The 72089-nt window shown below is 26.8% G+C and overlaps 1 protein-coding gene across 1 annotated transcript; it reads left to right on the forward strand.

Annotated features, from left to right (window-relative positions):
- The first annotated feature begins 22109 nt into the window (after positions 1-22109).
- LOC145849885 (cilia- and flagella-associated protein 251-like) lies at positions 22110-50960 on the forward strand. Its single transcript, XM_082954981.1, has 21 exons — positions 22110-22211; positions 24964-25010; positions 25350-25423; positions 26823-27015; positions 27699-27802; positions 28056-28179; positions 28854-29012; positions 29230-29316; positions 29603-29687; positions 30163-30400; positions 31509-31694; positions 37065-37124; positions 37459-37544; positions 38111-38244; positions 38827-38988; positions 40183-40418; positions 40736-40996; positions 41479-41719; positions 47568-47658; positions 49344-49478; positions 50395-50960. The coding sequence occupies exons 1-21, from the start codon at positions 22133-22135 to the stop codon at positions 50631-50633; spliced, it is 3021 nt and encodes a 1006-aa protein (XP_082811107.1). The 5' UTR covers positions 22110-22132; the 3' UTR covers positions 50634-50960.
- The last annotated feature ends 21129 nt before the right edge of the window (positions 50961-72089 follow it).

A 72089-nucleotide genomic window follows, 5' to 3' on the forward strand; every position in this document is an offset into this window, starting at 1 on the left:
TAACCACTACAAATTGTTTTTTTAAACTTAAGAGGTTTTACAATAAAACACATAGTTCTACGAGATTTAAATTTATTTTATTTGCTTAAAAATAATATAAAAAACTAATTTTACAAACTGAATATAACTGTAAAGAATTAAGAGAATCATTAATGAAACTTTTTCTTTTTGAATAGTTTATTTTGATTATAAGTAATAAATTTTTAAGAAGTTTATAATGATTACACACTTAATTAAAAAAAGTAATGTATTTTACTAAGTTTTTTGTTTAAACAATGGATCACTAATTTTACCAGTTGATCTTTTAATATAAAAAATATTCTCAATGTAATTAAACTGATTGATGTAAATATGTTTTTACATATAATCAACATCCCTTGACTATTTAATTTGCATCCAAAGTTTTAAAATTGTCAGTTTTCGATATTCAAATTCATTTTGAAACAAAAAGAACTCACATAACTGCATAGTGCATAAAAATATATAAAGACTTATATCCTGCTAATTTTAATTTAGTATAAGGGTTTCTTGACCTCTAATTCAAATAAATTTATATAAGTTCAAAACTCAAGGAAGTTTTCTTTACTAATTACCATTACACATTGTTATGATTTTATTCTAAACAGGTGTAAAAGCAAATTTTGTACTTCAAATTCTACGGTAAAAGTTATTTACTAAGTGACAAGTGCTAGTTTTGAGCCTAATTTTGAACAAATAATTAACATATTTTTTTTGTAAATGGATCTTGTTTGTGTTTGTAGACTTTTTCATGTGTTCAAAAGTTTTAGTTAACAATGTTTTATTACTGAAGGGTATATATTTTATGAAATTTTTCCGGACTGTAAAATTTAACTTTATATGTAGCGTAGTAGATTTACTATTTTTTATTTGCAATTAAGACTGTAAATAAAGATTTTCGGACAGCGTATTTTAAAAAGCTAAAGTTCAAAAAAAAAAAACATTTAAGTCTTTTCAAATCGGCTATTTAATGAAAAACCATTTAATGAACACTTACGTGTGCTGAATACTATATAAAGTAAAAATATAAAGAATATTAGTTATATTTCAAAAAAATCATTCGAAATAGAAAGTTATTTAAAATGGAACTTTTAGGAATAATTTTTTTTGCGCTTTATGGGACCGACTAATCTTCTATGGTGATGTAAACAATGTATGAGGAAAAAATTAGCGACACCGCGTTGTTGGAAAACCTGTACAGTTACTTAATTATTTTGTTAGTCTTAAAACAAAATCTGCACAACCTCTGGTCATTTAAGTGATTTTTAGTGCCACCTAGTGGTTAATTTTTTTAATTAAACATTTATACCAATTTTTTACAATGCAACTTGCTGTTCCAGTACGCACTTTGAACACAGCGCAAAAGTGCGTAGTCTAGAGCCAGGTTAATGCAATTTAATTTCTTATTTTCAAATTACGGTTCAAAAACTTATTAAGGCTGTAGTCATAAACGGTATACCCATATTTTAGTTCTGTTAACGGAAAAAAGTCCTAGAACGTGTCAAAGTCTATAGTTTTACAATAATTTTGTTGTTTTAAGATTGTGAAACCAATAAAACAAAAGTTTAATGAAACTGAACTTAAACGTGATTAATACAAGAGAACTATATTTAAAACCTATACGTTATCTACTTAATTCCTAATTAAATTAACTTTTGTAGATCTTTATCACTAATATCAGTGGGCAATAACTATTATGGATACGATAAAGAAAAAGGTAAAATAATTAAAAGAAAAGGATCAACATTTTTTATCAATATTTTTTTTTTACGCCAATTGTTTAAGTGATTTTGAGAATATCTGAAATAAATAGGTTTTAACTAAATAAGCGAAAACTTTTTATACGAAATTTTATTAATAAACAAATTAGTTATAAAGTTTCAAAACGACCTTCAGGAATGCGTAAAATCAAGCCGATCTACACAAGTAAAGTATTAATGAAAGTTTAAGGAAATATGATAGATTAGTATAAGGAGCAAACATTTGTATTAAATAAATTATGCTCGATTTATTTATTAACTTATGCTAATATTTTTAGTTCGATTCAACGTTTGCAAATCGCACCAATTTTGACAAAAAAACTTAATTTTAACAGATTGCAAGTGTTTTGCTTGAAATTTCTGTTTTAACAGACAATGTAACAAGACTATCATTAGGAAAAAAATTATAGTTTAAATGAAAAAGTTGACATTTTTTTTTTGAAGTCAGAAATATTTAAGTTTGTCAATTAGTTGTACACTTAGTGCTATGGCTACAATAGGAAATTGCGTAGACACATTGCTCATTATATATACGACATGCAATCATTATTATTTTTAGATTTATATATTACAAAAAAATCTACTTATAATTAACTGCAGTCGAACAACTGTTACAAAAGTAAAACAGTTTAAGTGATAGTAAAATCTAATACACTTATATTCACCCTGAAATAACGATGTTTTATTACTTGGTTTGTAGTTAAACACTAAATTTTTGACATAAAATGTGGAGGAGAAATATTTTTTAAATTAAACAAACTTTAATATAAAGTAATGTACTAATGGCTTTTAAGGAGCCATGACTCGATACGTTTATCGAAGTTTAGACTAGATTGGCTCAATAATAATGTATCTTAAAATTTCACACGGTAAATTTTAAAATAGCGCATATTTGAAGAACTTTATGGGGTTTTAATTGGTTAATTTTGTTCTTTTTATTACATTTTTAGAAGCATCAATTTTATTTGCTACAAACTTCATATTGGACTAGTTCTATATAAGCTTTTAAAAAATAACAAAATTGAGCATATTATTTTAAAATTAGCAAGAATATATAAAATACTAATATATTTATTTTTAAACTCAGATTTAGAACCGGCTATTTTAGTTACTAAATGGAAATTTAAAAAATCTTTATTTAGATTAAAAACGTTCAGTTGTTTACGTGTATTTAGCTTTATTTCAACTTTTATAATTAACTATAAAAAGAAAAAAGATGATTTGAACAACATCACATTTATTCTAACTCATTTAACAACAGTTTGTTTATTTAAAATATAGGCCTATAAAATCTTTAGCGAAATAATTTCAACTTGTTACGAAAGCTGTGTTACTACCACTTTTTAGAGTTAAGTTTTTTTGTTTTAATATTTGTTTTTGAGTAGTTATAATTACAAAAAGTAGTTTAAATTATATTTTAAGTTTACTGATTATGTAAAATAAACATTTATTTCACGTTTAATTTTAAAATATATACTTTTTCGGACAGATTTTATAAATGGCAAAAATAATGAATTAAAAAGTCTTAATGTACCTTCATACTTAATTCATATAGATATTGCAGTTTGTGTATTTTATATATTTTTATTTATTGAACAAAAACAAGTGTACAACCAAGGCATTAGAAAAATCATCAAAATAAAACCTATATTAATTTATATTTACAAGTTATTATAAACGACATAAAAAATCGTAACTGGGAACCATCTTTGCGTCATCGTTAGAAAATTGCTTGATTTCAGCATTCAAACGTTCGTAAATGTCTTTTTCAATTTTAAACTTTGCCGTCTTGAAGAAGGGAGTTACACGATCTGTCTTTAACCATTCATTTGCTTGAACGAGGTTTTCTGAAGTCGTAGTCTTCAACTGGTCCCAAACGGATCCATTTCGAAATTTCAAACGTGCTCCCTCGCAGAAGTTGGAAAATGCCGACTTCAGTAGATTACAAACGTCAAATAAATCGTTGAATAAAGTCACCATACTTCCTTTCAGTTCTTCATTTAAATTACTATAGATATTGTCGGAAGATGACGTTAGAAAAAGACTGTTCCGCAACTCCAACGCAAAGTCAGCAACAAATTCTGTCTGATTGCATTTAGGCGTACAGTTGCACTTTTTGCGCAACTTTTCATTTTTGTTTCTTACTAAACAAACAATTGGTTTAGATAAATCGTTTTTAGCATCCGAATGCCATTGAGAAAAACTGTGTAATGTATTGAACTCAAGTTTGGCTAATCGTTTACGAATTTTATCAAAACACTTTTCATAATATTCGAAAAAGTTGGACTGCTTTTCGGATCTTGCTTGAATATACAAAAGTTTCTCTTTTTGCGAGGATGTCGGATTGTTTTTAAAGCTGCGTATGTGTTTGGACCTTGGGAGGCCGTCGCGGCGATTTACAGGACCTTTTCCAAATTTTTTTGAAAGGATGTTTTTATCAGATTTTGGTTCGATATTTATACGTACAGGAGATTTTTCTGGCTTTTCAATATCATTTTTTAGAGTCTCTTTTGGAATTTCAATCTCCCGTTGAAGAGATTTTTTTTGCTTTTCAATATCATATTTAAGAGTCTCTTTTCGAATTGAAATATCTTTTAGAAGAGCTCTGTCCAGTTTTTCAGTATTTTGCTTAAAAACTTCTTTTGGAGCTTCAATTTCTTGTTGGAGAGATTTTTCAGGCTTTTTAACACCATGTTCAAGTGTCCCCTCTTTATTTGTGTTATCTTGCCTAAGATTCTTTTTCGCGTCTTCAATCCCTTGCTTAAAAGCTTCTTTTGAACCGTTGCGCTCTTTTTTGAGAGCTTCTCCTTGAATTTCAATCTCATCTTCAAGAACACCTTCCTTATTTTCAATCTCATGTTTAAGATCTGCATATGAAGCTTTTGCATTTGATTTTTCCGGGACAACGTCTACAGCTTCGCCTTTGCCTACTAAATTTTCTTCTGAAAGCTCCTCATTTTCATTGACGGACTCTTCAGTCAGTTCAGATTCTTCCACAAACTTTGAACCACTGACTTGAGATACTTCTTCGAAACTTGCGGCATTTCGCATTTTATCCACCTGAGTCTGATTTTTAATTCCCACGGAAGTTTTGCTGCCTGTAGCTCCATCACTGGTGTTCTCATTACAACCGTCCAAATGTTTATTGTTCGGTGGTTTCCCTGCTTTCAGCGGCCTTGTTTTGTAGATGATGAAAGCTGAAAAAGCGCAGATTGAGGCGAGTTCTACCCACCCCACTTTGACTTTTACTTTGAAAATACACATTTACCTGTGATTAGCACTGTTAAAGTATTAATATTATTACAATTCTTCGAAATAAAGCTTAGAATTATATATACACAATAATGAAAACTGACGTAAATAATAAATAAATTCCAATTGCTTATTATTTTGTATCAATATAAAATATAACCTAGTGGTTTATTCTGGTAAAAATTAATTAAAACTATTAACTAACTAGGATCTAAAAAATTATATTACAAGTTTTAAATTTTAATGCTTTATTTAATCTCTTTTTTGTTAAAAACACCAAATAACAATAAAAGTACTAATGATTTATGCTTTCTAACAATTTACTGCTGCTTACTACATTAATAATACTTATTAGTTAGAAAAAAAAATTATCAATAAAAGAATTTGAAGTTTAAAACTTTCAAGAAAAACTTTATTTGTAACAAAGCATAAATTATTTTTTCAAGTTGTATGTATACAATCTTAATATCTTTTATATAAGCTTAGTTTTTAAATTTAACCAACTTAGTAGTTTTTTTTTCTATTTACACTTTTTTGTCATTAAAAACAATTTATTACATATTTTTTGTGATTGATATGATTGTGTCTAAAATAGTGTAAAAATCTTTTTAAAGTCGTTACTTTCAAAGTCATAAAACTTAAGCTTTTCCATTAAAACTGTTTACAAATACTATAAATTAAGATATCTATACATCCTTATTAAAATAGAGATTAAAAATAGAGATTATCATAAGTTTATTGTTGTTTATGCACAAAGCTTTATACTTTATTACTAACTTTTTGATCAGAACTTAAGGTTTACAGCACTTCACTATTATTGAAGACCCTTTTATAAATCAAAAAAAAAATATTCAACTATATTAATTTATGTAGATATCATTTATTATAATAATAATAATTTTTGTTCTATCTGTTTAATGAGGTTTTAATAATTAAACAAATAATTTTACGAAATATATTTTACATACTGACTACAACTCTAAAAAGTTGGTAAAATTATTAATCAATTCTTTTTTTAAAGTAATTTAGTTTGACTATAACTTAAAAAAACGTAAATGATTTTTTGATTATTTTTTTTTGTTTCAACAGTTTATCACTAGTCTTTACTGTCTGATCATTAGTTATAATAAACATAACCAATTTAATTATTTGACTAAAGTGAACAAACTTTTTTATATATTAAATATTCCTGTTAGTCTTTGATTTAGATCAAAAGTTTTATGATTTTTAAATTTTTAATATGCAAAAAAGTTTTTAAAATATAGGACTCTTATAAACAAATATTATAAAGATTTTATTATGCTTTTGTTTGTTTAGTATAAGTTTGTTAACCTCAGTAATAGATTAATCTAACTATCTTTAATACAACTGTTTAAAAAGAATTAATATATAATTTGCCATACTGTGACTGAGCCATTTCTCGTTTATTTTCAAACTGTTTAACAAATATTAATAGAAGTATTTACCACTGTAATGAAATCATTGTAAAATAGAATAAATTCTTATTGTTTAAAACTAAAGTAACATTTTTTTTTTAATAACTAGAATTACACAATTTATTTTAAACAGGTGTAAAAGCAAATTTTGTAATTAGAGTTCTACGGTAAGAGTAGATTTACTTACTATGTAAAACATTTGTTTACTCAGTGACATATACTCGTAGTTGCCAGAATTTTTCGGCTATTTTTGCCCTTATTCAACTTCTATAGGAAAATTGACAGATATAAAATTTTAACCGTTAAGTACCCAAGAGCTAAGTTTGGCCTTCTTTGAATTTTAGTAAATGAATTAGTCTACAAATAAAACACTATAATATAGTGCTATTCTTATTAACTTTCAGTTTACTGAAACTAACTTCTTTATACTAAAATACTGAAAGAATAATTCTAACAAACTAAAAGTACAAATTAAGGTATCATTTTATAGCTGATTTAAAAGTTGCTTGCAGTTTTTTAATCATACTTAAAATTTTCAAATGCAGAAGTCTATCAGTTAGGTTCGCGTTTTTTGAGTTCGCACAGTCGGTTAAATTTGCAAATATTGAGTTCGCACTGATGTTTAAGTTTGGATTTAAAATTTAAAAAAATTGCATAGTATGTAACTTTTTCAATTTTAAGTTAAGTGAATTTAAATTTAATATTTGCTTTAAAATATTATTATTAAATGAGTAATTTTTTTCTAATTTATTTAAATAAATATATAAAAAAATTAGAAAGTTAAAGAAAAACGAAACGTAAAACTTTTAAATGTACTAAATGTTCTAATCAATGGAATAATTTCTTAATTGAGAACTTTAATTTTATGTTTGTGTAAATTCAGTCTCAAAATAGCAGTAATAAACACTTTTTTTTGAAAAAAAGTAAATTATAAGATTGTTTTTCTATTTTTTTTAAAGACGATTCTTTTAAAAATCTGTAAATTAAACTGTACCTAATGTTTAGACTATGATTTTTTTTTATAATTTACAGTAGCTTTAATTATATATTTTTATTTTAAGCTTAATTGCGAATAAAAAGTGAATAACTTTGTTTGTTAATGGAGCTTGATTGCCTTTTAAAAATTTTCGCGAGTTAAAAGTTTTAGTTAACAATGTTATCCTAATAAAAATTATACATTTTATAAAAATTTGCCAAAGTGTAAAGTTTAACTTTGTAGATAGCGTGACAGATTTACTTATTTTATATTTGCAATCAGGAAGTATAAAATACTATGATACTATCTATTTTGCTTCTAGTAAGATTACCAAACGGAAATAAATTAGCGTAGTTTAATATTCATAAGTTCGAAGCTTGATGTTTTTTTAAATTGAAGTTTATTATTCAAAGTACCGCACAACCTTTACTTAATTTTATTAACTAGCTTGACGACCATAAAATAGTTTGCTAACTAAAGTATTGTATGCATAGTTGCCAGAATTTTTCTGCTATTTTTGCCCTCATTCAACTTGTATTGGAAAATTGACATATACAGATTTTTAACCGTTAAGTATCGCCCAAGAGCTAAGTTTGGCTTTTTTTGAATTTCAGTAAATGAATTAGTCTACAACTAAAACACTATACTATAGTGCTATTCTTATTAACTTTCAGTTTACGGAAAATAACTTCTTTATACTGAAATACTAAAAGAATAATTCTTGCAAACTTTAAGTACAAATTCCGGTATCATTATTTAGCTGATTTGAAAGTTGCTTGCAGTTTTTTGTTCATACTTAAAATTTTCAAATGCAGAAGTCTATCAGTTAGGTTCGTGTTTTTTGAGTTCGCACAGTCGCTTAAATTTGCAAAATTTGAGTTCGCACTGCTGTTTAAGTTTGGATTTTAAATTTAAAATATTTACTTAGTATGTAACTTTTTCAATTTTAAGTTAAGTAAATTTGAGTTTAACATAAGCTTCAAAATATTATTTTTAATTGAGTAATTTTTTTCTAATGTATTTAAATAAATATATAAAAACTTTAGAAAAAAACAAAACGTAAAACTTTTAAATGTACTTTAGGTTCTAATCAAGGAAATAAATTTAATTCAAAACTTAAATTTTATATTTCTGTAAACTCAGTCTCAAAATAACAGTAATAAACACTTTTTTTTGAAAAAAAAGTAAATTATAAGATTGTTTTTCAATTTTTACTAAAAGACGATTATTTTAAAAATCTTTAAATGAAATTGTACTTAATGTTTAGACTATGATTTTTTTTTATAATTTACAGTAACTTCAAAATATGTAACCTTTTTGTAATAAATGTTGGTTTAAATTTTAACGATAACAATGGATAAAAGCATTTTTTATTATTAATAGATTAATATATAAAATACAGTAATTAAGTATTGAATTCTAATATTTATATAGCTTTAGACTTTTACACTGAACACAAAGTGAAATTTAGTAAGTGTATTTAAAAAAAAGGTTATTTATCAGTTTTATAATAAATATTATTAAAAAAAACTCTTTAGTTTATTTAGTTTGCATATATTCCTACAGTGAACAGGATTTTTGGATAACCTTAGAAAAACAAATGATATCATTTCTAATAATTGGACGTGTACAAATACGGTGCATTTACCTATAGGATACAGAAAACTTTTAAATGTAAAAAAATCATTAGTTTGAAGTTTAATTTTTAAAGCTAATTTAAGTATTTTTTCCAATACTTAAAATATATTAAGTTATTTGTTGAATAAATTTGCGATAAATTAGCTAAAAAGAATATATTAAAAACTAAAGCTTTATCATAGTCAACATATAAAAATTACAAACAATAAAAACAAATCAAAGCAATTGCAGAAATTATAAATTGCAGAAATTGTAAATAGTTCACTGTCTAAAATCCAGCAAAACTATTTACATAACTAAAAAACACCTTAAAAAACATCTTATAAACAGTAAAACTTATTTTACAATAACTTTACAATATAAAACACCTAGAAGAACTTATTTCAAATTTTATGCTGGTCTTTTAATCTTTTTTGTTCATCATAATAATGAAAAACAAATGGATTAAAGCTATTAGAATTAAATTGCTTCTATTGGTACTTCTTAAAACTAAATTATAAAAATAGTAGGTAATAATTTAAGCTTCATAATTAACTGTTTTATGTCATTATTTTAGGTATTAATTTGAAAAATTAATAAGAAATAGTTCAAAAAACATCTTATAATCTACTGTGAAATTAAAAAGACTAATCAAATAGATTTAAGATATTTTCTACACTATTTATTCTTGAAAGGTAGTTTTCACATAAAAAGTGGAGCTTACTTTTGTAGTTTCAAAATTTCATTTCTATAAAAGCTTTTGTGATAAAATAATTATGAAAAACTTTAAATTTGGTATAAAGAAAATTGATAAAAAGATACAGCTTAAAGTGCATTTTAAGATCAAAAATACTGAATATCAAAATGTTCTATTAAAAACAAAACTTCCAAGATACGAGGTAAAAATTTCACTTAGTTTTAAGCATCTGAACGAAAATATCGGTTTAATAAAAACACAAATTAAATTTAAAAATATTTTGAAATGTTACATAAGCTTGGTTTATACAACTAATTTGTTTAAGCATTTCTAAAAAACTAGTAAATCAGTAAATCAACAAGACAAATAAGTTTTAACAAAACCAACAATTCATAAGTTGACACACTGAATAAAAAACTGTTTACTATTTCTAAAATTTTTAATAAAGTTAGTATACTAAATTAGTAAATTTTTACATTTAAAGTAAAAAATAGACTAAATAGACTAAAATTAAATAAACTCTTATTTAATTAAAATAATCAGAAAAAAACATCAGTAATAATATTGTAGATTGTAAAGTTGGCTTAAAACATAAAGAAACTCTAAAGCAATTAAAACAAATTGCTTTAAACAGTAACTGTTTTTATTTTTAAGCCACGTAATTATTCATTTCTGATTGAAAAATAACACTAAAATGGAACAAAACTACACAAAGGAGGAATTTTCTATTGAAACCATTAATTTTTAACATACATCACTTTAAAAAGTTAATTGCTACTATATATAACTTTTAAAATGTTTGTTCTTTTAATAAACATGACTATAAATAATAACCAGAAATTTATGTTTTTGTTCAAAAATAAAATAAATTTAAAAGATCTAATAAAACAAAAAATTTTTTTTGAACACATTTTAATTAAAAAACAAGTAGTTTATATAATTACTAAAGTTGTTTTACAAAACAGTTAGTGATAAAACTATTAGTTCTATAACTTCAAAAAACACAAGAAAAACATTTTGTGAACATATTTAACACAACTAAATTTACTTAAGTGCAAAATTTGTTACATAAAACTGTTAGTAATAAAATAATAAATATACACTGAACTAATTAAAAATTAAAAGAGTTATATTTTTTTTTATTAATCTGAAAAAACATTTAGAACAAATTACTTCAAGTTACCCTAGCAGTGAAGTATGTTTTTTTAAATGTATAATAATTAAAATTGCAAACAATTAGGAAATGAAATAACTGGCAAATAACAAACATTTATTTATTTATAGTTACAGAACATATACCTTTATATATATTTATTTAAAACTAATTTAAAACTTTTCTTCTAGTTCAAATGTTTATCTAAATCATTTAATTTTTATCATTGTAAATTTAAAATTTTTAAATATTTTAAAAATTATTGTGCTCTCAATTTTAAACAGTTATATTTATATTAAATAAATAGTAAATAAAAACAACATAAAATTTAGTTAAAAATCTACAAAGTAAGATCGAGCTATACATTGTTTTAAAATTCTTTAGAATCTATTAAACTTCAATTCAACTGATACAGTATTCATGAAGTAATACTTAAGTTAACCAAAAACAAAAATTACAGTTCTTTTGATCAGAAAGTTGTATTACATGACACAAAGCAAGAGCAAATTATAACAAAAATAAAGCACTTTGAGTATTTTTAATCTCTAATGTTTACTTAAACTTGGATTAGCATTCTAATAAAAATCTTTATACAAAAGTTTTAAAATTTGTTGATTTTTGAGTAAATTTATATCTAAGTTTAATTGATAATTTTATGTTTTTCTTCATTGCAAAAAAAAAAAAATTAATTCAAGGTTTTTTGCTTAAGAACATAAAAGAAGTTGTGTAAATTAGTTAAAACTTTTAAATATAACTACAAAAGCTTTGTTTTACATATGTTTGTATTTGAAACGTTTTATAGAGAAGTGGAATTTCAAAAACTTGTTTATCACTCAAAAATATTTTTTAAATATTTGAAAATCCATTGTAGTTAAATATAATATTATTATACATTTTAAAACGAAGAGTTAGAAAAACAATGTACATATTATGAAGTGGAAAAATTGGAATCATACTTTTATTTAAGTTGAAAAAAAACTTTAGAAAGGTAAAAATCTTTTTTTTTAACTAACTTAAAGACCAAAGTATCTTTTTAATTAGGGAAGATGGTCTAAAAATAAGAAACAGATAAATTACAAACACTGATGAGTTATATGGAATAAATGAAATATTAAAACAAAAACTAACTTAAAGAGATGAGTGCTCCTGGGACAATTAAAATCCTACTTGTTTTACAACTTTGACAGGCACTATCAAATTGAAAAATTCTCTTGAAATCTTAACTAACTTTTTGCGGTTGGCTTTACTAAAATCAGTGCTTCAAGTGATATAAATTCCTGTTTAGTCAAAAAAAATTTCTAAAATAGGTTGAACTAGAACAAACACATTAAATACTAAAAAAAAATATAATTAAAAGTAGAAAGCTATAAAATTTATACAAGTATAAAACATTAAAAATTGATTAATTTGTACAAGTATTTCAATTAAAAAATTAAACAAAAAATAAAAAACAACTTTCATACAAATACACTTTATCAAACTTAAAAGATTACTAGAAATAATTGTATATTTACTGATAATACTTTTATCATGTTTATAAAATGTTCGAATATAATTTAATTAGATTTAAATTGTTTTTATATGCAAAAAAATGTACGTGTAGTATATTATTCTTAATTATTTTTAATAATATATTTTAAATTAAATCAAAAACTTAATAGTAAACATTCTTATTAAATGAAAACTGTGGACTTAAATACTTTGGAAGAAACAATATCTCAGTAAAAAAAATCATAAAAGTATTGAATATATAAATATCTCATTTGTGGCCTGTGAATAAAATTAAATTATGTAAGCTTAAATGTAGCAAATTTTTCCTTTTAAAAAAAAGAAAAATAAGTTGAAAAAACCTAAATTTTTTATCAAAATTAAGGCCAACATCAACTGCTAAAAAATACTTTAGAAGCTTTTATATAAAAACTTTTTTAGGTTTTTCGATTTCTTTGGTTTAGTGTTAAAAAATGTCAGAATTCTTTAAAAAATTGAAAAAAATGTGTATATTTTCTCAATTTATAACTTATAACCTTTTGAAAATTTCATTGATGATTTATGGTAATATACTACAAAGTATTTTTAAAAGAGAAAATTTCAACTGCTTGGTGATGAAATATCTTCATTTTTTTATGTTTAAGCAAATGTGATAAAAATTCTATGTACAATTTTACGCAATAAAACAATCATTAGGAAATTAACTAATTTTAGGTTTATACAAGCAACATCCTGATGCCTATTTGCACTTTTTTTTTTTTGAAAAAATATCAAATAAAAAAAATAAAGTTAAAAATTTTAAGTTTTTAAATAACTTATTGTATTTTCCAATACTATTTCAACAAAGTTTAAGAAAAATGCTAAAAAAGTTTCTCTAAATTAGTCTTACAGAAATTTTTCTCTAACATTCTGCAAGAAAATTTTGTCAAAACTATTAAGAATTTGGAGTAGTTTTCAAACTGTATAGGCAAAAACTAGTTGGATATAAACTTACATAACTTCTTAAATACTTCAAGCAAAAAATCAACAAAACCAATTTTAAAACAAAAAGAATCAAACTTTGTTAAACTATGTTTAAAACTTTGTAGAATTTTTTTTTAGCAAGATTATTTTATTATAACCAATGGCCGCTTTAACCCGTTTTCAGCTTACTGTGTTACGGTAAAGTTTATACAAAATGATAATATTTTAGAAAACAAGCATGCATAATCTAGCCCATTTATGAAAAAAATAATGAATAAAACCTGTTATTGAAGTTTTAATCATGAATATCTATGAAAACTACATGCTAATAGTAGAGCAGTATGAAAATTAATTTAGTTATTTTAAAAAACAAGAAATGCAAACAAATTTTAATAAAAGTATCAAGGGCATAGGAGGGTTAACACTTTTTTCACATTTTGATCTTATTTTATTGAGTTTTTAAGCTACAAGATGGTTTTTACTGGTTTTAATAATAAAAAAAAAATTTTGAGATATATCAGGTCAAAGTGGGAGGCAACAATAGGTTCCTTTAGGGAGGGGCAAACTAAAACAGCAAAAAAAAAGACTACTTCACTAAAAATCTATATTCTCCTACGTTTTTTGAGATAAATACCTCAAACTTTCAGGATATGTTGTTTAAAGTACTTCAAAACTTTGTCAGAAAGAATGTTTTAAAAATTAAAAAATAAAATTATAAAAAAATTTAAAAAAAACAAACAGCTTTTTTTTTGTTTTTTTGTCACAAATTATCTATTTTTATTTGTTTAAATTCTCTTCCAACACAATTTTTAAAAATTGCAAGGAGCATATTCTGAAAGTTTGTGGCATTTATCTTGAAAAACGTAGAAGAACATAGATTTTTAGTGATGTAGTCTTTTTTTGCTGTTTTACTTTGCCCCTCCTAAAAGGAACCTATTGTTGCTGTCCAATATGACCTGCTATATCTCAAAAAGTAATTTTATTTTTTTAAATTGGTAAAAAGCAACTTGGAGCTAAGTTAAAATTCAATATTATAAGACTAAATTGTAAAAATGGTGATCTACATCCCTATGGCCTTAATATGTTTTTAATTTTTATTCAAAATTTTTGGTAGGATGATTAATTAAAACTATTTTTTTTCAAATGTTGGCTAGTATTAGCATGGTATTTAAGACTTAAATCTCTTCTTAAAATATCTACACCATTACGTGGTATGAATTAGAAACATCAGGCATAATCCAGTCTATTAGTAAAATCATATTCCATATTTAATAGATAAGTCTTATTTATGTAAAGCAATAATCAACTACTTTACCTTTAAACTCAGGAACAGATTTCCATTTAGAAGTGTATTTTTGTCTATTCTTCCTAGTAGGTGCCTCAATTTTGACATTTTAATTTTTAACCAGCTGTGACAAATAAATTTTTTAGTGCTTTATATTAAATAGGCTGTTATAAAGTTAACTATCATAAAATAACAAATAATATTTTTTTAGTATTTTGGATTAAATAAATATTGGGAATCATAATTGTACATATTTTTTTAGTAATATTGTTACTTTTTTTAAATTAATAAATTTAAAGTTCTTGACTTAAATGCCTATTTCAATATTTTGTTTTTAATTTTATTTTACTTCCATTTATTTGGTCAAACTTTTTTTTCAAATTTGTTAACAACAACTGAGGATCTCCTATATGCAAATATAGGAGTAAAACATTGTTTTGTTAGTAATAAGCTATTAAAATAAATATTATTATTTTTTCTTTACTTAATACTTAATAAAAATTCATTAGTTAGTTAGATAGATGTTTTTCCTACTTTTTAAACAACTTACAAATGTATACTTTGCTTTTAACTATTCTAACTACTAAGTTAATGTAATTATAATTTATCTGAGTTAATAATAATCAGAATTGCCACTCTTTGAGACAAAATAGTCAGTCTGTGTTACCTCAGACTAGTTAGAGTTTATAATTAAATAGAAACAAAACGTTTTTGTTATAAAATTTTTGATTAAAAATAATACTAATTAAGTTTAAATACAAAAAGATACCTAAATAATTACAGAAGAATTTAAAAAATCAATATTTGTAAGAAATAATTAAGGCATAAAAACTGGTATGAAATACTTAAAGGATATCAGCACTAGCATGAGATTTCAAAAGAAGTTCATACTAGCCTAAGAGTGCCACACACAGTATGTATCTGAAACTTTTTTTTAACTGAATATATCTTAAAAGTTAATTGAAACTGTTTTTAGTTGTATAACATATCTTAGTATAGACTTGATGGATGATACTACAAAAAAAACTAATCTACTGATGTTAAATTTTTACATGATACAAACAAACTTTAAAACTGAAACATTAATTCTTAGCACAAACATTTTATCTAAAGTCCACCACAAAAACTAAAGTACATTTTCATTAACTATTTGAATGCTTTAAAAGCCATAACTTTACTTGTTTGCTCATATATTGTAGGATATGGGAAATGTGAGCTGAAAACTTTTTTAATGAAGCAAATCCATCAAATTTTATAATGATTATTTTATTAAAACTGTTCTTAATGATTCTTTTTTATAACAATTAGATGATTAAGATCAATTATTTAAATATTATTTTGTTATACTTATTACACAAAACTTATTTTTAATTTTTTTAGGATTATTTTACATAATACTTGATTAATTGTTTTTAGTGAATAAAAGACATTGTTTAGTTTTGATTTAAACACAGCTGTTTTTAGAAAAATTTGTACACTTCTAAACTTAAGCTATAAAATCATAACTTCTAGAATTCTTGTAAAACATAATTTATCAAAACCAAATTGTAACAAAAATATTTATCAAATAACAGAAGAACTTATTTAAGAAATCAAAGAAGAGCTAAAAAGAGTAAATAAAATGATAAATATTAAAAAAAAAAACATTATATAACTGTTAAGTTTTAAAATAACAGATAAAGTGTTTTTTACTAGTCTAAAGTCATTTAGATAATTCTTAAATAATTAATAAGTATACAGTTAAAATATTTAGTTGTTACAAAAGGAGAGTCTTCAAAGATATTTTTAATAAGAGTTAGCTTATAAAACTGGACTAATTTAATAACACAGGTTAACCAATTTCATCATTTTAATGGTTAACACAATTATGCACATTTGTAGGCTACTTTGTATATGGCTACTATACAAACAGTCCTAGACTTTATAATGCAAGACATAATTAAGTTAAAATTTGCAGATAGATTGTTACAAGAAATCTTATTTACCAATTTCATTAAGACTTAATCTGTTGTTTTTTTTTAGTAAAGAGTGACCAGCAAAAATGTGCAAAAATTAAGTCAAATAGACATTTTTAAAAGCTAAAAAAAAATATTAAACCTTATTTTTGTTTTTGAAAAAAAGATAAACTTATGTTTGAATAAATAGTAATTTGAATATAGTAATGTTTTGGTTATAAACTATATTACTTGAATGAAATCATAAAATTTGAAATTTAAATAAGGCATTTGAAAATTCATTATAACATTCAAACATATAAAATAGAATACAAAAATTTAAATAAAAAGAAAACTTTTTGATAAAAATCTTTAAGTATTCTAAGACTTTAATCACAATTTATTTTTTTATTTCTAGGATATTTTAATTTTTTATGTTAGACAACCATCAGATTTACTCCACCCTCCTCTATTTTGTTTCTAAACATTAAATTGAACACTTTGTAAATTTAAAAATTTGTATTTTTAGTGTAATTAAGGATTTGGCAATGTTTCATAAACAACTTACTAAGCTTACTATTTTGCTGAAAGTCTTATTTCGTCTTATTTTCCTAAAACAATATAAAAAAGTTTAAATAAGTTTAAATTAACATTTAAAAAAGTTATTTAATTTTCTATCTGAAAAAAAGAAAAATATATATAATTAATTGAAATTTTAAAACATACTAAAAATTGGCTTTTTAATACTGATGATTTTTTTTAAAAAAGTTATAAGCATGAGCATTTTTTAAATATTTCCAAATTTTTTTTATTTGAAGAGCAGTGTTCCTTTAGAACCTTTTACAATGATTTAACTTGTCACAGTTTAAATTTATTATTTTAAACCTTACAACTTGTAGTTACAAGTATTGTTACTAAAGTTTATAAACTTTGATAAATTATTTTTGAAAATGTTTTGTATAACGAGATTCCCCTTTACGTTTACGTGACGCCCCCTAAGGCAGTTCTGCTACAAAAATAAAAATTTAGGTTAAAAGAGGTTTATGCTAAGCTAACAGCTATTGTGGAAAATAGCTTATTTTTTAACCAATTTTCCGCGTTTCAGCTACATTTGGCTTCAATGAATTTGTATGGTTTCCTTCCCTCTATTAAACAAGCTAACAAAGTATTTGAATTTATCGTGATATAAGATAATTCTGTACAATGTACATATTTACAGCTGTTAAGAAGCATTTTTATTCTCCTTTTCATCAGTGTTTTTATTTGTCAATTAGAAAATAAGTAAGAAAAAGCACTAAATCTGTTTACAGTTGTCAAGTTTATAATTTTAGAATTATATTGAATAATCTAAGGTTTTTTTATCTTTTCTATTCTACGGTAGCTCAGGCTTCAGGAAATAGGGTCGGAATTAATCGGGTGGAACTTGATTCGGGTGGGAAATGATTCAGGTGAGAATTGATGGGATGGGAATCGTGTGGGAACTGTGTGCGGGTGGAAAATGTTAATTTACTTATTAAAGCTAAGGGTTATAAATAAAACAAATTTCTATTTATCAAAAAAAACATTTAACAATTTCCAACCGAATGTAAAACTTAATTAAAGCTACTAGCAATTTAATCGTAATTAAAACAAAAAATATTTTTCGTTAAATTTTAGTTAAAATACACAAAATTAGAAAAAAAATATAATGTTTTTTCTATTATGTTTGTTCGATGTTTACTATAAGTTTTATGTTGTCTGTAAAATAAACATTTACTAACTAGCTTGCATAAAAAATCTGTTTTAATGTCAACACATCTCATTTAAGCTCTGAAACTGTTTTTTTTTTGTTTGGTGTTTTTGTGTTAGTGTAGTTACAATTAGTTACACCAAGCTTTGCAGTATAATACAATTTAAAAATATGACTTAAGTAAGAATAGGATAGAATGTAAGAATAGAATGTAAGGAGAAAATATTAAATTAAAAAAGCATTATTAAATAAAACTTACTGGGGATAATTAAAATAATTATTTTAGTTACTTCTTAAATATTTTTTTCATTTTAAAAAATAAATAAAATCTAGTGAATTGTTTTAAATTTGTAACCATATGGTAGAGATGTGCTAATTATGGCATTGGAAACATTCTGAGTTTAGTACATATACAAAAAAATGAGGGTAGGTATCAAATATGTACAAAGGGACATTATTGCACGAAGTTACAATTTTGCACGAGTGATCACTTTTGCACAAATAAAATTTTGCATGGGTTGATTTTTTTTTCCTTTATATATATTTTTTTTTTACTATCACTGTTATCTAGGGTTTACCCTTACTATTAATTGGTAACTTTATATTTTCATAAATATTTTTTTTAGTTTTCATATTATATTTTCATTGTTTTTTGAATTTTTCAATTGTTTGTTATTTTTTTACAATCACTGTTACCCCTAACCCTCATCCTTGGGTTGATATATATATTTTTAATTTTTGTTTATTATTTTTACTTTTAAAAATATTTTTTTACTATTGTGCAAAAAAAGTAACCCCCTGTGCAAAAGTGTCTTTGTGTACATTGACCAGTTGCCACAAAAATAATTTAGGAATTATCATTTTATTCTTGAAAATTGGTTATTTTTTCATTAATATATTTATTAGTTTTCAAATTTCTGCTCTTACAATTCTTAGTTTAGTTGAAAAACCTTTATGATGCTTTTTTATTTTGTTCAAATCAAAATTGATTTAAGTGAAATACTCCTTTTTATAATATTGTTTCAATTTTTTTTTGTTTAAAACTGTATGATGTTTTGAGTAAACTTTTTACACTGATTATGTATCAGGGTTGCCACTTAAATTGGAATCCTGGAAAAACCTGGAATTTTTAAGAATTTTAACATGTTCAGTAGTAAAGTTTTGGTTTGACTCAAAAATCTATCATATAGATAAAAAAATTGTCATCACCAAAAATTTTTTTATAAAAAAATACATTACAAGTAGCTTTACAGTATCTTTTCAATCTTTTTATACTATTGAACACAGTTTCTAACCTTAAGTTTAACTTAACACTAAAAATAGACCCAAAAATGTGTACTTTTAAAAACCTGGAAGAAATTTGAAAAACCTAGAAAAATTTTTGAAAAAACGAGTGGCAACCCTGTATGTATGTATATATAACATTTTTGTGTTTCATTTATGTATATATGTTTTTGTATATATGTTGACCATTGTTTCTTGAGTTTAACTATTCAATGCAGAAAGTTTTCAAACTTGTCATTAGGACCCCTACTCCATCAGATTAAATAGCTGTTTTAAACAATTTTAAAACTGTTTTTTTGTTCATTTTTTATATAAAATTTTTATTTCTTATTTTTTTTTAAATTTCTTCCGACAGAATTTTCTAAATATATCAAGGAACATTTCCTGAAAATTTGAGGTAGTTATCTTAAAAATTGTAGGAGGAGATAGATTTTTAGTGATTTCTAGTTATTTGCTGTTTTAGTTAGCGCCTCCCATAAGGATCCTATTGTTGCCTCCGACTTTGACCGGCTATATCTCAAAAATTATTTTGATTTTTTTAAATCTGTAAGAAGCATCTTGTAGCTTAGTAAAAAACTATATAAAATAAGATCAAAAACCAAAAAAGGGTGTTTACCCCCCCCCTCCCCTATGCCCTTAAATAAAGTAAAAAAACATAGTTATTTTTAATAACTTTACACTATCTTAAAAAATATTTAAGATTTATAAAAAACAAAAAGTGGCTTGTAGATTTTAATAAGATCTACATATGTATTTTTCTTTTCAAATTTATATTACTTTTTGAGATAAAGTCTTTTAAATATTTTTTCAAGAATTTGAATTGTGGGAATTTGAGTTGTCCAAATTTGAATTGTCATGTAATCTATTTTTTATTAGATTTCTAATGAATTTGAGTTAATTACAGTTTAAAAAGTTTTGCGATATTAAAGTTACCTTATAATCTAACTTTGTTAAGTTTATTATTGATTTTAACTTAGGGATAACTTTACTGAATTATAACAAATGTAGGGTTCATAATATTTTGTAGTTTTAAAGAAATATGAATGATTAAATTACAGTCCTGCTTTAAGAGATTTAAAATTGAGTGTAGGTGTATAGGATCTGAAAAAAAACTTTGAACATTTAACCACTAATATTTTTTTTGCTTAGTATATAAAGTTTCCAAATAATAATATATACTATTTTAAGTTTTACTTGTCACTTAAGTTGTATGATTTTATATCAGATCTGCCTGACTCCTAAAATAAATGAAGATTGGACGTATCTTTTATTAAGTTGTTATAAATCACTTGAATTTTGATTTATGTTTGGGTTTAAAAAGTTTTTAAAAATTTTTGTATTGCCTCAAGTTAATTAAATATGTTTTGTCAAAGTCTTTGACTTAACTTAAATTTTGTATTACAATATTTGTAGAAGACCAGCAGAATTTTGCTGGGTTGCCTCACACTCAGGAAACTTAGTGTATTTGAAGTTTTTGAAAACTTCGGGATGACTCACAACAGCTCAGCATAACCCAGGATATTTTTAATTTTAAAATCAGGCTCACCCCGGATTGTTTTGTTTGTTTATAAAAAGTCAGGATAGTTTTAGGTTTTTTTAATAATATTAAGACATATTTTTTCTAGATTTCTAATGACATTTAATTTGTTTAATTTCAATACTTAATTATTTTATAACCAACTTTGTTGAAGAACTTGATTTTCATTAATTAAAAAAAAAAGAAAAAAATTAAGATTAAAAAAACTTAGGATAACTCAAGACAGTTTAAGATCACTCAGGATAGTTTTTGGTCACTCAAGACATTTTTTTTTGATTTAGAGAGTCGTAACCCTAGTTTTGTGTTTAGTAAATTGAAAAAAAAAGCAATTTATTTTAAATTTTACATGACTCAGATTTTTTTAAACATTCTTAGTAAGGTTTTATTTTAAGCTATTTTATTTGTATATTTGATCATTAAGTTCTGCAGTACTTCATAATAAAATAAACATTTGAAACTCTTCAATTATTTTTATCTGTTTCAAAACCTTCCTAATTTTTTTCTAATGATTTTGTTTTACATAACAGTTAGGTCATAAAAGATTTAGCATATTTTAAGCGTACATAGTTGCAATAGAAAACTGATGCACACTCTGTCTAACTTTAAAAATATTTATACAATCTACAAAATTATCTCATTTTTAATTGTGTTGATTTTCAATTGTACTATTACTAGTATAATATTATATTTCAGAAACTCATTTACTTACGTTTAGTATTTATCTAGCTACTATTGTTGCTTAAGATAGTATTGTAATTCTTCACATAAAAAAAAGACTGATGTAGTCTGTCAAAAACTGAACTATTTGCTATTAAACTATAGTATAAATGGTACATAAATGTACATTTTAAATAGACTATATAACAACAAAGTGTTTATGATTTCAACGCTTGTTAAGTATTTGTTAGTTATCGATCAAAATTAAAATTTATAGAATAATCTAATTTAATAATAACGTAAAAAAATGTTCAAGCTATCAATATTTATTTAGTTTTTAAACAAAATGAGTGAAAGTCAAAATGAGATAGCAAAAGTGATTACAAATACCCAAGATACAGATTTGAGTGAAATCATTGAGACAGGTTATTTAATACGTTGTATAATTACAGTAACATGCTTTAGTTAAAGTTAAAATGTTAAACTAGTAATTACACCTTAAATAGTTTTTAGACTTTTTATTTTTTCATTTTTATAAAGCCATTTTTTTTTTTTTAATTTGATAAAAAGTTTGTGGTTTTACTTGAAATATTTTATGTTAGTATATTTTGTTCTTTTGAATATAAGTTTTGTAATATGTTTTTTTTTTCAATATGTGCTAATCATTAGATTTCAAACACTCCACTAAAATTATAGTGCAATTTTTTTCTGCATATGTATTATTTCATGTACAATGAGATAATTTTCTTCAATAATAATGCTAATTTAGTTTATTTAAGCGTTATGTAAATATTTAACTTAAATTTTTATATGTCAAATTGTAAGTATGAAAAAAGTAATAATTAAACTTTTAAAAAATCTTGTTTCGCATTAAAGTTTTCAATTGTCTTAAAAACTTTTTATTTGATACATATAATGACTTACAATTAAAAAGCTTTTCAAAAAGATTAATTTTTAGTTTAGTTTTTGTTTTACACTTTTGTTTATTCCATCTAGTTTTTACACTTTAAATTAACTTTTTATTTTTTATTTTTACAACATGCAATTTTAATCAAAATTGCTAAGTGTCAGAAATGCATAAAAGGACACTTTTGCATAAAATGTCCTTTTTGCCTGAAGACACTTACGTACTAAGGGTTACTTTTGGACGAAGAAAGTTTTGCACTGGTTGAAACTTTTTATTTCTTTTAATTGTTAATGGTTTTTATTTTACTATCGCTGTTAATTTTTCTTATTAGTTAATTAATTTATTTTATACATATGATTTTTACACTCCTGCAAAAGTGACCCTTCTTGCAAAAATGTTTTTGTTCAAACTGACCTGCCTCCAATCAAAATAGTATACTTAATAAAATATTTGTTAATTGAAAAACATGTTTGTTATTTTTTAAATTAAATTATATCTATTGGTTTTGGTACCTAATTTTCTTGTGTTTTTCATTTAGAAATTTGTCAAAAAGTGTTTTCCTTAATTTACAAAACGTAGAAAAGAATGTTTAGTAAAGTTTTCAATCATACAAACATAATTACTTGACTTTTGTTTTTACTATATAAGTAAGCTTAGAAATAAGTATTCGTATATAAACCAATGTTCATTGTTGTTTGTTTTAAATGCTTATTTTCAATTGTAGTAACTAAGGTTTACTTTTAGCCAATAATAACTTACTTATTTTGTAAAAACCTTCTAACGTTTTACTAACTACTTTGTAAAACTATTTTGGTTGCATTTTATAATAATAGTGCAGCAAATAAACTGTATTATAAATATTTATTTCAAATTTTTTTTGATGCATTTTTGTTGTACTTTTGTTTTGTTTAAAAGGTAAAAATTTTGTATAAATTCTAATTCATAGAATCTGACATTAAAATAAATAATGTGCACACAATAATTTATTATTAAATAGGCAAAACTAAATAGTTCAAATAGTTTTGTTTGATTATTTTTTTAAATATAATAGAGGCTATAGTTTTATTTAATGTTTGAAATTAGATTTAAGTCTATATAACAGAAAGTAAACATTAGAAATAAGTTTTAATTAGCTTTATCTAAATAACTTAATTCTTGTTTTTACATGCATGTAAAATACGTTTTTTAATGCTTAAAATTACACTACAATCTAATAACAACATAAAAGGTATAAAAACAAAAATTTAAAACATAATATTTTGGTAAAAAAAGGAGTCTCTATTTTCTCAAAACTATTATCATGATAATTAGTTTTTTTTTTTTTATTAGAACTCAAAGTTGAACCTTTATGATGTTATGTTCACATTTTTGTTATACTTCTGATAAAATAACATTCTAAAATTCTTTAAGACTATACATATTAAGTTTAGTATACTTTTTTTTAACTTAAGGGCGTAGGGGGGGGGACACTTTTTTCACAATTTGATCTTATTTTATATAGTTTTTATTAAGCTACAAGATGCTTTTTACAGATTAAAAAAATTCAAAATAATTTTTGATATATAGCTGGTCAAAATAGGTTCCTTATGTCAGGCGCAAACTAAAACGGCAATTAACTAGAAATCACTAAAAATCATTCTCCTCCTACGTTTTTTGAGATAACTACCTCAAACTTTCAGGAAATGTTCCTTGCAACATTTAGGAAATTCTGTTGGAACAAAAAAAATTATAACAAAAAAACTGTTTTTTTATTTATTTTTAACATAAAATATTTAATTTTTAATATTTGTAAAATTAAATACTTTGCGACAGTATCTTCTAAATATTGCAAGGAACATTTTCTGAAATTTTGAGGTAGTTATCTCAAAAAACGTAGGAGAAAATAGATTTTTAGTGAAATAGTCTTTTTTTGCCCATCCTATAAGGAACCTATTTTTGGCTCCAACTTTGACCAGCTTTATCTCAAAAATTATTATGAATTTCTTAAGTCTGTAAAAAGCATCTTGTAGCTTAGTAAAAACTATATAAAATAAGATCAAATTGTAAAAAAGTGTTTTACCCCCCTCTCCCTTATGCCCTTAATACAGTGATTAAAATTGATTATAAAAACTGAGTTGATGCATAAAAATTTTATAATGGTTTTAATACATAATTTTATTAAGTGTCAAGTTTGGAAAACAAAGTTACTAAAAAAATATATTCTCTTTTTAATTTATTACAAAGTTTATGTTTTCTCTTTAGAATGTAAATTAATTTGTTTTTTTTAACAGGTAAAACAGAGGATGAAATTCGTTTAGTTGACAAAGAAGTAAAACCAGTTAGTTAATTAGTTTTAAATTGCTTTGAAAATTAGCTTTAATTTAAACTTGTCTTTTTGTTGATGAAATTTTTTGTCTAAGTGTTGTTTTTTTTTTTTGTTAAGATAACTAAAAGTAAAAATTTAAATAAACAAGAAAAAAAGTAATAAAATAACTACTGTATATAAAACACATTACATAACTTTTTAATCTTGTCCAATAAAATTTACTATATAAACTTATTTTACAATTTAAAGTAAAGTAGTAAAGTGTTGTACTAAAAAATGTCTTGCTTAAAATTTGCCTTTTAAACATCTATAAACAACAAAGGATTTTTTTTAATATTATTAATTTTTTAGCACAATTATGAAGAACTTGGTGTTAATCAAAGTTCAGCACCCCGTTATAACTCCAATTCCACTGAGCTGCTAAAGTGAGTTGATTTACATTTTATTAAATTGAAAATTTTTGGAAACTGTACTGTTTAGTTGTGTATTCAAAATAGTTTTTTTTTAGTTGTTTGTAAACTTTTGATAAAATTACATAAGAAATATTTTTATTATTATTTCTGCTATTATAATTGTTCTTATATTTCTGCAGTTATTATTATAATTCTGGTTATTTTATTTATGTTTTTATACATACTGTTTTTTAACTTACAAAGACAGCTTTAAATTATATTAAAAAAAAGATTTTGGCTATAATCTTTCGTGCATGTAAACCGCCTAGTGACGTAATATTTATTAAATGACAAACGTGTTGCTTCAAGATCAAAAATAAATTAAAAGAGGATTACACGACTTCAGCAACAATTGTATCTGCAAATTGGGCACTGAATTTAAAAGTGGATTATAATTCCTCTAACAATAATTACTTTTACAATTTTCATTAAACCAACCATATTGTTTGTTTTATGAAAGGTTTTTCTACTAATGAATTACTTTGAATTTAACAGCGGTTTTAGCTCATCTTAAAACTTTTTAGTTTGTTATAATAAAACTTGGATAACTACAACAAATAACTTTTGTATAAATTAAATATAATTAAGTTATTTAAAATACTTGAATGAAAATATATTTTTTTTTTAGTTTTGATTCGTTTAAATAAAATCAAAACGCGTTAGACATTATTTAGAATGTAAGTTTCTACATAAGGCAAGTTTTATCAATATTTTGGCTATTTAGATAAGTAAACAAAAAGTATATTTTTAATCTAATTAAAAACATTTTACTAATATTATGTTTAATCTTTTTTTACATAGTTGTAATATTTAAAATAAACTTATAGAAATAATAATTAAAATCAATTAAAACGGAATACAGTTAAAGCAGTATTTACAGCTTAACACAAGTTTGCAATACAAACTAATTTCACAAAAAAAAAACAGTTATTTTATCAAAACATATTTGTTAAAAAGCATTTAAGATAATAATAGTTTTTATGAAAGCAATGATTTATGTTAAAAAAATTAAAGAGCGCATAAAATCGCAAAAAAAAATCACTAAGTATTTCTATATCAAAACAAATTTAAAATGTGAGTGATGAACAAAGTTTATTACAAATTTTATATTACATAATTTAGATTTTAAAGTATTTTTGATACAAAGGGAGCGTGGTTAAAGCAGCATTTTATTTAAGTTTACAAAGTTAAGTATTTTTGTAAAACAAAAACAAACTTGACTTAAATCTTTTTTTAAATATCAAATTTAAAGTGTGAGTGAAGAGTAAATAAATTTTGGTTTGTTAAAAAAACTAGTATTTTTATCAAAAAAAAGTGCAGAAAATCGCAAAAAAAAACGTTACCAATTGTTTCATTTACAACAAACATACAGTGTGAGCGAAGAGGAGATGGAGCTGGAGCAGGCGATGAGCCTGAGCTGGACGTTCGGGTACAACTGCCAGCTGCCGGTGATCAACCTGTACAGCGGCAAGGAGGGTTCGAGGACGTCGGTGGTGTACGCGTCCGCGCAGCTGGTCGTGCTGTACGATTACGCGAAGAACAAGCAGCTTCCCCTGCAGGGACACGTTAGTTTGCGTTCGGTGATCGGTAGTGGCTTGGTGTTAGTTTCTTCACACTAGTCAGAATGAGAAAATAATTTTTTAATTTTAAAATAGTCATTTACTTAAATCTTGATTAACTTTTATTATCAAGCTAATAAGACTTATTACAACTGAGGTTTCATAGTAATTTGTATATGTTGAGTCAAGTAGGTTTGTCTATGTCTATCGAAGCCAAAACTTAAAAAAAGTTATTATTCTCTTTTTTTTTTTCTATAGTAAATGTATAAACAATGAACTTCACCGCACGACCAACAAACACAGTATCCAAAACAACCTACGACCGGTTTCGTCCTTTTTAGGACTCATCAGGCAGGCATAGTCGCGAGAAACCGCTGTTGTGATTTTAACCAAGCGGGCTTAAGTGCATATATGCAATAAATGTAGAAATGTATGTTTTATAAGTCAGCATTTCTCAAACTTTATCAGAAATAATATTTAAAATAAAGTAAGTCTACTTAGTAGTTTAAAAAGTATATTTTAAAGCAACTGAGTGCCCTATTGAACGCATGTACATTCATAAAGTGAAAGTACAGTAACTTTCATACATGTTCCGTGTTGTTTCTTGTACTAGTTTTGTTCAAACACTTACTAAAGCAAGCTATGAAAGCAACAATGTAAATTATCCAACAGTTGACATGTTTACACAGGTGAACGCGATAACCCACATATGCAGCAGCGGGGACAGGAGATGGCTGGTTACTTGCGACAAGGGAAAGGACGCTTGCGTCATCGTGTGGGACACCTATACCGGGTAATTTGCACAAGTTTTAATGTTTGATTGTTTGACTAAGTGAACAATGAGTGTAAAGTTTTCAGTTATCGAAAGTTGTAAAACTATAATTATTTTTACGTTAAACGGCAATTTTGGATAAAATTTAAGGTGGCACATTTTAAAATTCTTGTCAAGCAGATTAGATACTTTTAAATTTTCAATAAGGTAAAACAAACAATGTTGTGATAAATAATCCAAGTATTATTTATTTCACACCATTATATGCAAACAGCATACCAGTTCAGACGATATTCGACGTGGTCGATGGTACAAGTGACGAGTACATTTCGGCAATCAACATTTCCCACGACGCCAAGTACATATTCGCCATCACCCATCACGACACCCACCAACAAGTTTGTTTGACTTCACTCAATTTGTGTTCAGTTGTGTAAGGTTTCAATAACAATGTTGGCTGTTTAATGAGAAATATCAACAACTCGAATAAACTTTTGTCGTTATAATGAAATTCATATAATTGAACAACTAAAAAGATATACAAAATTGGTTTAGTTTTGTATCTATTCCGTATAATAAATTATGCAACCGTGTGAGTATAAATTACTAATATACCTGTTAATTTATAGCCAACACTCATTTTTTTAGGCTTGCTAATTTCTCAAAGAACTAATGTTTGCCTACTTTAAAAGCTAAAAACTATAAATGAATATTTATATAGTTTTATATACTATATAGTTCTTTTGAGTATTTTTGTTCTAACCACCATTTTAAATTTAGTTTTTTTAAATGCTCTTAGAAACAAAAGTGAGAAGTGTAGCAAAACATTGACTTTAACATGAAAATGAATTAGTCTTCAAGACAAAGTCATGAAAAAAGTTTAACTATAATTGTCTGATTTAAAAAAAAATAAAAAGTGCCCTTGAGGGAATGTATTGCTCAAAAGTGATCACTAAGCAGATAATAATGACTTATTAAACGATAAAAAACAACAGTAAAAAATCACATAAAAAAAGTTCAAATTTCTATCAAAATCAACACCCGAAAAGTTGTTCACAAATGTTTTTCAAAGGCGCTGCTGTGGGACTGGACGGTGAGCAGCGTGCCGTCGTTGAAAGCCGAGCTGAAGCAGCGGCAGCTGAAGGTGCAGCGCAAGGTGAGCTTCCACCCGGAAGACCCCCACCTCATCGTCAGCAACAGCGACACCCAGGTCATATTCTACTCGTGGCGGGTCGGTTGCTTGATGAAATTAGTACTTGTTTAGTGTTTTGTTGCTGAATAAAATTAGGCTCGGTTTTGCTTATGTTTGAAATGTTTTCAAAGTTAATTGTGTTAGTATTCAAACTGAAACAAGCTGCTATGAGCTGTATATTAACTGTTAGCTCAAGTTTAGAATGCCGTACACAAGTTTGGTTCATTTGTAACTGACAATTCGAACAAACTTTCAGTCGGGAAAACTGAAGTTCGACGCTCCCGCCTTGAACGATTCCACTTTCAACAAAAGTGTCGGGTTGTTCAACACCTCCTTGTTCCAGGTTAGCATTGGAAAACATTTTTTTCTAATAACTAATTTAAGTGTGATAAAAAGCCTAAAAAATGATCAACTGTACTTTCGGAAATTATTTTAAGCTTTTGTTTTCAAAATCGTGAAATTGCTTCTAAATAAATTACAAAAGTTTAAGTTGTGTAACTTTTGGACGCTTAAACTTCATTAGTTTATTATAGTACTTTTTAGATTTTAAACGTATTAGGGTCCGTTCCAGAATTTTTCTTAATTTCTATGTATGTATACACTTTTATTTGATCTAACTAAATGTACAGCACTCACCTAAAGACGTTTGCCTCACATCAACTTTGAACGGTCATGTAGCTGTTTGGAACCCAAATAGATCAGCTCAAAATAAAGGTACAATTATCTCACCGCAGTTAATATCTTATAGCTTTAGATTGAAACATTAAAGTTGAGAACGCCATTAAGTTATCATGATAGTGTTTTAATTTATTTTTGGATTTTTTTATCTTTGCAGTTTCTTTTTGATTGGTAAATGTTCATACATTTATATTCGTTTAAATTTACTATACTTTGACTACTATTTTTCTCTGTTGTTATACTTATGTTTTAATTTTTTTTGTTTCTCTAATCGATGCACAAAAGTTATGTTTACTATCAAAACAATATTTTTAACCGCTTATTGTGCTAACGACCCGTAAACACTTCAAATTAAAGCATATTGGACTTCTGCACTAAGTTACTTCAACTCAATCAGGTAGCAAATTTACAAAAAAAAAATGTTTTTCACTGTTGGCTCTAACAAGCAACCCGCTAAAATTTCTACCGCTAGCAGCGACAGTGAGCAGTAAACAAAAACAAAAACTCACAGGTGTGGTGAAGTCGTACAAGCGGCGGCCGCACAAGATGATCCGCTTGTCTCAAAGGGGAATCACCGCCATGCAGCAGACTTACGACGGGTTGGTGGTGGTGGGCGACGCGGGGGGGTGCATCAAGTTCTTCGACCAGAACCTGATGATGATGCACTACATCGACAACCGGGAGCACAAGTTGAACGGGCACATCGTGTCGCTCAGCTTCGACACGGGCAGGGAGCACCACCTTGAACTGTGAGTTTTTATTTTGTTTCTTTTGTAGTAAAGTTATCTTTTGTAGTTATTGTAAAAATGATTATAGAATTAACTTTTACTGGTGTAAATTGTTTTTAATATCTTGAGCCGTGAGTTATCCAACACCTTGAGCTGTGAGTTTTGTTATTGGTTGTAAAGGGGTTGTTTGCGAGTGTTGTTGACCATAAAAGAGTGACTTTGACTGATGTCAGAGTTGAGCAGCGTGTGTAAGGTTTGTTTTAAGATTGAATAAATTTCGAAAACAATGTATAACAGTTTACCAAACTTAAGTTTTTTTTGTGAAGAGTTTCACTAGATACTAGGAGCCTTATGTCATAGTATTTAGGTATTGTAAACTAATTGCTGCTGTAAGGCTCCTAGTATCTAATTGCTGCTGAAAAAAAAACCAACTTAACTGATGTTAGCTGTTTTAAACAAACTGTGTTAGGTATATTTAAAAATTTAATAAATTTGTGTATGTTGTTTAAAATTAAAACTTGTTGTAGCCGATCTAGTCACTCTTATTTAAGATTTAATTAGCATAAACGAATTCGAATTGGATTGTGATCTTTTATAGTTTTTAATATTAATATTTCTTTAAAATTAAAAAAACACCTTGTTTAATTTTTTTCTGAAATTTTTAACCATGTTAAACAACTGTTGCTGTAATAACTTATGTTTTTCCTGTTCAACTTAATAGTCTATGTTCTTACATTAAAAAGAAAAAAATATATAACCTAAGTTACAGCTTAATTTTAATTTATAAACAGTTTTAAAGGAAAACTTAGCCACAATAAAACCTACTTAATGATAAGTTTTTTTTTTTGAAAAAATCCATAAAGCTATTTCTTTAATAATTTATGTAGAAAAAAAAAGTTGAACTGAAATATTTAAAAAAAGATAACTTATAAATCATAGTTCAGCACTGTAATATGGACTTTTTCCAGGGTACAAACTTTTTTACACACATAATCATCACAAGCATAAAAAGTCAACACTGCAAACTAAAAATAAACTTCAAACAACCCAATAGAAAACGAAGAGCTTTAAAACTATTTTATGTAACATTAAAAAATTCCTTAAAAATAAAATTTCAACTAATGTGCAGGTTGGACCACGAGGAGGGGTTTCCCACTGACGTCACAATAAACCAGCCGGCGTTCGTGGTGCCCACGTGCGTGGTGAGTACAAGCCACGGACAGATGGTGAACTACCAGCCGAACGGGTGCAAGATGGTGAACCTCATCAGCGAGTGCTCGTCCTCCTTCCACTGCATATCCACCTCCCCCAACAAGTTTGATTGTGTTGTTGTTTAAATGTTTAGATTTTTTAGGAATTTTCTTTTTGAATTTTCTTTTTGTTGTTGTTGATCTTGCGGTAAAGTTCATTGCTTATTATCGATGGCATAAAACATCTCAACTTGTTGATGATGGCCGAAATAAATACTGGCTAAAACTGATCAAACGAGCGCAGACTATAATCTCACAACAAGCTGACAATGTCTGAGACGTTGAGCTGTGAATGATATAGCTGTGTCATTTTTTCAACTTTACTCACAAACGGTCGCTTCAGTGCATTGTACTTAAGCCCGCTTGTTTAAGATCACAATAGCGGTTTCTCGCGACTATTCCTGCCTGATGAGTCCTAATAAGGACGAAACCGGTCGTAGGATTGTCTCGGATGCTGTTGTTGTTGATCTTGCGGTAAAGTTCATTGTTTATTATACTTTTTAAATAAGAATCGCAGTTTCATAATCCGTTCAGTAGAGAAACTTAGTAGCTGTCTAAAATCGTAATGAATATTTTTCAGTATAAGGATCTTCAGATTGAATTGATTCTTTTGTAAAGTATGTTTTTACAACATGTTTAAATATCAATAAATGGTTGTTTGAAATTTAATTTCGTTTCAACACTCAATTTATAGATGTTTGATTGTTTGGTTACTTAAAATTAATAATTATAGTCAGCTAATATCTATTTAATGCACTACAACTGTTTCGCTGTCACTTATAGCTCATATCTGTATCACTCAACAAGTTTGATTGTTTTATTATCATTATTTTTCTTTTGTTTTAATGCTTATTTTAAAGTTAATATTGCGATTTTTTTTATGTTGTAGTATTTATTATTTTTAGAATTTTCTTTTTTTCCTTCAATGCTCAATTTTAGAGTGTTTGGTAATTTGATCTTAAATTTTTTAGTATGAGAAACTTGCCTGTTGTTAAATACTTTGATATGTTGAATTAATTCAATTTAAAGAAAAATTTTAGTTAGATACAAGTTTAACTGAAAGCTAATTTATTCCTGATGTCCTAACAAAGGTTTCGAAAACATTGCATTTGAATTGAAGGGCAGCTTTATAATTAACTATCAATAAAAGTAAGAACTAACTTATTTTATAAACCATAGCATATGGATAAATTCAACATTAATTATTCACTGGAATATAAAAAAAACAAATTATACAGTAATCTTCCTTTATTGTACCAACATATGTTTCTGTGTGTTAACGAATCAACACACTTCAACTGGGTTCTGTAAAAAAATAATTACTGTAATGAAAGAATAGAAGCATATAGTAAAGTAGGTGTATACATGTATTCATTAAAATAAAATATTTTCTACAGATAATAGTTAATAATAGGTAAAATATTTAATATTAAATCCGACTGTTATAAAACTATATAATATTTGTGATTATTAAGTCTAAAATAAGTAAAGTAAACTAAAATACACAACAAAATAATAATATAAACAAACAACTCACGTTAATGGAAAGAAAACTGATTCAAATTTTGCTATTGTTAATAAACAAACAAAATAATTCATTACATCTAACAATTATGTCACAATATAAATAAGGTTATTTCAACTATTTAATTAGTATTGCAGAGTATGTTAATTTAGTTTTTATGTTTCTAATCTATTTTGAACAAAATAAAACAAATATGTTAGTTCAAATGTAAAGATCAAAATTAAAATAATTAAAATTTAAGAAAACAAAACACAAAAAAAACAAACTTGTTATTGAGCTTACAAAGTACTGACCGATAATTAAGTTACAGTGACATACATAAAATCACAATGACTTAAATTACATATATATTGTATTTAATAATTGAAAAAATAATTGATTGATAAAATAGCAGTCGGGTGTTTAAATTAAATATCCCATACATATATTTTAAATATTTAATAAGTAAACTGTGTTATATATGAAAGTTAAAATTTAAAACAACGAGGTAGTCATATGCTAAGTATAAACCTGCAGTAAAAAACATACTAGCTCTCTTGGGCGTAGTAGGTAAAAAAGTACGGTTTTCTGTGATTTGAGTACAGGCTTCCAATTAAACTTGGAACTTAACACATAAAGGTGTGAAGAATTATAGTCCGAGGGTAAAATGAATATATGAAATGTCGTAGAATAGAAAGTGACTTGTGCGAAATAGATATATTAATAATAATTGATTAAAACTATATACAGGGTTCGTGCGCGTCAGGCTAAATCAGTTTTTTTGAAAAAAGTTGAAAAACGTCAGGCTAAATCAGTTTTTTGATCAAAAATTTTAGAATCTTAGTTTTTCTCAGTTCAAATGCTTGAAAGTTTTTGATTGAAATAATTGAGAAATCTTTTTAAGATGAAATTGAGATGTGAATTTATTTCTAAAAAAAGATTTAGTGATTATAGACAAAATCGGTCAGTATTTGTAAAAATAAATGCTTAAAACCTTTTGTTGAATCTCTAAAAAATTTTTAAGAATCTTCATTATTTTGTTTTGAGTAGATTATATACGTCATAATTATGAAAATTCATTAAAAAAAATCAGTTTATACACTACAGTTTAGTTCAACTATTTAGCTGTTTGTTTGAATTTGTTTACATCAGCTATGTTTTCAGAGCTTAGTTGGTTGAACTGTTTTAATTTCTTATTTAAAGGCTTTATACCAAATACTTTTAAATTAAAACTGTTTGCAGTTTATTCATATATTTTACTGTTTGTTTAAAGTTATTAGAGTTATTCACAACACTTAAACTTAGCTTCAAGATTTAAATACTAAGTTTTGTGGGAGTACAAATTTTAGGTATAACTCATATTTCTTTACAAAAACAAATATTAAAGGTTTTTTTATTGAAGTGTAAGCTTTTTAAATCTGATATGACTTATTTATTTAGAGTTTAGGATTTGATTGTGTACCAATTTTAAGTAACAGTCAAAGTACTGTAATAAACATTATTTACTTATTTTAATTTCATGTAAGGGTTTCATTTAAAATTTTAATAAAACACGACAATGCACGTCGTTTTATTATAAATCTTCTGGTTATAATGTTTTTACTTAGTGCTTAAATAAATTGAACAATTGTGTTTAGTAATATTAAATTTTTACACTAGTAATAGATTAGATATAGAAATTATTTTAAAACTTATCACTGAATTTGTTATGTTAAGGGCATAGGGGGTCAATTACCTTTTTCACAATTTAGTCTTAATTTATTGAGTTGTAACTAAGCTATGAGTTGCTTTTTGCAGATTTATATAGCTCAAAATAGTTTTGAGATAAAGCTGGTCAGTAACTATAATAGTACTAATCAAGACCCCCAAATACCTTAAATGACTTCTAAAGGGGATTTTCCTTTCTTTGAAAAGATGTCAGGCTAAATTGGTTTCAGTCAGGCTAAATGAAAGAAATTTCGCGCACGAACCCTGTATATATTACTTAGGATATATAATTATATTAATATATGTTAAGTGAATGTGTGTGTGTATGTGAAAGGTGGATGAAAAATATGAAAGGTGAGAAAGCGCCAAGGTTTTATTTGAAGAAGAACCGTCGGTTGTGTATTAGAGGTAGTTTAAATTGCTGTGTTCCCGCCAGGACGTTATCACGCGTCATTTCAGATGTTTAAATTTTTGCAGATTCGTAACTATTTTGATCTAGCTACGTCCCTGTATCATACAATTATCTTGTCATAGGATTCTAATACTGACGTCATAAATTTTTACAGCAATTGTTGGCTTACACAGTTTTGAATATAGAATACTTATTTTCTGAAAAATAGTCAAATGGGATTTGTGAAAAAATTGAAATTTTTTGCAACCACATAACGTGGTTAATAATTACTATCATTTTAATACTGCTAAGTTTCTAATTTACAAGAATCAATTGAAAAAAAATTTCCGTTAAACTTCTTAAAAGCTTTTTAAAACACATAAAAAAAAATTTTTGATTAGAAGTTAGCAATTCTGATTTATCAAAACTACATTAATTTAAAATTTTTGTACAAGATAGTTTTCTTTACTTTAAAACTGGACAATAATATCTTATGTGTCCAAATTTTATAGTTTATAATAAAATTCGTTTAATATAGTTATTTGATGTAATAATTGTTTATACAGCTCTTAAAAAACAGTAATTCAACGGCGAAATACACTAGCACAAGTTTTTTGAAGTTTTAAAAAATAATGTTTTTGTTAAAAGTAATTAAACTTATTAGTGCAACATTGTAGCAAGTTTTCTACTTTGCAGTAATTTTTATCTTAGGGGCTTTCTCATAAAAAAACAAATATATTTTATTTCTTCTTTACTTAAATACTTGATCAAAGCAAGTATAGATAACTATTTTTAATAAAAAAAATTTTTGCATTAAAATTCATCTAGACCTTAAACAATCATAACATAAGAATTTAAAACAATCATATATGGTAAAGAAAAACAAACCGTCGAATAAAAAGTCAAAAAGTATTCTCTATGTATTCATGATCACAGGCTTATAAATATCTATTTAAAAAAATGCAGTTGTTTATAAAAAAGTACCCTGCGCAGTTTTGAAACAGTTTCAACTAGTCGGTCATTTGAGCCCCTTAACGTCTATAATGATTATACTTGTAATTGTGTGTAATTTGTAGTTTTATTCTGCGCAAACGGTTTATTTTGGGTAAATTTTTAACTATTTGTAATGTTTATTTGAGTAGAGTTCTAACTAATGATGAAGTAAAAACAAATAAACAAACTAACTCAAGAGTACCGGTAAAATACTGCATGTATTTAAAGCAATCCTAAAATTTTGTCCAACACTCTAAACCCACCCAAAATGATATAAGGAAGTTTTACAAAAAAGTATAAAATCCTAGGTATATATATTTTTTTCCAGCTTGCTAGAAGTCTGATAAAAAAACGTTCTATGCGCATCAAGTTTACTTTTTTTTTTCGAAACAATTTGTGTGTATAAAATGATTTTTGATGTCATAACTGCTTACTAGTTTCATAAAACTTTTTGATGAGTTCTGATAAGTTAGTAACTAGGTTTTTTATCAATTTGCATAATTTTTTTATTATGTTTTGATATTTATAACACATAAAAAGAATACAAAACAGTTTAAATGATAATAGTGAATGTAGTTTTTCTAAATAAACCTTACACTTTAGTCAACTTACAATTACAGTAAATTATTATAAAATAGATAGCACAAATACATAACTCTGTTTAAATACATTTATCTTACCATAACTTCAAATTCTCTAGTCAAAAATGTATGTGGTTTAGTAAAAATATAAGTTTTGATATTTCTCAAAACCTAATTAATCTAAATATAGCTTTTTTTAAATTCAGGTCTTAAACTAAATTAGTATTTTTAGTCATTAATTTTTTTTTTTTACTTCCAGGTCTCTTATATGCATTGGAAGTAAAAACGGACTGGTTAAAGTTTGTGATTATGATAAAAAGTAAGTTGTTAATAAGCACAATTTATAACTAAGTGTTTTTTTTTTCACAATGCACAACTAAGTTGTTATAATTTACATGCTTGTTAAATGTAATGAATTGGTTGTTCGAAGTTATTTCAATCTCTGTTTTTGTTTTACAATATTACATTATACAACTTTGTAAAAACTTTTTCCACTGTTATTAAATTTGTTTTGAAAAATTTAAAAGCTATAAAAAGACATTCAATAGCACAAGGTAAAAAAAAAAAAGCTTAACATGATTTCAAAAGTGTATTAATGTAATAAAAAATGATTTGATAACTTTTCAATTATCGAAAACGTAATAATAATAAAGGGAAGTGATAGCAACAAGGCTGTTCACTCAGGTGAGAGGTCACGGGGTAAACAGTTTGGTGTTCAACCACGACTCCTCATTAATCGGTTGGTTTGTTATTTAAAGTTGTAAACCTAAATGACCAACTGATTAGAAACTATAGTAAATTTTGAACACTTTTATTTAGTTGTTCCTACCAAACATGTTTTTATGAAATTTGACGTAAGCTTGTAGATGTACGAAAGTCATAATGTAATATTTAAAGAAAATGTTTGCCATGTCTTTATGTAATGTGTACATTAAATTTAGTAACCCAAGTCAACCTAATTAAGCAAAAATAACATATATACATACTATTAATAAAATTAGTTCTATGCATTGTAGTAATAGTAATGTAAATAACATTGTCTATATAAGTTATGCATTTTTAGATATGTATAACCAAGGACATAAGTAATTCACTGGTAAATAAACTTGTACTTTAAACAAGCATGTTGTTTTCCATGTTAAACAAATTGTAAATTTTTAGATTTGTATTTTCACACATTAATATTTCGCGTTGTTTATCACCAAAGTTTTTTTTTAATATAGCTTTTATTTTTGGATAGTAAAAGGGTAGAGTATGAAACTGGTGTTTTTTATTATTAAAAAATATTCAAATATCAAATTTCAGCATGCGGATTTATGGATGGTGGTGTGAGCATTTTGGACGCGAATTCGCTGACCACGGAGAAGAACTTCAACTTTTCGCGGGAATCCATAACCAAAATGGCCTTTTCCCACCATTCCAAGTATCTCGCCACTGCTGTGAGTTGAGATGAAGGATGAATTTTGCAAGTTTTATATAAACAATTCTAAACTGTAATGTAATTTTTTTATTTAATTTATTCTTTTATGTTTGATCGGTATACAATATCGTCTCGGTTTATTTTAAGTTAAAAATATACAATGTAGGTAGAATGCTTAAAATCAATGTTTGCGTATAGACAGACTACCAAAAAAAGACTTTTAAAGCTTACTCAAATTTAATACTGTTATATTTTTGAAGAAATTAAGTTTTAATACGATATAACTAGATATAATTAACTAGATATAGTTTATTGTAAAAGTTATAATTTAAGAATAAAAAACCTATGTTTTAGAAAAACAATAAAATTGTTTTGAATCTTCAGCTGTAGGTTCGAAATGAATTGCACTTTGCCAAACATTGATACAAAAGTTATACAAAAAAAAAACAGCAAATAAATAAATATTATGTTAATAACTATAAATAAAAATAGATTACTCAAAGTTAATATTTGCATATAGCTGTAAAGATACCTTTTTTAAATAGAAACAAAACAACTTTTAAAACATAATATAATTAGAATTAGTTATTTTTTCATGAAGGACGCCTGCTTCACAGTGACGGTGTTCGAAAAGACGGTTGAGAAGTGGAAGTGCCTGGGCAGGTACAAGTCGCATTATGACGTCATAAACGATCTCATGTTCGGCATTGATGACGAAACAACGGAGTGCAGGCTGATCACGTTGGGAAGCGACCGAAACATGGTATTAATATAATTATTTGTTAATTTAATACAATTATGTTAATATGAGTAACTTTTGTTTGGAAACAGCTTTTCTGAACGACATCTACTTAACTTAGTTTTTTTTTTAACTTCTAGGTTTTGGTTTTCAATTTAAGTTGTTTTCTGTCGTATGAAAGCAGGTTTCCTGAACTCTTTTCAGTTACCAAGTTGTCTCAAACTAATATTTAAGTTAAAAAAAAAGGTTTACAAGAGCATATAACAGTCCGGTATAAAACTTGCTTTTATGTGAAAACTATGCGGACACATATAGTCTTTCAGACTTTACTATGTATAATGCCTGTTTGAACTTTTTTAAGCAGGTTATAAAATAGTTTTTATCATGTGTAACTTATTATAATTTTAATATACACCCTTACTGGAAAAACATAGTTTTTATTATTCATAAAAACTTATACCACGTGTAATTTCTAAAACTTTTTTGTTTTATCTACATTTATGTGATTGTTCTCAATCTGTTTTTGCTGCTTACAACCTTGAGGGTAGGAACTCACTTACAAAAGTTAAGGAGTTAAAAAATTAAACTATTGATCGCAAAAATAAGTTCCATCGTAATGTTTTTTAATAAAAAAAAATTATGTGGCCGTCTTCATGGCAATACTTCAACCTAATCTTTTTTATATTCAAGTAGAACATTTTTGAGTGCTACAATTAAAGCTCTCAACTTGATTTCAAAGAAAACAAGTACATGTATTTGTTTCAAATGATTCCATCATAAATCAATTCTACTTGTGCTAGAACCTAATTATAACAGAAGACATTTAATTAAGAGGAGTTTTGTTTTATAATAGAACTTCTTTTGAAAGTTTTCAATAAAGTCTTCTTTAAAATCGAGTATTTTTAGTTGCATGTGTTAGCTCACACAAAAAAAAAATCAGGTAAAGTACGACATGACCAACTCTTCTAGCGACATAAATACTAGTAGTCTATGTAAAAGAATCCTGTTAATTATTTCTGACAGAGTAAAACGTTGTTCCATAACTGTACAGTAACCTCTCGCTTATTTACGCACATTGTGTCCACAGAAAAAAATGCGTAAAGATGCGAGAGGTTACTGTATTCTTTGAAACGTTATGTCATGGGAAAATAATTCTGTATAAAAATAAAAGTATTTATTTTTGCTTATGTGGTAGCTCACAAAAAAAAAACTGTTCAGGTGGAATACGACCTCGCCAACTCTTCAAACGACACGTTGTCTCTGAAGTCCATCCACAGAATCGAGCAGACAGCGCTGCCGCTCTCGCTGGAGTTCTACCCCTGCGACGCCGTGTCTTCGAACGAAGTGTTCCTGCTGACTTCCAACAACCAGCACAAGCTGAAGCTGTACAACTCCACCACCAAGATGTGCAGGTACACCTTCCTCGCCCCCACATTCGACTCTCCCATTTACTCGTGAGTTTTTTCAGTGATGTTTTGAGTGGACGATTAAATTTTTTAGAAATAAATTGATAAATTGCGTTATTAGATTAAAATGTTGCACTACTTAGCTACAGCGTTTGTTTTGTAAATGCATTAAGATACGCTTGATATGGTTTTTAATATCACTTATGCTTTTTTAATTTTGTTAAATTAGAAGCAAGTTCAAAACGCTTCTTTTTGATTTTCAAAACAACAAAATCTTGAAAGACCCAATCAAACTATTTACACCGGCTTGCATTAACAATCATACTTGTGCAAACCGCAAAAACAAATCGCAACCCTCGTTGCAGGTTGAAGATAGTGCCCAAAGTTCCGACCCCGCCGAACGGCGTCAAGTACAAGCGGGTCCTGTGCTACGCCACCGACACCAAGGTGGGGCTGCAACTGCTGCCACTAGACGGCAGCCAGCACAGGTCGGTGGGTGCGACGGGTCAGCCGCTGGGTGGCAGTGCAGGGGGAGTGTCGCAGGTGGAGTGCAGCTATGATGGGAGGTTCGTGTTCGCAGCCAGCTCGGTTAACGCTTCAGTGCACATGTGGAAGATCAGTTACGAGTGAGTGTTATTTCACATATGCATGTATTTGTTGGTTGTTTATTGGTTGCTTTCAAGTTTTTGTGGAAAATCGATTACGAGGCGGTTTTATTAAATTTAAAATATAGTTTATACATGTTAAAAAAGAATATTTTATCTAAAACTTAAATGACTTTTATTGTAGTTTACAACGGACCTAAGTTTCACTGAAGGTTAAGTTAATAAAAAATAACAGCAAAGGTTTAATTTTTTGCACGTGGTTTAAAGTTTGGTTTAAAGGGTTTTGTTTGTAATAGGGTTTAAATGAGATAAGAACAGTGAAAACATAGTTTTAGGACTTATGGGCCAGGGTTGTAAAATCAACGGTCACAACTGAGGTTCATAGTTTTAAGTTAAATAAATAACAATAAAGTTTTCAATTAATTTTTTTGAAAGTTATTGTTGAAGGTTTGCGGCTATAATTTTCAAAACCAAGTTTCTTTTACTAACCCGGATGCGAACAGCGCGTTGGAAGCGATGGAGAGGCTCGGAGAGGGGGAATCCCCCCTGGACCCCTTCTACTCGTTGTTGGAAGGGGGGAGGGAGGGGGAGCTGATGCGGGAGATAGTGGACATGTTCTACTACGCGCAGATCAGAGAGGAGGGGGAGGAGAGCATGGAGGTGCGGAGGGCGCAGGACTTCATCAAGCTGGAGCAGATACCCAACATCATGAGGAGCCTGGGCTTCTACCCGTCCGAACAGGAGGTTGGCTCGCTTTATTTTGATTGAAGTGTTTGAGAGGTTGGTTCGTGTTATTGTTTAATGTTAATAGTCGCACGACCAAACTCTTTTTTTTCTTTACTTTTATTTCAGCAAGTATTTTGTCAGAACAAGAGGTTGGCTCTTTTTAAATGTTTTTAGAGGTTCGTGTAACTGTTTAGTTCTATTAGTTGACCAAGCCTGACTTTTTTTTGTTTTTATTTCTACAAGCAATACTCTGTACTATTTTTTTTTTGTGAATTGTTTTTTTATTGTATACTTAAATATAAACAGCTTGTTACATTGTTTTTATACTAGTAAAGTGATTAAGATTATTAGTTACAAATATTTAAAAAAAAGATTTATGTTGCTTCGTGTTTTGTTACGGTTTGCTAAAACTTCTTATGTTCCATAACTATGGTCCTTCTTTTTTGCCAGGAGTTGTTTCCTCTGTCAAGAACGAACTTGTATCTGATTAAATAAGTTACATACATCAATGATTTCAGTCAAAAACAGTCATTATTAATTTCAAATTTGTTACTAGTTTTTTTTGCAAAGTTTCTGAAATCTAGCTATCCAAGTTTACTTGCAATGCTGGTAATCACTGTTAAAATGTTATTAAAAGTTTTTAGTTCACAGTATATTATAATGATAAAATCAGGGTTGACACAAAATATTTTACTCCCTAAAAAACCTTCTTGTTTTATGATATTTTTCAAAGTTGATAAACTTGGTATGTCTTGAAAAAAAAACCCTTGAAATTCTTTTTCTCAAGCTAAACTTTCAAAACGTTTACCTTTTTAAAGATTACACTTAAACTATAAAGTTTTGAGCAGTTTTAAAGGATATGATATGTTTAAATAATATCATAATTTTTCAAGCATTTTTAATAAAATCAAATTCAAATAATTTTTTTTTTTAACGTTATTGTAAACAACTATAGTTTGTTGTAAAAATATTTTTTGAAGTACATTAAAGTTATCAGTTTTTTAAAGTTGTAGTAAATTAGTATCACATACAATCACTTCTTTTTAAAATTTACATGAATATGATTTAGCCTATTACTTGAAGCTTTTCTAACATAACAGTTTTGAAACACACCAGTTGTGATACATATTAATTTAAATTTTTTAGCAATTTATTTGAGATAAAATATATACAGTATTGTATTTTTGTGAAATACACACTCAGGGAAACTCAGGATATTTTGAAATTTTTTTCTAACTCAGGATGATTCAGGGCAGTTTTGATTTTTATAAAAGTCTCAGAATAGTTTTAAGATTTTAAATAAATCTCAGAACGTGTTTTTTTCTAGACATAGAATAATATTTAGTTGATCAATTTACAGCGTATTTTGTTATTTTATATAACCAATTTTGTCCAAGAACATGATTTTATTGATTTTGAAATGATTTCTTATTAATTTTTCAGTTTTGGTTAGTTATTCACTATTCTTAGAAATAGCATTGTAGTTTTATTTTAAATATGAAATAAATATTTATCATGATTTAGGTTTATTCATACAAGTGAGTACTTTATTTAGTAAGATTTAAGTAAGTAAATTAAAATTTCAAAGAAAAATTTTAACTATTTTATTTTATACATAAACTTTGTTAACATGGTTACAAAACTATTTTAATCTGAATAGATTTAACCTTTTAATAATGAATATTTAAAAAAAGCATTTTTCATAAGTTTAGTGAACATCTAATGCAAAATAGCATATACATACCACACCTTCCTTTTAATAATGAATAAAAATGATCATGGGCAAGTAGTTTGCGCCAGAGGCAAAACTTATTTTTTTAAGGATTAAAAAACTTCAGGATGACTTAATGCAGTTTAAGGTCACCTTGATTTTTTATTTATTTTAAGAGTGGCAACCATGTATCTAAAAAAATAAAACAATAAAAGTATTATTAATAAGTAATTTAAATTGTTAGAGTTACTTAAAATGTATTGTTTGAGTTAGTTTATTTTGTTATTTTAGTATTATAGATATAGTGGATTTAATGTTGGTTTAAAAGTAGACTGATCCATATATTGAACATCTTAAGGTTATTAAATCTACTCAAAATCTACTTTATTACTTGTATTTGTTTTTTTCGGTTAATATATTCTGTTTCTTATAAATAATTAATAAGTCAAAGCTTAAAAGTAATGCATTACAAATATTTAAAGATCATTTTGTAATTGAATACTTTCTTGTACTTAATTAATTTTGAAACTATGCAGTAGTAGTATTAATCTGAACTTAGTTTAAGTATAAAATGTTATAAAATTTGACATTTAGAACTTTAAAAAAGATTAAAAATTAAAGTAGAAAAGTATAACATATTTTTTCTCTTAAGTTTAAATAGTTTTAACACATTTGTTGACAGAAATTTAAAATGTATGTATTTAAGTTCTATTATGAAGTTTTAAGCAGAAAAACTCTTAAAATTTATGTTTACTTCATAAACTTCCAAAGTAAATAAAGCATACTAGCTGTGAAATAAGTTTTAAAGTAAAATTTTCAACTTTTGGTACTTATCTGATTATTTTGTTTTAATCTTGCGAATTTATCAATTACCAAAAAGGTCAATCAATTTTAATTTTGCACAACTTTGTTTAATTTCAAATTATCATTGTTTTCATCAAAGCAAATGCAATTGCTAAGTTTTTTTAATCTTTTTACCGTTCCAAGCCAAAATCTATTTCGCTGTTTCAACATTATCCCACTCAAAACAAAAAAATTAGCCGAAAATCCTGTTTTCAAAATTATCCTGATTGAAGCCCATATTGGCCATCATGGCGTACAAGTAGAAGTTCGAGTCCACCTTCAAGCACCTACCACTCAATTCCACCCAGTTCGCCAGCCAGTACTCCCCCGCCTCCCTGCTCACAGCCACCCCGTTCACCCCTCTCGCGCTGCAAGCTTCACTCACTTCTTCCCCGCTCATCCGACCGAAACCCTCCCCCTGCAGTTTCCCGTCCACCAGCATGAGGTCGTGCGCTCGCCTGTGCAGTCTCCCCCTCAAAACGTCGATCGTGCCGAAGCTGTTCACCTCGAACATCTTGCAAACGGCCCTCAAAACCGGCACGCTTGCCTCGTCCACCAGGAACGGGTTTTTCCTGAACTCGTCCTTCATCTTTAACAGGGTTTTGTTGCACACAGGCTCGTTCCTCTGCAGTGTGTTAACCGCCTCTTCGACGAAACCGCAAGGTTTTGCCGCGGAAAAATTTCCCGCGCTTTTCGCCTCGCCGAGCATGAGCACGACGTCGTGAAGTTCCGACATCTTCTCGAAGTGGTTCTGCACCAGGTACATGTTGCGCTGCTTCTCCGACCAGAAGCTCCTCGGCAGCATCTTCCTGGGCAGCACCAGCGTCGGAACGAGTAGAAGGAGGAAGGTTTTGTTCAAAAGTGGAAGCACCAGAAGCGGGAAGGTTTTCATGCCGTCCCTGTTGAAACTGTCCCTCGCAACCAGCTCCCTGTACGTGGCCACCTCCCCAAGGTCCGTCCCCTTGTTTTTTTCCACCCACAGCCTGGCCGAGACGTACAAGTTATTAGCTTCGGTCCTCGCACCTCTGTAGGTTCTTTCAACCGTGCTTGTGAGCGACTCCCCTGTAAGATTCTTGTAGTGATCTTTCCATCTGTCGTTTACTTCTTTCATTATTTTCACCTTTTCGTCTGCTTTCAGGTCGCTGTAGAGCTGCTTCGCTTTCCCGCCAATCGCATCCCCGTACACTTTCCTGGCCGATTTGACTTTTTCCACTTTGAGCTCGTTGTTGTCAGCGACTCGTCTGTACGCCTGTTGCGTTTTCTTCGCGTAACTGCTCTTGCTGATCGAATCCAGCTGCTCGTTCAACTTTGTCGCCAATTTGCTCGCGGCTCCTGCTTCAGCGGCTTGAAAATTTTCATGATGCTTTTCACGATTTTGCAAGTTTCTGACAGAGTTGTCTGCCGATCTGCTTGAAAATTCGGCTATCGGAACAGCTTTAATGTTAATATTTTTAATATTAGTATCATGATTGATGTCTTGGGTGAATTTTATTTTTTCATGCACGGAAACTTGCGAACCGGTCTTCTTAATTTTGTTTATTCTGTCCTCGGAAATTTTTTTTAACTTGATGAAAAATTCAAGTTTGACTTTCTGCAGACGATTTTCAGTTGGTGGGTAATTTTCATTGGCTAAAATTTTAAATTCTTCAAATGATGGCAACTTTTTCTTGCCTACGTGATAAGTTTCATTGATTTTTTCCGCAGATCTTTCGTACGATTTTCTTATGTTTTCTCGCGAAGGCAGCTTTTCCAAACTTTTCTCGTAAACTTTGGCAACTTGTTCTTTCCAAGGTAAATTCTCCTTGCCTTTGCAATAAACTTCCTTGCAAACTTCTCTGATCCGAACAGCGAGTTTGCTTAAACTTTCACTTCTAATTACTACATTTTCGTAATAATTATTGTTGTTGTGTAAATTATGGTTCAGTTGTCTGTCGTTGACTTTAAAAAGCTTTTTAAAATCCTCGCCTACTACGGACAAAGGCGAAAATTCATGATTGCCAGATTTTTGTGACTCTTGTTTGTTTTCGTTGTTTTTGTTTTTTGTTAGTTTTGAACTGCAAGTTCTTATACAAAACACAAAGTTTCTTCCACAACTTTTGATTGCAGCTCGGTTATAAACGTACATTGTTAATCATTCATTCTCTTTACCTAAAGCATGTTACTATTTGTAAAGCTCAGATGAATCAATTAATTTTGTTCTTAAAAGTTTTTTTTTAATAGAATATCATTTTTCTGTAAAACTCTAACTAAAAGTAATTAGTTTCTATCTTTTTAAAGTGTATCTACAAAAAGAAGCTCTAAACATAAATAAGCTCTGTCATTTTTTTACAAAAGTAATCAATCTAAAATTAAATAGTTTTATATGTACATAATTGCTAAATATAACAAGTTTAACTTACATAATATTTTCATTCAATTAATCTAATAACCACATTTTGTTAATCACAGTTTGAATTTGTTCTAAAAATAGACGATGTAAACTACCGTTAAAGTTAAACTACTTTCTAATTGTTAGTTGGCATAGAAACAAAATTTAAGTTTTCGGAAAAAATAAATTTAAAAACTTGAAACAACTTATTAACGAGGTTTTTATTTAGATTTTAATTGAAAAAAATATTTTGCTTTGAAAGGGTTTTATAGTTATAAATTCAACTTTATTCAAATTGAATATATTAACTCATTTATTTATGAGTAACAGTTTAATACTTTTATTACAGTTAAAAACAAACAAAACCAAAAGTCTTCCAATTTAATTTGTTTAGAATTTGATTGAGTTGACTAACATGTTTTCTAAAACTTCTTTATGTAAGAGTAATTTTTATTAGTTTAACAAAAAAGTTTAAAATTTGTATAATTATACAAAAAATTAAATTACATACTTAATTATACATAGAGATTATTTTTGCAATATTTGCAAACTTATTTATAACTTGTCTTTATTAATTTTTCTTTGTTCTATTAGTTACATTTAATTTTAAATTTATTAAAAAAAATTTATTTAACTGTATGTTTGAGTAGTTCTTAATTAATGTTACCGTTTTCAAGTCTTTTTGAAGATATTGATAAAATATTTAAATTAAAACATTTTAAATGAAAACATAAAAAACAGATTTGTTCAAAAATAAAAAACTATACTAAACTTAATTTTTTATTCCAATTTTTTTCTCACTAAAAATTTCCAATTATAGCTTCTTCAATTGTCAAATTAACAAGTTTTTTTTTAATAACTTTATGAACATTTTCTTATCAACGCTAACTTAATCCGTCTAAAAGGTGATAATGAACTAATGCAATTTATCACACAATTCGCAGATAGAAGATATGATCAATGAAGTGAAGTTTAGGGATTACGCCAAAACAAACAAGTATGTGACCAAAATTAACCTGGACGACTTCATTAAACGTAAGTTTTAATAACACAGCAAAATACTTTTTATGAATTCAAAAAATGTACAAAAGATAAAGTTTGTTTTAATATTAATTAAAACTTTGAAACTAAATTAACGCCTTATACTTGTTGTTATACTAGTTTAAGCTTTCTAAAAGTTTATGTTGAACAACATACAGTAAAAACAACAGTTTCCTCAATAAATAAGTGTCAATTATAAATAAGAATATGCTTATAAAACTAATTGATTCGTTTAAACTTATCTAGCAGTAGAGGTATACATGTATATGAATATTACTGGGTTGCCACTTTTACTGGCTAATTCAGGTTAGTTTTATATTTTAAAAAGATCTGGCCAACTTAGGCTAGTTTTTTGAAAAACACATCTGACTCAGGTTTGATTTTTTTTACAAACTCAAGCTAGTTTTTTTCTGAGTCTTAGACTAATTTTTAGTACTTGAAGTTAAGTTTTGACTTTTAATTTTATATTTTTCATCTAAATATTAAGTTCTTTATTATGGTTTTTTAATTATTCAAGTTTGATTAATGGTAATTTTTTTAAGTTTCTAATACTTAGTACTTTTTTTTTAGTTTTCTCATAATTTTTTACACTCATATTGTAAAAGTTTTCAACTTATTTTATATTTTTTGATAGGAGCTCTTATTCCTCAGCCAATTAGCTTTTATATACTTCATTCAATGTTATATTAAAAGTTTTAATAAATTTAAAATCAAACAACTTAAATTTAGTTTAAATTAATTTTAATTAATTTTTAGCTCGAACCTAACAATAGGTAATAAACAATTAACAAATTTTTATCAGCAGTGTAAATTAGATTTATTTATTTTTAATTATCGAGATCAAGCCGGAAATTTGTTTTTCATAAAAATGTTAACAGAAGTGGTATCAAATAAAATTACTATTTTGTTGTTAATGAATTTATCAAAAATTTTGAATAAGCAGTAACAGCAATGATAAATTTGACTTATTTAAAAACTTTAAACTTATGTACTCTTATGTTTCGGTTGAAACATTTAATTAATTCTAATTTAGAGGTTATTCATTGACTGGTATGGTAAATACTGCTAATATATATAAACATATATAATAAATAAACACTTAGTTACATATATAGAAATGACTGATACAAGTTATGCTATTAAGTTGACTTTTTACAGTATGTTTTAATAATCAAATTTAAACCACTTTGTTATTGTGATCGTTGCCTTGAATTAAGCATGTTGTAAGAAATAAACTTATAACCATACTGATTTGTATATATAACAAAAGTAGTTTTTTTTCTCAGTTACTAAGGAACTCTGGTAGAAAGTTTTAAATAAAAACTAACTTAAAAATTAAGGTACAGCATTATAAAATTTGCATATACTCTAGGTGCTTATAACTAGGGTCTTAATTTTTATACTCATTAAATGTTGAGTATAGTAAGTAGAAAGTTTTCCAAATGCTTAACACTTTGTTGCTATCAAAATATAAGTTTTCTTATAAACAAAATGTTTTGAATAATAACATTTACATTCAGTAATGTTAAATATTACTTTTTTTTGAAATCAAATTGTTAAAACTTTATTTGGAAAAGTTAAGCAAAACTAATGTAAATGTTTTGTTTTCGTTTTTTAACTTATTTTAACGATTTAACAAAATAATAAGCATTTCAAGTATGGTCGATATTCTTCTGCAGTTTACATAAACCACCGGCCTGCGTTCGGGTTGTCGGTGAACGAGGTGACGAGAGCGTTCCAAACTCTCAACTCCCAGAAGGACAAGCCGAACGTGATGGACAGGAACTACCTGCTGCATGTCCTACAGCACCTCGGTTTGTTTGTTAATATTGAAATTTGCCTGAGTTGAAAAGTGATTAAGTATTTGATGTTTCTAACCGCCAATTTCTTACGAGCAAAGTTGAATAAATATTGTAAAACATTTAACACTTATTTCTCCAAACTGTTCACACCTGCATTGCATTGGTTTGTTTGGTGTTAATTTTTTTTTGTACTTAAAAAGAAAGTTTTTCCGTATTAATTGATAGTTTTTTTTAAGTATATTAAGTAACTAGTAATTGACTCTTATTAATTGCTTGAGTGTCAGCTTTTTTATGCCCGGGTTTTTTCTGTACTCTTGACTTTATAGAAACTAACTAAAACTAGGTTAAAAATGTAGATAATCTAGTAATTAGAAAATGCCAGAGAAAAATTTCAGATGATAATTTTATTGCTCATTACTTTTTTTTTTTTAACTCATCACTGAACTTGGTTTGTTTGCAGAAAATGTATTTACTTCATAACAACCTAACTCTAAAGTTTACTGTATTGACTTAAAAAGATAATTGTTACAATTTAGGAAAGTTAGACATAATTGAGTCACCAAATAGGACAAGTTTGAAGGTGCAACAACTCTGAGACAAAAAGTTAATTAGCTTTAAAAATTTTTCAAATTAAAAAATATTTATAGCAATTTTAGAAAGTACTTATCGTGCGAAGAAAGGTTAATTTTAACAACTCAACCAAATTTAATTACAATTTAGGAGTGAGGGTTTAAACAGAATTTAAGCACTAAAAAAAGAATTGGCTTCAACTTGCAACAAATCTAAAAAATAAGAATTAGAAATTTAAAACATTTTTTCTTTCTAAATTAAAAGATATTTATAACATCTTAGGAGAGTATTCAACAGAAAAGTTTGAAAATGTTAATTTTTTTTCTCAAATAATTCATTAATTCTTTAATTTTCACAGGGGAGCACCTGACGCACGAGGAGATGGCGGAGTGCCTGTACTGCTTGCTGGGCGAGGAAGTCCACGAGAAGATGACGTCACAGTTGGATGACGTCACCGTGGACAGCGACGACGAGAGCACCGACCGCCACCACCCCTCCTACTTCATGCCCAGTGACGTCACGAGCGAGTACCTGATCCAACACTTGCTGGCGCTAGACACTCAAAAAGTGGCGGGTTCGGTGGGGGACAGGGTTTAGAATTGTGCAGTGAAATATTTTTCACTTGTAAAGTATTTACTGTTTTTATTTTTGTCGCAGGTTATTTTATTTTTATTTGCTAAAAAACCTGCATGTGTTTTTATTCCACATTTCACTGTTAAACATTTTATTTGTGATTGTACTGTGAAAACCTTTACTGTGTTGTTTGTAATACAGTTTGTTATTAAACTTTATCTAGATTTTATAGCAAACAGAGTGTAGACATTTTACTGTGAAGTTTTTTTTATGTAACAGTAAAATTAAAACTTTTGGTATGATAAAAATTGCTATTTTACTTTCTTAAATACTATAATAAACAGAATGTAGACTGAACATTTTACTGTGAAGTATTTTTTATGTAACTGTGAAGTGTTTACTGCGTTATTTTTGTCGATTTGTTTTTTTATTGCTGGAAAACTTATATGAGTTTAATACAGTTAATATATTTTTTTTTGTTTTTACAAGAAAGTTGGTTCAAAACTATTATTACCTTACCGTGAATATTTCAAACTGTGAAAATTTTACTGTGATTTTCTGTTGTCGCTTAATTAAACACATTGTTTTATAATGTTTTTTCTTTTGTTCTAGATAAGAGGCTATCTTTATGAAGTAATGTCTTTAGCAAAAACGATAGAAAATTAAAAAAAAACTAAGTTAAAATGTTTTTAAGTACTATCTTTCGTCGATTTTTTTTCGTTTTTTAGAAATTTGTGCTTTTTTTTTGCATGAATTTTTATATAAAGTTTTTGTGTTCAGGCAGTTTTTAATTAATGTTTTCTTTTGCTGTAGATTTTCAAGCTTTGGAGATTTCCGTACCAGCAAACGCCTTCGCTCAAACTAACCTATTTTTTTATTTTGTGCAGATCTAAATTCATTATAATCTAACATTGTGATCACTAATTTTCAATTAAAAACTCAAAATATATTTTTATTTTTTCTATTTATCGGTTAACTGTAGCAAAGTTGCTGTTTTTATACTTAAGTACATAAAATATTTCAATTTATTTATAGGAGTGTACATTAGTTTCAAACTATACGGTATACAGTACAACTTTAGTTAAATATAATTTATATTTCAGAGTATATAACTTAATTACTTTTAGTATACATTTAAGCTTGAGAAAAAAATCCCCCAAACTAAACAAAAAGAATATGTAAAATAAACGTCAGTCTATCAAGGCTTACATTTACTCCGTAAAAATACTTAAGTTTAACAAAAGGGTTAATCATACTAATTTGATCATTAGACCACAAGTTTTCAGTAGATTGAGACTGCTATCGTCCTGATTATGACTCAGTAGTTAGTCACACCGAAAAACTTGCAATCTACAAACGGAGTATATATGCAAGTATGAAGCAACCATTTGCTGGCACTAATCAGTGACGTCAGCATTGTCTTTTGCTGTGCAACGTTCAATACATTGTCCGCTAGGCTAAACTTGAGCTTGTCTCACGGCATACGATCGTCCAGGCTTCTGCTGACTTTCGCCGAATTATGTTGATTGTAAAAAAAAACTTGGTAATTTTACATTAGTAAATCAACTTTAATGGTAGTTATGTTACAAGAGGTTTTTAGTATTGCACTGAAAACATTAGATGCTGCAAGCGGGAATAGGTCAAAATTGCACGAAGAGAATTTTGCGCCAAGATTCAATTTTGCACGAGAGTAAAAAAAACTATAAGATGAACTAATAAAACAACGAATAGAAAAAATAAGTTACTGACCGAGGGTAAGAGTTAGGTGAGTTATTTATTATAACAGTATCTAATTATTATAAGAGTTATAGTAAAAATAACTAATAAAAATTGTTATAAAAACCACAAAAAGCAACTGACCGAGGTTGAGGGTTAGGGGTAACAGTAATAGTCGAAAAAAAGCTATCGACAGAGGGTTAGGGGTAAAAAGATAGTAAAAAAAAAATAATAAAATCTAACCCTTGCAAAAATGTCTCCGTGCATAAGTGTCTTCGTGAAAAATTTGTACACTCGCGCAATTTCGTCCCCTGGTGAAATTTTGTACGCTTGTTCAAATTTTTCAGCTACCCAGTTTTCTGACAGCGTAATGTACATTAATAAATACAAAGTTATAAAAGCAACTGTTTGTGTGTGGATTTGTTACGTCACTTTAAGCTTTGTTAGCAATGTGCTTTTCGTAGATTTTTCATAGATTTATGTTATAATCAAAATTACTATTGAAATCCAACTTAATTTACTTTAAGTCACAATAAAATTATAAAAAAAATTAAGTAACAAACGGTTTATCAAATCTAAAGCAAAATTGTAATTTTTTGTTTGGTTGATTAGAGATGCACTACAATTCAAATTCTAATAATTCTGACTTGTTGTGGTGTTCATTTTTCAATAAATAAATTTATCAATTTCTTTCTACTATTATAATCTTAATAGCTAGACCGACGATAACTTTTTTTCTTATTTATATAGTTTTTGAGTTATGTCTAAAACTGTTTTATTTTAACTTCCTACAGTGTGGGCAATTTTAGGCGTCATTATAAGTTTTTTATACTTATAAATATTTTTTACAACCATAATTTTATTGATTAAAACTACACCTTTTTTAATTTAAATTCGTTTTCGAAATAAGATCTCTTAAAGTTCTTTATATCAATCTGAATTGTCATTTTGCTCTAAATAACTTGCTGTTCTATTTTTTATAAAAACTAAACATAAGTCCTTGATTATAAATATACATTGTACATACAATAAATTTTAAATGAAGAGCATAAATAACATACCTATAATTAAAAAACACTTTTTTATTCTGTAAAAGTAAAATAGTTTTAATAACTAAAATTTTTTTATTACCTATAACAAGGTAAATCAATATGTAACTATTTTAAAAAAATTTGCTGTGACCATATGTATATTCAAAACAATATTCACAACTTTTTGGTTTTTTAATTAGACTATTTTCTTATATTAGATGGAATTACAATTATAAACTATTAAACTGACTAAAATAAACAAGTTAGACATATTGCTAATAAGACTAAGTTCATCTACAAAAATAGATGCTAGGTTTTATTTTTGGTTCTATTTTACCAGTCACTTCATACATTTCTAACTTATTAAAACAAGTTTGGGACCACTGTTCTGTAAAAATATTATGTTTTGTCGTTAAAGTTATAGGTTAGAAATTGTACTTAAAGAATATTTTTAACTCTAGTCAAATTACTAAAGCTAGTAAGGTTTGATTAAGTTACGATTTTTCGCACTCGTAAAAATTTATTTTCTTACTGAATGACCAATAAACCATAAATTATTTTTTTTTAATAATACATTCATAGAAAAAACGATTTTTAACTAGTTATAAATAAATAGCTGCAATAGTTATGCTTTGGGATTTTTTTTCTTCTATTTTCAAGGAACTATTTTCAGTATACAAATTTTGACTTACTTTATAATTGTTTTGTTTAAAATCAATAGACAAATGTAATAAAAATCGTCTATGCTAAGCACAAACGTTTGAAAATTACCTGAGTACAAAACGTATAACGATCAAAATTTAACACTAGCTTATAAACCTGGTAGCTGCATTTAAACGAGATACGTTGTAAGAAACTTCTTAAATTTATAGTTAATACCCGACTTTTAACTCCTGCTAAATGTTTGACAGCTTTGTTTGCAGTATTTATTAACTTGAAAATAACTGTTAAACTTTAAGTATATTAAGAAACGGAACTACTGAAAAGTAAGTTCTGTGCACAGTAGACAATAAAAATAAAAAACAATGGTAATTTAATATTTTTAGTGTCTTGATATAAAAAACGTACTAAAATTTGTAAGTTTACGTTTCAGTTGTATTTTTAAAATCAAATAAAAAGTTAATAACACTTTATATATTTTTTAATAAGAGTTTATTTTCTGTAAAGTGCTAAATATTTTCTACGCACTTGACAAAGCCAATGCTTTATTTATTAGTTTCGCCGATGCTTTCGTTTTTTGAGGTGCGTTTACACATGTTCTTTTATTTTTAACTTAATGTAGTGTTAAAGGAAAAAAATCTGATGAATCAGTAAGTATTTCAAAACTTCAATTATTTTTTATCTTGACTTGCCAAAGCTCTAATTTTTAGTTTTTAAGTATTTTTATGAAATTTGATACTCACGTTTAAAATTTAGATCTTAATTCAATTTGAGCAAACTTTTCAATTATTTCTTTAATAATCTAGTTTTACACAACTAATGTATTTTTTAAAGTTTTTATTATGTTTTAACTTCGATTTATAAAGACCAACTTCGTAAAAACTAAAAAATAGTGTTACTTAACTTATGACATTCAAAATTATAAGAGAAAGTTATACTCTTTAAAATTCTGGTTAAACCTAACTAATTTAAACGAAAAACGTTATTTAGTTTTGTTGGAAAGAAATATAAAGCACAGTCCTGTACTTTTTCATATTGTTTCTGACATAAACGTTATACAAAAAAATCTTCAAAAGCTTTACATAATTCTAAACATATTAAGCATCAAGACTAAGGCTGTCCAGTTCCATACTTTAGTCATCGTAGTGGATCAGATCGCGAAGAACATAAAAGAATGAACTCAACCTGTGCTGGTGGCTTTGGCGTGCTTAGAGTTTCCCTTGTGAGAAAATGCACAAAAAATAAGGTAACTCCCATCCTTGAAAGTTTGAGACAGTTTTTCTGAAAGATATTTAGTCCACAAGATTAAAAACTTCTCTACTCTATAACAAAATATGTTTGAAAAAAGAACAACTGGCCACGTGTGCACATTTTTTATTACTTTATAGCTTTTTGTGGAGAAACTGATCCTAAGCACTGCAAGCCAAAAGAACTAGTTATAAATGTTCATAACTTACGAATTTCATCCCCACTGTGTAGTGGAGACTGGTCAAATATGCACGAAGATATTTTTGCTTGAAGGGACACTTTTGCACGAAGATTATTTTAGCAAGACAGTAATAAAGAAATAAAATTAGATAACATGAAAAATTACTCAATAAAAAAACAAAAACAAAAAAAAATACCTACCGAGGGTAAGGGTTAGGTGTGATAGTAAAAGTGAAAAATAAAAAAAAATCAAATATTTATTAACAAAAATATTTAGAAATAAACATGAAAAATTAAAAATAAATTAAAAATTTAATTATTAAAGTTAAAAAAGAAAAAAAAAAGTTACTGACCGTGGTGTGAGGGTTAGGAGTAGCAGTAATTATAAAAATAAATAAAATATATCGTTTAGAAATTATCAATTTAAGTTAAAAAAACTAGAAAGATAAAAAATAAACAAAAAACTAATTAATAAAAAAAACAAGAACGAGTAAAAATAAAGTCAACGACCGTGGGTGAGGGGTAATAGTGAAAATGAAAGAGAATTTTTTTTAAATGTATGATAATTAACAAAAATAAGTAAAAACTCAAGCCGTGTATGAGTGACTCCTTGTGCAAGACTGTCTTCATGCAAAAAGTCCCGTCATGCATATTTAACACCTACGCTTGTGTAATATGTCGTCGGGTTATTCTGACCCGCTGCCTATTAAGCATTGCGTTGATTGATGCAATGCTGATGGATTTGTTTCCGCAATCAGTAGTTGTAGATTATTTTGCCATCGTACAACTGATTAAGTGTGTGCAATTTTTCATCAATCAAAAAGGTTGCACACAAATAATCATTTGCATGATGCAAATTGATTCATCCTCACAATATTTAGCTGTAGGTTTATATACATTGTTATGGATGACTTGTTGTGTTACTTTAATCATGATACGTCACTACTTGAGAGTGTACGTAAGTGAAGGTGTGAAAAACGTGTGCTTGTATTGGTAAATTAAGTATTTGAAATACGTAGTCTTTTCATCGTACATTAAAAACTTTTGTTTTTAAGCAGGTTTCAAAAGACCAAAAGCACCAGAGAAAGGATTCTTTGACGAAGTGCTTATAGAAAGTTACCCTGAAGGTAAAAATGTGTCTTTCACCTGCAACAATTTTTCAGTTATGACTTATGAGCCTTAACACCCGAATAGTTTTGAACAGAGTAAAGGACTGATCAATTGTGGGATTAACGATTCGGCTGTAAAACACTTTGCCATGAAGGTAACCATATTATAGAAAAAAAACCTCAAAGTAGAGGTGTTTATTTTGCAGACAGCTCTGTAAACTTATAAAGCAGTATTAAAAATATAGTAAATTTACTGCTTAAAAACTGTGCTATTACTATACTCAGTCTTATAATATCACTAACACGGTTAGAAATGGTGATAGCTATATTAAGGGCACTGAACTGGATTACAAATGTGATAGAAATTTTGCGCAAAACGTTTCGAACCTGAATTAAGGAAAACACGGTTAATGAACAGCAGTTTTTCAATGTTATCCGGATTATTAATTTGATGATTATCATTTTTTATTCTTGATTTTATATCTTGTTCAAATTTCTTTTTACAACTTATATAAAGTAAAACTCAAAGAATTAATGTAAAACACATTATAACTAATATGGTCAATATGGTCTATAATTTTACATAACTAGCTAATTTTTACAAGTATATGGTTGTAATTATATAGCTTCTTTCAGTTTGTATATTTTAATTAATGTTGTATATAAACAAATCATCTTTTATAATTTTTTTAACAACATATGATAATGGAAATCAATACCTAGAGTTTTAGTTAAGTTTTATTATTCATGTTTTTAGATTATATAAAAAAAAACTGTTTTTAAATAAAAGACACATTTAGACTGTGGAAGTTTCTTTAAATGTAAAACAAAATTCTGCCATTTTTAAGAGCACTGCTGATTGTAACAGGTTGCAACGTGGGTCTTTAGTGTGCAACTCTACGAACTGTGACGTCGGTAAAGATGCAACGACAGTAAAGATAAAGAATATAAAAACGTGCATGATGGCAGCGAGGGAAGATGGATGATGCGCAAAAGAACGTTTTACCGCCAAAAAGAATATTTTTGGACAATCTCAGAAAAACATGTCCAAAAACAGAGTGTTTACTTGCGAAGCAGGAAGACATTCGAAACCTTATCTGTTTCCAAAATGCTTGAAATGTTGTAACTAGACTAGATTTTAAATGGTTAATGTAAAGTTTGAATAGATGGTTTTAAGTTTGAAACAGTGAATTAAATTATTGAAAATTATTTCTTATTAGTGTTTTTAAATGTACCATGTACAAATAAAATTTGCTCTGAAATTGACTTAATTTATTGAATTGAAGTTATAAAAAAATTCTAATTTTATAGCTTCACATAATTTTTTTAAGTCTGGTTGCGACGCATTTAAAATGTGTAATATTTTTGTACAAACTCAGATACAAAAAACAAATTTATTTTATTTTGTTAGAATTTAGAAGAAAATCTTAGTATTTAAACAGTTTTATTAATATATAAAAACATTTAAAAATTTTTATAATTCAATACTTTTTTCCGATTTTTTCAGTTAGAGTTTTTTAAGTATAAACATTAACGGTATAACGCACGATTATTACTTTGTTGGAACTGAAGTCAAACACTTTTGCGGTTTGGGGTTCAAAACAGCGAACGGCGGTGATTCGACTTGCAAGGAAGTAAACGGTTGGCAATCGTCTGTTGCTTGAATAATCCGTGAAAATAACCAGCACTAGACTTGGTAAAAATAACTGTGTTTAGAATTAAAAATCCCAGGAGGTAGGGTTTAAATAGTTTAAAATATTTTTTAAGTCCTACTGCCGGTTTTTTTTAACATTATACACAGTTCTTTTTACTAAGCATGGTTAGCACTTTTGCCCTTTCCTAGCATGTTTTTATTTTGGTTTAACTTGATACTCTCCATACTTTACTTTGCTTTTTATCCAAATACTTCGATAAAATTAATTTTAAAGTAGTATTAACCTTACTGCTTTGAATTTGCATTTTATAGAAAATTTGATGCAAAATAGATTTCATGGTAATTATGTAAATTCATCTCATTTGTTGCAAAATAAAGCCTGAGTTAAATTGGGTATATATCTGCACACTTTAGGAAACACTTGCCTAAAATACTTAATGTAATTGTTAAACATAATTTCTCATAACACATTTAAAGAGCGCAAAAAAAAATTCAAAACTTTTAACATTTTAGAAAACATATTTACACTTAATTTTGTTGATCCTTATTGTTTTAAGTATGATTCAATTTTATATTAAATTAGATAGGCCTAAAACAATCTTTTTGTTTGAGTATAACTTCATGACAAGAAATTTCTTCTTCAATTTACACATTTTGAAAGATACATTCCTTGCAACGATTTATTAATTTTTACAAACACTTATAAAATGTTTACTAATACTAATTTCTTTGCATAAAATTTACAATTGTAAATTTATTGTGTAAATGAAACAAAATATTCTAGTCAGGAAGTTGTTTTGGTTGAATGTTATAAATTATATGTCAAATATACAAATAACAGTTTATTATTTGCTTTTAGATATTTTACTAAACTTAGATAAGCTTTATACCAAAATAGTTTTATATAAGGTTTTAATAAAGTTTGAATGATTAAGACAATTGAATTAAGTATAACCTAGCTAGTGACTATCAATAAAAAACATTTTTCACCACAGTCTACCCTAATCACGCTAAACAAAAATAATGAACTTGGTATTTCATATTGGTGTTTCTAACTCTTTCTAAATATTACCATACTCTAAGATTGTAATATTAAATTAAATCAAGAATTTTAGCTAGTACACAAATTATAAGTAAACTTTTAAGTTATCTTAACTTTTATTGAGTACAACTCACTTTATACCTGGACTTAAAATGACTAATTGTAAACATTTATAATGAATAAATATAATGACATCCAAAACTTAAAGAAACAAAGGTTCAGATTATATTAAAATATAAAATTTAATGCTTTTTTAATCACTCGTAATTCTAAACATTTTTATAAATAGCTTACTTTATTAAATACTAAGCTTGAAGTAATGCTTCAGATTTTGTAACTTAGGTCATTGTTAGAGTCTGCAAACTGCGACCCACAAAAACAAAAATGTGGCCCCCAAATTTGACATGCAAACAAAATTTTTTGAAACGTATACTATTTTAAAATTAAAGGAGGTAGTATTAGGTAAACTTTACGTGGCATTCAAAACTAACACTTGATACTTTGGAAGAGTAACTTTAGTCCACAAATATTTTTAAGAAATGGCCCACGACCACTATATGGCTTCGGCAGCAAGTTGATATAACCGCGAATGCCTAAATAAAATCATACATTAATGTACGGACGTATTAAAATTAATAATTCGTTTAATTTTAAAGTGATTTAAATTAAATCACGTTAGTTACAAGAAAACCTCGAGTGCGAACTGAACGCTATTTGTATACCTAACCTGCCTGTTATAGTTCAAAAATATTATCATTAATGGTTGCATGCAATGTTTATTTTAAAAGTACTAATACTCTTTAACAACATAATAAAATTTATCATTACTGCATAGGGTAGGTGTCAGAAAATCCACACGAATGGACACGTTTGCACGGGTTAAATTTTTTATTATATTCTTTCTGGTCACTGCTAACCTTTAGTCGGTTTTAATAATGCTTAATTTTTTTTCTAGTATTTAGTTAATTATAACTAAAAATATTTTTACTACCGCTGCCAATTTTATAATCTCGTGCAAAATTGACCCTTTGTGCATATTAGACTTGGCCAAACAGTATAATCAAAAAAACCTTATACAAAAAGTTAAACTTAATCTAAATATTTGTCGTGCTCTAAATGTTATCAACTACTCGAAGGTGTTACTTTTAGTACACTCAAAAATTTATAAACTGTAGTTCAATTTTACTAGTTGGTAGCGCTGTCTTATAAAAAAGGCTTAAAGAGAAATAATAATTGAGTACCTGGTAGCCAAAGAGAAAAGTTGCTCAATAATATTGAGACATTTAACTGCACTTAAATTTAAGATTTTCAACAAACAATTTCTCACACATATTTCGTATATAAGTCTAACCATGTTTTAACTAAAGGCTGTTGTTTATGTAAAATACATAGATAAAAAACATCACCAGTGACTCTGAGAGAGAATTTAACTTTGTGCTAACATAAAGAGCATCATTCAGTTGAGAAACTGTGATGAATATAAGCTAGTTCACAACTGAGGGGTTAGTAAGTGTCATTTCATGTTACCAACAAAAATGACACTTGGTTAATTTGTCATTCGTGCTTAAAAAAACACAAACGCAGGGTTAGAGAAGTCTTTTTAGAGTTATAAAACAAAAAATGACATTCGTTTGAGTCACTTGGATAAAAGATAGGGGTTAAAAGAAACAATTGAATGATAAGTAGAATTATAGATACTGTTATTACTGATAACAACAATTGTCAACTAATTTTGGAATTTCAATATGGTTAATAATCTAAGGGTTATGACATATCTTAACGTAAATAAAAGTTTTTTTATGGTTTTTGGGCAGTCTCAAATGGTCTAAATCTAATTTACTCCTACTCTTAATCAAGTAACCTAAAAAACTTATCAAAGACTTTAGAACTTGACATTACATAATTACGATTTCCTAGAATATTTTTTCCTCTACGGTTCCAGGAAATTATCAAAACTTTAAGCTATTGATTATTTACAATTAAACTAAGTATACAAAAAACACAAACGAATGAATAAAAACAGCGAGCACAAAAATAATTTTAAAAACTTAATTTTGTTATTTACAGCAAGAAGCTAGACACGAAATACTTACTTAAGCTTGCAAAAATATTGCTTGTATAACTTTACTTTTTACATTTTTTTTTAAATATAAATTGATGCAAGGTCTAAAACTCAGAGATACTTAAACTAAGAATCAGAAATATATACATTAACAAATTGAACAAACAAACAGTAAATAACAAAATGTTAGAGGTAAATTTAGAAAACTAAATATCCTATTTATGTAAAATAATAAAATGTAGTAACTTAAGATTAAATAAGATATGATTAAAAGTATTCAGCTTTCTTGCTGTAAATAAACAAAACTTAAAGATTAATTTGAAGTGAATTTTAAGAACAGATCCCACATCCTAGTTGAAAATTGTCACCCCTTCAATACATGCAAGCTCCATACTCCAAATGCACAAGCTCCACTCTCTAATGTGCAAGCTCCACACGAACTCGAACTTGGCTACCTCATTGATGAATCAGGAGTGCTCGTTATTTCAGAAGTCCAAAAATAGTTGCTCTTCTATACAAAATTCCCACACAATGAGGAAGCTTCTGTTAGTTATTTTATTTACAATATTTGGCTAGCACTGAAATACTTTTACATAATTAACTACTTTTTTAATGTAACAAAGCTCTTAAGAATTCAAGATTTTTGTTTCTAAAGTTGCTATTTATTATAGACATGACAGTAGTTTTGCCTGCTACAACCAAATGCCTGTCAACTTCTGGCTTAAACGCACAAAAACAAGTTAAGGGCATAGGAGGGAGGGGTAAAACAATTTTTTTCACAATTTGATGTTATTTTATATAGTTTTTACTAAGCTAAAAGATGTTTTTTATAGATTTAAAAAACTCAGCCGGTCAAATTTGGAGGCAACATAAGGTTCCTTATAAGGGGGGGGGGGGGGGGGGGGCAAAATAAAACAGCAAAATAACTATTTCATTAAAAATCTATCTTCTCCTACGTTTTTTGAGATAACTACCTCAAAATTTCAGAATGTGTTCCTTGATATATTTAAAAAATTGTTTTAGAAAGAATTTTTTTAAATTAAAAAATATAAACTTTATACTAAAAATAAACAAAAATCAGTTTTTTTTTTTGTTATAATTATAATTATTATTTTTTTAAATTTTGTTCCGACAGAATTTTCTATATATGCAAGGAACATTTCCTAAAAATTTCAGGTAGTTATCTCAAAAAACGTAGGAGATAGATTTTTAGTGATTTCTAGTTGTTCGCCATTTTAGTTTGCGCCTCCCATTAAGAACCTATTGTTGCCTCTGACTTTGACTGGCTATATCTCAAAAAAATTTTGAATTTTTTAAGTCTGTAAAAAGCATCTTGTAGCTTAGTAAAAACTATATAAAATAAGATTAAATTGTGAAAAAAGTGTCTTACCCCTCCCTCCTATGCCCTTAATTATGTTGAAGTATGGCATTTCAAACTAATTTAATAAAATATTAATTACTTTAAATGATTTTATATAAATTGTTTGAAGACAATTTATGTATTGTCATATTTAATAAAGTTCACTTAATCTATCTGCTCTGAGTTTTATAAAGCTACAGAGCTTTAAACTTTATGAATATGATTTTTACATGACTCTAAAAAGGCCAATTACAAAAAATAAGTTTAAGTAAACTAAGCATCATAAAAATTAAATAGAAATTTAAGAATGTAAGTGATTAAAGACAGTGACAACATGCAAAGTTGTAGGGAGAGCAGAGCAAGAACTTGAAACTATCTCTCATATCATAGTTTTTACTTAAACAATATTTTTGCAGTAGTTTTTAAAGAACTGCAAAAATAAAACACAATAATCCATTGCAGATAGTTAAAATTGCAAACCACACAGTTTGACCTGATCAAGAATGGAGTTTTGAACAGGCGCTTTATAAAATAACATTATTAAAAAGATCTATTAAATACTAAGGACATAGAGGGGGTCCACCTTGTTTTTACGTTCTTGATCTTATTTTGTAGAACTTAATCTGAGCTATAAGACATTTTTAACTGTTTAACAAAATTCTAAGTAATTTTTGAGCATGGTTGCCACAGATCAAGCTGAGAAAAATTTCCCGATTTTTCCTGCCTTTTTAACAAAACCTTCCTGACTTTTCAAAATCAAACTCTTTATTTAAACTTATTCTAAAAAATATAATTTAACACTTGAAACCATATAAAGCTTTCAATCTAATTTTAATACAGGTTAAAACAATAGTTTTTTTGTTGAATTCAATCATCAAACCTACATTACATCACTTGAACCATCTGTGTATGATTGATGTATTTGCAATAAACAGCTCTATCAGCAAAATAACTGTATTATTACCTTATAAACACAGCTTGTCTGAAAAATGACACATTTTTTTAAAATTTCCGAGCATAAATGTATATAAATAAACGAAACAACATATAAGAAACTTTTACAATTAAAACCTTAAATTGATAACGAACTATACATACCAGTTTGTTACATAAAATACTAAACTAACTGCTTAATTATAAAGAACTCAACTATTTACTTAAACAAAAAAACACTTTGATTCTAAAAATTATGCTAGATAAACTTTTGTGTATATATTACAGTTTCACTATGGAAGTGTCCTTGCTACAGATCACCAATACTAAAAAGCTTACAAAATCTACTTGTTCAAGTAGGGTACTTGTTCAATATGAAAAAAGAAAAATGTTGCAGTTTTATAAAGGATATTTTACTAATTTATACTAGATGAAGGCATTGGAAATTAAATAATTTTGTAAATTTCTAGGAAAATTTTGGAATTTTTTCTGACTTTAAAGAATTTTTAATAAATTTTTACCATTTGGAGGCTTTGGAAAATAAGGAATTTTGTAAATTTAAACTGACAAAATCTGACTATTTTATAAATTTTATCAAATTTTCTGACTTTTCCTGACTTTTTTTCAAAACCCCCCATTTTTTCCTGAATTTTTCTGCATTTTTTCAAACTTTTCCAGACTTTTCCTGACCATGTTGGCAACCAAAAAACGCAAAAAAAAAAGTATTTCACTAAAAATCCATCTTATTCTTATCCTTCATTTTTTAACCAATCTTCTTCAAATTTTCACAGCAAGTCTATAACAAATATTTAAATCGATTGAATGCAAAAATTTTTATAACTTTGAAAAAAAAAAAAATTATAAAAAAAAAACTTTTTTTTTTGTTTTTTAAATAAAAATCTGATTTATAATTTTTTTAAATTCCACTATTCAAAGGTTTTTAAACTATAAAATGAATGCTTTTTGAAAATTTGAGCTCTCTAGCTTGAAAAATGAAGGAGAAGATATAATTCACTTTTATTCTCTATGCCATAGCCAACCCAACGGATGATAGAAGCATTTATTATTATTATTTTTACTCTAGTAACTTTTAAAATGGTTTGTCTGTAGGTAACACAAGCTAATTAGTTTAGCATAAAACTATAGTATAAGTTAGTTTTAAAACAGAAAATCTTTAACATGGATGAATAAGTCAAGTAGTTAATAAGGAAAAAAAACATTAGTTGAGGCCTTTTTACAGAAAGTAACATTGGCTTTAAAAAAGAACTTAAAGTAAGAACTATAAAAAAATTCATATTTTATAGTTAACTATTCAAAATATAAATCTAAGCCTTTGTTAACAAAAGACCCTAGTAAACAAGTTCACTGGAATATATAATAATAACACAGGGTTGTTACTCGTTATTTCCAATTTTTTTCCAGGTTTTCCAAATTTCTTCCAGGATTCTATATGTACATATTTTTGGGTCTATTTTTAGTTTAAAGTTAAGCTCAGGGTAAGAAACTGTGTTAAATAGTATAAAAACATTGAACAGATACTGTAAAACTACTTTAAATATTTTTTTTTAACAAAAAAATGTTTGATGATGACAATTTTTTTTTTTCATGATAGATTTATTTAGTCAAATAGAAATTTTACTACTGAACATGTGAAAATTGTCGAATTTCAGGTTTTTCCAGGATTCCAGGTAAAGTGGCAACCCTAAATAACAAATTATACAGTATCCTTCTTTAATTACACTGCCATATGTTTCTGTGTGTTAACGGATTAACAAACTTCAACTGAACTTTGTAAAAAAATAAATACTGTAAGGAAAGAATAGAAGTTAAAGAAGGTATATGCATGTGTTTATTAAAAATAAAAATACTTTTACTTTATTTAATTTAGACTTAATAATTACAAATATAATAAAGTTTTATAACAGTCTGCTTTAACATTAAGTAACTTATCTATTATTAACCATTAACATATAAAAATCTATAGCAATTACATTTAATGGACACTTTTAACCTACAATAGCTTCTATTTTTCCCTTACAGTACTTATTTTTTACAGAGCTCAGTTGAAGTGTGTTAAGGGCATAGGGGGAGGGGTAAAACTTTTTTTTCACAATTTGATCTTATTTTATATAGATTTTACTAAGCTACAAGATGCTTTTTACATATTTTAAAAATTAAAATTTGAGATATAGCTGGTCAAAGTCAAAAGCAACAATAGGTTCCTTATGGGAGGAGCAAACTAAAACGGCAAAAATAGACTATTTCAATAGAAATCTATCATCTTCTACGTTTTTTGAGATAACTTCCTCAAAATTTCAATAAGTCTTCCTTGATATATTTAGGAAATTTTGTTGGAAAGAATTTTAAAAAAAAAAAAAATATTTATATAAATCATACAAAAAAAAGGTTTCTTTTTTTTTTTTTCTTTTTTTATTATATATTTTTTTTAATTTTGTTCCGACAGAATTTTCTAAATATGCAAGGAATATTTCCTGAAAATTTCAGGTAGTCATCTTAAAAAACGTAGGAGGAGATAGATTTTAAGTGATTTCTATATATTCACCGTTTTAGTTTGCACCTCCCATAAGCAGGGTTGCCACAGATCAAGCTGAGAAAAAATTCCTGACTTTTCATGACTTTTTGGTAAAATTTTCCTGACTTTTATAAACCAAATTCTTAATTTAAACTTATTCTAAAATACATAATCTAACACTTGAAACTATATAAAGCTTTCAATCTAATTTTTATACAGGTTAAAACAACAGATTTTTTTACTGAATTCAATCATTAAACATCCATTACATCACTTGAACCATCTGTGTATTATTGATGTATTTGCAATAAACAGCTCTACCAGAAAATTATTTGTACTATTACCTTATAAACACTGCATGTCTGAAAAAAGACAAAAGTTTTCAGCATTTCCCAACTTAAACATACCTAAACAAACGAAACAACATATAGGGAAGTTTTACAATTAAAACCTTAGATTGATTACAAACTTTCACAACTAAAACCTTAAAACAATAACGAACTTTTACAATTAATATCTTAAAACAATAACCAACTTTTACAATTAAAACCTTAAAAGAATAAAAAACTTAATCAAACACTTTTTATTTATTATACAAGTTTACCACAGATCAAGCTGAGAAATTTTTTTTGACTTTTTTATGACTTTTTGATAAAATTTTCCTGACTTTTATAAATCAAATTCTTAATTTAAACTTATTCAAAAATACATAATCTAACACTTGAAACTATATAAAGCTTTCAATCTTATTTTTATACAGGTTAAAACAATAGTTTTTTTGCTGAATTCAATCATCAAACATCCATTATATCACTTGAACCATCTCTGTGTGATTAATGTATTTGCAATAAACAGCTCTATCAGAAAAATACTTGTATTATAACCTTATAAACACAGCTTATCTGAAAAAAGACACAATTTTCTATCATTTCTAAACATAGATGTATCTAAATAAACGAAACAACACATTAAATAAAAGGAGCTTTTACAATAAAAACCTAAAAAGAATATAGAATTTAATCAAACACTTTTTTTTTTATTATATGTACTAAAGTTTATTTTCTCCAGTTCTTTATTAGCACTTCAAACTCTTCATCTAATGAAGATATGGTTTCCTTCATCTGGTCTGTATTCCGTTTCATTTTCTTGACAGTTAAAACCATTTGCCTCATTTTATTTAAATTACTCTCATGTGCTGCCCGTCCACTTATTGAAGAAAATCTTTTCTCTAAATCGAGACACAAATTGTGGGCTTCGCTTCTTTTCTTTTTGCACTAATTTATTTTTACTATCAATTTTGCTACCTCAATTATTTACTTAAACAAAAAACACTTTGACTTTAAAATTATACTAGATAAACTTTTGTGTATATACCACAGTTTCACTATGGAAGTGTCCTTGCTACAGATCATCAATACTAAAAAGCTTACAAAATCAGCTTGGGCTTAATCAGTTTAAGTAGGGCTGTTTTCAATATTTAAATAGAAAAATTTCGCAGTTTTTAAAGGATATTTTATTAAATTATAGCAGATGAGGACATTGAAAATTAAATATTTTTGTAAATTTCTAGGAAAATTTTGAATTTTTTTTCTGACTTTAAAAGACTTTTAATTAATTTTTACCATTTGAAGGCTTTGGAAATTAAGGAATTTTGTAAACTTAAACTGACAAAATCTGAAGTTTTTTTTTGAATTTTGTCAAATTTCCTGACTTTTCTTGATTTTTTTTCAAAAACCCCCATTTTTCCTGACTTGTCTTCTTTTTTTAGTTTTTCCTGACTTTTCCTGACCTTGTGGCAAATCTGCATAACGAACCTATTGTTGCTTCCAACTTTGACCCTCAAAAAATATGTTGATTTTTTTAATTCTGTTAAGGCCATAGGGGGGGTAAAGCATGTTTTTTAGAAGTTGATCTTATTTTAAAGAGTTTTTTCTAAGCTTGAAGATGCTTTTTATTGTTTTAAAAAATTCAAGTTATTTTTTGAGATATGACTAGTCAAAGTCGGGCCGCATAATAGGTTCCCTATGGAAAGGGAAAACTAAAACAGCAAAAAAAGACTATTTTATTTAAAATCTATCTTCTCCTACATTTTTCAATCAATCTTCTTCAAACTTTTACAGTCTAATCTTTATACAATAACAAAAAAACGTTACTTTGGAATTAAGAAATTTTTTGTAAAAATATTAATATTTTGAAAAAATAAACACTTTTTTTTTAATTTTTGTGATAACATTTTTATTTTTCTACATTATTAAAATTCTAAAGTAACGTTTTTTCCTTTTAATATAAGGAACATTTCCTGAAAATTTGAAGAAGATTGCTTGAAAAATGAAGGAGGAGATAGATTTTTAGTGAATTTTTAAATTTCCGAGAAAATTGACCCCCAAAAATTTGTGGTCCATATGTTTGTATTGGAAACTTTTTACAAAAAATAAAATATCTCAAAAGTTAAAAGATATTTTTTAATTCTATAAAAACAGGCTTGTAGTTTGTATTTAAAGGTTTCATATAAAAGCTAAAGTTAATTTTTGTAAAAAAAAATGTCAGACCCCCCCTATGGCCTTAAAAGCATCTGTAGCTTAGTTAATACTCAATAAAATAAGATCAAATTGTGAAAAAAGTGTTTTATCCCCCCTATGCCCTTATTTACAATTTTCAAACTGATGTACACTACAAAGTCCAATAGGTTATTCAATTTTCCATAAATTATTTTAATTGAAGCATATGCTTTATTCAACAACAAGAACATAAAATATGCTAAGAGGCACAATGAAATTATAAAAATAAGTATTCTTAAGTTTTTAACTCATTTATATTCTTACATACAACATCATTTAATAATACACTTCAAAACATAAAGGAACTGGGAAATTGTTAGTTTTTAATCTAAAGTATTTTTAAAAAGTTTGAAACCACAGAAGAATTGTAGAAACTCACAACTTAAGACACAACAACTTTATATATGTACGAAATGATTGACATATTCAGGGTTACCACTCTTTGAGTCAAAAAAAGTGACCTTAAAGGCTTATACTGTACTGAGTCATCCTGATTATTTTTAAATTTAAAAAAAAGTTTTTTTTTTAACTTTCCAAAATTAATAAAATTAAAGTTATGCAACAAAATTGGTTATAAAATATTGAAACTAAACTTCTTTAAAAATCTAGAAAAAATCTGTTTTGAGATTAATAAAAACCTAAAAAAATACTGTCCTGAGATTTAAAAAACCCTTAAAAATTTTTTTTTGTAAAAAAACAAAACTAACTTGAGTCAGCCTGAGCTAAAAAATAAAATTCAAAATATCTTGAATTACCCTGAGTATGTGGCAACCCTGCATACTTCTTAATAATTGATGTTGATGAGCTTTATGACAGTTACAGTAGTATGTCAGTAAAATCAAGAAAATAAGGGCATAGGCAGGTAAAGGTTTTTTTTAAACTAAGACAGACTGTTATATGAAAGCTTAAAGTATAAACTACAAGCGATTTTTTATAGAATATAAAATTTTATATATCCATTGAGACAAAGTAATTTTAATAAAAAGTTTTGGATACAAACGTGTTGACTACAAATTTTTCCTTGTCTTGTTTGAGAAATTTAAAAATTAATTAAAAATCTTTCTTCTCGTTCATTTTTTAAGCCATAGACCTCAAAATTCTAAAAAAATCCTCCCATAGTTTAAAAGACTCAAATGTTTGAAAACAACTTTCAAAATAATAGATTAAAATAAAGGTAGATTTTTGAAAAAAAAAATTATTATTATAGAATATAAAAAGTCCTAAATAGAAAGATTTAATTACTTTTTACAAGATTTTTTTAACTCGAAAAAAAATTTGAGATGTAGCCAGTCAAAGTCAGAGACTACAACAGGTTCCTTTAGGGAGGCGCAAAACTTAATACAGCAAATTACTAAAATTGTCTATTTTTGCCATTTTAGTTTTTGTCTCCCATAAGGAACTTATTGAAGCCTCCAATTTTGACCAGCTATATCTCAAAAATTACTTTGAATTTCTAAAACATATAAGAAGTAACTTGTAGCTTAGTTAGAAAAAAAATAAGGTCAAACAAAGAAAAAAATTGATTTACTCCCCTATGCCCTTAAAACACCTCTTAAAATTTCACTATAAGAAAGATGGCTACAAAGTTAATTTAATGTTTAGGTTATCAATTTTTTTTTAGTTAAAAATTGCATTAGATTTATACAATTTAAATAGAAATATTAAATTGTTCTTAATTGTCTTATTGAGCTAACAAAACAATATGACTATGGATACTTTTTGACTTTACACTTCTTAAAGTTGAAGCTTAATTAAAGTACATAACAACTGTCTTTCTTTACAAGCTGTTAAGGCCATAGGGGGGGGGTAGGCCATGTTTTTTACAAGTTGATCTTATTTTATAGAACTTTTACTAAGCTTCAAGTTGCTTTTTACCGTTTTTAAAAATTCGAATTAGTTTTTGAGATATGTCCGGCCAAAGTCGGGCTGCATAACAGGTTCCTTATAGGAAAGGAAAAACTAAAACTGCAAAAAAAGACTAATGCATTCAAAATCTATCTCCTCCTTCATTTTTTAAGCAATCTTCTTCAAACTTTCACAGTCTATTCTTTATACAATAACAAAAAAACGTTTTTTGTGACTTTAAAAAATTTCAAGTAAAAATACCTTTTTTTTGAAAAAAAATAAATTTTTTTGATAAAAAATCACTTTTTTTTTTTTTTTTTGTCATAAAATTTTTATTTTTTAAAATTATTAAAGTTCACAAATAACGTTTTTTTCTCATAATGTAAGGAACATTTCTTGAAAATTTGAAGAAGATTGCTTGAAAAATGAAGGAGAAGATAGATTTTAAAGCCCGTTTTTAAAAACTCGAGAAAAACGGCTTTAAAGTTACCCTTTATATACCCTTTATAAAGACAACCCTTTATATAACCGGTCATAAAAAAAAAGTTACTTAATATTTTTAAAATCTAAAAAAAGCATCTGAAAGATTATGAAATTTACTATAATATAAGTCTATATGTTATTTTTGGTCAAAAAATGGCTTCTACCCCCCCCCCCCCTATGGCCTTAACTAATTATAACTTTTTAATAATACTAACCTGTGGTAATGTAGCTAGCTATGGCTAAAATACTTTACAAATACTTTATACCAAAAAAGTTTCATAGAAACACAATATTTTACTTAAAGAACCTACTTTATCTAACTAAATAGTATATTTTAATTTAGCTGTTAGATTTCGATCTAGATACTATCAAAGTATTTGAGCCTTCTATAATACAAGAATTTGAAGTTTGAATGTTTTGAAATAGGAAATTTCTAGGATAAAATTTTTATAATTACTATCTAAGTTTAAAAACCAATACTATAGGATAAAATTAAAAATGATAAACTTCATTAATAAAATATAACTATATCATTTAATTTATAAGAGCAATTATTAGTTCAAACATTACGTATAAATGATGCAACTCACCTATTTGTAGACTATGAATTCAGCAAGTTGGTTGGACTGTTTTGACATTGGTCACAAATAGAATTACTTAGCAACTCAAATTTTAAAAAGCAGTTTTGTTCTTCAGTTTAAAAATTCAAACTAGCCAATCATAGCTAAGTATTTAAGCAAGTGTTGCTAACAACACAGTTTTATTTTTTAATATCAGGTCCTCCTACTTGTTGGCTACAAATCTTTAAAAATCTAAAATGGATAGTTCATAACTTTTTTTAATAATTATGAAAAATAATAATATAAAATTTGTATATAACAAACGATAATAAAAATTTATTGTGTGTAATCTTTAAAATTTAAACCTATTGTTTTTTTAGTAAAACCTATGTTAAGATTAAGACTGCGTTAATAACTTATGGTTAACATTTAAAAAAAAACTAGACAAAAAGAGATAGGTTGTGTTATACTAACAATTTTTTTTTTAATTATTCAAATGATTTTCT

This window comes from Thalia democratica, chromosome 2, assembly GCF_965202585.1.
Source record: "Thalia democratica chromosome 2, ktThaDemo2.hap1.1, whole genome shotgun sequence".
In the NCBI taxonomy this organism is placed as follows: domain Eukaryota; kingdom Metazoa; phylum Chordata; class Thaliacea; order Salpida; family Salpidae; genus Thalia; species Thalia democratica.

Excerpts from the sequence above, each read along its gene's own strand:
- LOC145849885 (XM_082954981.1), top strand. The coding sequence starts at position 22,133 with ATGAGTGAAAGTCAAAATGAGATAGCAAAAGTGATTACAAATACCCAA. Across the intron at positions 29,013-29,229 it reads TCATATTCTACTCGTGGCGG|TCGGGAAAACTGAAGTTCGA; the intron begins GTCGGTTGCTTG and ends ACAAACTTTCAG. Across the intron at positions 49,479-50,394 it reads GCATGTCCTACAGCACCTCG|GGGAGCACCTGACGCACGAG; the intron begins GTTTGTTTGTTA and ends TAATTTTCACAG.